General features: G+C 41.3%; 3 protein-coding genes across 4 annotated transcripts; all 3 read left to right on the top strand.

Moving 5' to 3' along the window:
- Positions 1-8,598: 8,598 nt before the first annotated feature.
- Positions 8,599-10,322, top strand: pou3f3b (POU class 3 homeobox 3b; the record flags this gene model as incomplete). 2 transcript variants are annotated; one of them, XM_083908329.1, is made up of 2 exons in its annotated part: positions 8,599-9,834; positions 10,224-10,322. In XM_083908329.1, 2 exons carry the CDS (start codon positions 8,635-8,637, stop codon positions 10,320-10,322), a joined length of 1,299 nt encoding a protein of 432 aa, XP_083764455.1. The 2 variants fall into 2 exon arrangements, with proteins under 2 accessions (XP_083764455.1, XP_083764454.1); XM_083908328.1 differs by having other exon boundaries at positions 8,635-9,843.
- A 25,896-nt stretch (positions 10,323-36,218) lies between these two features.
- On the top strand, positions 36,219-46,909 carry mrps9 (mitochondrial ribosomal protein S9; the record flags this gene model as incomplete). The annotated part of the gene is made up of 11 exons (XM_083908609.1): positions 36,219-36,317; positions 36,635-36,817; positions 40,135-40,197; positions 40,757-40,787; positions 40,883-40,962; positions 42,956-43,041; positions 43,125-43,200; positions 43,288-43,456; positions 44,743-44,851; positions 45,558-45,727; positions 46,658-46,909. 11 exons carry the CDS (start codon positions 36,219-36,221, stop codon positions 46,747-46,749), a joined length of 1,158 nt encoding a protein of 385 aa, XP_083764735.1. The 3' UTR covers positions 46,750-46,909.
- Positions 46,910-47,923: 1,014 nt separating this feature from the next.
- LOC310943183 (SLAIN motif-containing protein 1-like) lies at positions 47,924-63,355 on the top strand (the record flags this gene model as incomplete). Its single annotated transcript, XM_083908709.1, is given in 11 exon segments — positions 47,924-48,369; positions 50,716-50,876; positions 54,840-55,001; positions 55,004-55,009; positions 55,144-55,260; positions 56,869-57,021; positions 58,720-59,169; positions 59,301-59,312; positions 60,662-60,811; positions 61,968-62,280; positions 63,280-63,355. Coding segments are annotated over 11 exon segments (2,046 nt in total).
- Positions 63,356-72,089: the final 8,734 nt, after the last annotated feature.

Below are 72,089 nucleotides of genomic sequence, written 5' to 3'. Positions count from 1 at the left end.
CGTCTCTGACCGCGCAGGCCGACGTCGCCCTGAAGCTCAAACATGTGTCAACAAACTGTAATGTAAAAACCCTCTGTGTGTGTGTCTGTGTGTGTGTGTGTGCACAATAGTTCTCTCCACAACAAGGCCATCATTTATCCCCTGATTGGGACCGAGGCAGCAGCAGCAGCAGCAGCAGCAGCAGCAGCAGCAGCAGCAGCAGCAGCAGCAGCAGCAGCAGTGTTGGGTTAGCTACAGTGCGGTCGCCCATAAAGACGACGTTTCCTCCCCGTTCCCCTCATGAATATCAAAGACGGAGGCATGAGGCCAAATTACAGCCCTATTATTTTATTTGCATTACCTGTAATAGGCAGCGTATTTGGTGGCGCTTGTATTTATTACCTTATCAGCGAGGCCCCGGCTCGGCTGTAAACACGTGCTGATTCATTGGCCACAAACTCTGGAGTGTGATAATTGCTAAGCAAACGGTGGGAAAACGACGATGTGTTTTTGGTCGTTTTTTTTCCACGACTTTGCGGTTCTTCTTTTTTGGCGACGGATTGACCGGACTGAGGCGCGGAGGAGTGTCGGAGAGGTCGATGCATCCATCACAGATATCTCAGAAGGCTACTGACTCATATCCACACATGCAGGGAATCAAGAGAACGGCTGTTATTTGTACAGCTTTATATCCCGAGTCACTCCTGCGTCTGCTTCCGTCCAATTATGTTGTTTGTCTTCTCAAAGGCTTCAATACCTCGAGCTTTGCAGAACCAAACCACCCCCACCCTTTTACTCTTCTGCTCACAAACTTAGACTGAACTCGATCCATTAAGTTGGTAAAAAGAAGCTTTAGAGAGGGGTTACTGTGGGTGCGCCCGTTCCTCTGTTATCCAATTTTACTGGGATTTGGAGTGATTTGCGCCTGCTCCCCCCCCCCCCCCTCCAGGGAAATAAATACTTTGATTAATGTAATCCTGGGCAGGGAGGTGCCACACAATCTCCCCCCCCCCCCCCCCACCCCCCGATCCTCAGGGAACGCCACTGTTTAACAAACAAAAACAAAATACAAGCAGGGACCGTGGAAGCACGCACGCCTGTTGAAGACGACGTCTGGATTCGAGTTTATTATTTATTCACGGCGCCGATTAATGACAACACTATCGTTCTTCATTAGCGTGTTTCCATTTGCATATGTACAATAATAGTAATAATAATAATAATAATAATAATGTTTGTTTTGATGCTGCCGGAGGTGAAGGTGAGAAGACTTGTGTCCATGCTGACGTCTGTGAGGCGGAGGAGGGTGGGAGTGGGGGGTAAAACAGACACTCACCTACCCCCACACACACACACACACACAGATGCACTCATGCATCTTTCCTCTGCGTCACTCTCCCCCCCCCCCCCCCCCCATGACTCAGAGCTGCACTTCATCCTGTCTTTGCCAAACTGTACCCCATCACTCAGTGTGTGTGTGTGCGTGTGTGTCTCTAACTTTCACGAATGATTTAATCTGTTGCTCGTTTTCTGTCTATTTGTGTCTAATTTTTTTTTGTGATTTTTCTAGAAATAAAATACATTTTGGAGGAATTTAAATAAACTGATGCCAAAAACACACACATGGAGAAAATGACACATGTAAAATGTTCAGATCCACAACAGGAATCTCTTTTTTTCTCCTTATTTTCACATATATGTGTTTATTTTATTGCTTTTTTTTTTTTTTACTAAATGTCACAAAGTCAGTAGAGCATAATAAGGGTTTCATTTAAGGAAAAAAACATATGACTCCTCTGCTGCCCTTTAACCTCACCTGTGTGTGTTCCTGTGTCGCTGTTTTAGGCCAAATGATGATCACGTCTCCATTGATTCCTGATACCAAATCGATAGTTTGGACACTGTTGATCCATGGCTCATGTGATCACACTTAAACATGTCATGTTCTTTACCTGCACGTGAGCCCATTTACAAGCTGCACGCGCAGAAGAAGGTGTGTGTAACACTTTATTGGACCCCCTTTTTTTATTATTACTACTATTAATAGAATATTAATAAAGTGCTTGTGTCTCGAATGAATGGGTTAAGGGGGGGGAGAAAAAGGCGCGCGCGTCTGAAATTGAAAGCAGCTTTAATGCTTACACTGATATTCAGTGTAGCCCATTTAATTAACGCTCGTCGCTACATTATCGTTTAAGTGCTGCGAGTTTGGACTCGGCTCTAAATCAACGTCGTCCCTGACGTGAGACACGCACTCAACGTATGTCGTTGCGGATTAGTGACTGGACCGCGCGAGGCGAGGCAAATAAATTACGCAGCAAAGGCACCGAAAGGCAACTTTAAGTGCGGTTATAATTAAAACAGGCAGCAATTGGCTCCGTTTAATCTGAATATCGGGTTTACAGTGTTACCTTCTGAGGGAGGGAGGGAGGTTATAAATCTGCACGTCAGGTGTCACTGTTTATGGCGGAGTAGAATCAGAGTGATGAGACTGTGAGGATGTTTTATGGCGAAGCAGAGAATAGATTAATGTTGTGGCCAATTTGGTTTCGCTCCATATTGGTTAAATCACTCTCTATATATATTTTAAGTGTATTCTATGTTTAATTATATCTACATTCTCTCTTTTCTTTTTTTAAATATGCAGAAAATGACCATTGCTTTATCACCCCCAGACTATTTTTTATTTTACATGCAAATCTGGTCAAGAGTGCGCAATCTGGACACGCATGTGGCACACATGGACTGCGCGCCTGTGTGTTTGTCGCTTGTGGTCCTGCAACCTTGATAAATTAGACAATCTGCTCCTGGAAGATTGAATAAATAAATAAATAAATAAATAGATAAATGTCCTCCTGCTACAAAATAACCGTCGTTGTTCCACGGTGACAGAATTAGCGCGTAACGCACGTGCACTGCTGCTGCTGCTAATGGTAGTAGTGGTGATGATGATGATGATGATGATGAAGAACAGTGCAACCACCATAAACGGTCAAGCATGCGGAGACATCGCAGTGCAGCGCACTGATTCCCCGGGTGTGATTCATGACTCCACTCCTGCCCTCATTTGCTAATAATTCTCGCAGTCATATGTTCCCACAAAGACCTGCTGCTCACACACTTATGGCTTATAGGCTCCTGCAGATGGCCGCTGCATGCGCGCCTGTCTCATCACTGTAGCTGTAGCTGCTGCTGTTGTTATTGATAATCTGCTGCTGTCACCTGATCAATACGCACAGGTCGTTGTTTTTGACAATGATGGATAGAAATAATAACGAGGGTTTGGATTCAGTTTGTCATCAAATCCTTTTAAAATAATAATAATAAAAATGTGGATCATTAAATGAATTTGTGCCTCTGGGATTGAGGGATGAGCCAGAATATAATCTGATCCCAGGCCTACATTGTGTGTCTGCAGCTCTGTTCCTCCTCTGAAGGCCTCGGCGTTCTGTCCTCATTCAGTCATTTTCCTGCCTCGAACCCCGGTGATATCTTAATCACCAATCCTGCCATCAGTGTCATCCGTGTGCGTTTAAACCAGGGCAGCGAACGCACCACGAGAATAGAACAGAAAACATAAAAATGTTTAATAAAAAAAATAAAAGAAATAAAGAGAAAACTGCACTGGAGCCAACTTGAATCACTGCAACAGGTCCAGTTATTGAATGAGTGCAATAAAACCCAACAAAAAACATCTTTAAAATGTGACGTAATTCCACTTATTTTGGGACTTTGTGATTTGCAGCACGTGCAGCGCGTGTGAGTGCGACACCTGGCGGCAGCAGCTATGATCTCTGTTTCGTGTCAAAAAGTGACGGACACCGGGTCACATCCCAGAGCTGCTGGGGAAACTCTAACCTGTGCGTAAAATAACCTGTGCGTAAAGTAGCGCGTAAAACCGTTTTTTACGCACAGACACTGATTAGTGTTCTTTGAAAACATCGCGATAACTTTGAGGGGGAAAAAAAAACAACACTAAGATTTATGTCGAGACTCTGGAGTCTCACTTTTATCACGACTAAAAATGTCCAAATAAGGCGAACAAACATGAAGTAACCGCGTTACAGTAACGCGTTACCGCTGCTGCTGCTGCTGCTCTGGCCCGGGACACCGAGGCTTCTTTTCATCTCGACTCCAGTGCACAAACATACAGCTTAATGCGACCAGTGTTCCCCCCTTTTATTGGGCTCACCATGGCGACCAAGTGCCGGGCTAAGAAATGCACTGGTCATCAATGAAGGGGAGAGGAGTTAACCCGTGAGAAAAAGCGGAGAGAGAGAGGGGGACAAAAAAAATAACCCACGAGAGCGACTTTTTCCCCCCTCAAACTCGGGTTAATGTATGATAGATCCACGCTGTCACGGAACACTGGAATGACACGGTTTTTTTTTGTTGTTTTAGTCCTAATTGCATGTCATTTTTTTTTTAAAGAAAGTCGTTGTTTTGTTTTTGTTGTTTCTTTTCTCCTCCTCCTCCTCCTACACTCTCTCCTCCTTCAGTCGCTCCTTGGATCAGCTCCAGAGAGATAAAATAAAGACAAAATGCTCAGCACTCGTTAAAATCCAGGCTGTGGATGAGTGGATGAGTGCAGATTAGGACGGAGCTGCTGCTGCTGCTGCTGCTGCTGCTGCTGCTGCTGCTGCTGCTGCTGCTGCTGCTGCTGCTGCTGCTGCTGCTGCACATAAACTTTAAACAAACTTTACAGCGGCAGCGAGATCGATTTATATGAAATGATTTCATATTGCTCTTGCCTACGCGATCCCTCTGGAGGATTCAACCTAAGGGTCTCTCTCCCTCTCTCTCTTCTTTCTCTTCCTCTCACACCCCCTCCCTTCACCTCTCCCTCTCTCTCTCTCTCTCTCGCTGCTTAAAATGTGATTGATTGCACTTTTCTCCGGTGGACATTCACTACAAAACAGCGCAGCTTATCCATCTGCCAGCTATTTATTTAAAAAAAAAGAAAAAAAAAAAAAAGAAGAGGGACAGGGCAAAAGCAAACAGCGGCGCGCGTATTGATTTTTACGCATTCGGTTGAAAAAAAGGAAAGAGAAAAAAAAGGGGCTTCTTTTAATCCGTTTTTAAGGCTCAGCGCGTAACGAGAGAGAAGGAGAATCCAGAAATATCACGTAAAAGCGAGCGAGGAATCGTGGTGTGACAGTGGAGAAATGCGCGAGGAGGCGATAAACGGTGAACAACCCCCCCCCACACACACACACACACACACACACACACACACACCACCCACCACCAGCACCAGCACCACCAGCCCCACCCGTGCGTAAAAGGAAAAAAAAAAAAAAAAAAAAAAGATGCCACAAAATCCGTTAGAAAAGATTGTTGACTTACCTCGTGTCCAAAAAAAAAAACCAGAGGTGGAAATGTCTCCAACATTGTGCGCGTGCAGCCCGTGAACGGTTATCTCCGTCTCGCGCGTCTCCGTGCGCCCTAAGATTTTCTTTCCTCTGCCTCAACTGAGCAGGAGCTCTGCTCGGCTCCCGCTATTATTTTCACTAAAATATATGAAAATTTATGCAAATGAAAATCAGCACTAACTGTTCGTCTCTTGTTATACTTGGGGATGATTTTTTTTTCCCTCTCCCCCTTTCTCTTTTTTTCCCCTTTCTGCATATAAAATAAATGAACTCCCCCAGCAGGGAAGTTGGGGACCTTTTCTTTTCTTTTTTTTAAATATATAATAAGCAAATAAATAATAAACACATCATATATCAGAGAGGGCTGCTTTTTTTTTTTTTTTTTTATCCTCGCTCTGTGGTTTCTGGAGCTTTTCTGTAAGTTTATCTTGATTTAATTCCCCTTTTTACTTGTATATATTTATATTTTGTTATTATTACTGCACATGTCATGGAGCACGTTCACCCCTCGCTGTCACGGCCGCCTGAGACGCTCCCTCTCTGAGCGCGAGCAGTAATTTAGACAGAAATCCTCACTGTATATTAATGAATGCAGGGGCGGTGGAGGGGGGGTGAGGGGGTATGGCTCTGGCCCCCATGGCTCTGCTGCCTTTTCAATGTAAACAAATCCACGAGGCTCCCTTTGGTTTTGAGCTGAGTCCAAATAAAAATCTACTGGGACACGCAGAGAGAGAGGAAGAGCTGGCATCCTGTGCACAAACCCCCCCCCCCAACCACTCATATTTGCCCTTAAATCCCCTCTCGCAAGTACGCGCGTGTTTGTCAGCTGATCTCTGACCTGTCAGGAAGTCACCTTCCACACACACACACGCACACACACACACACACACAGACTCAGTGACAGTGAGGGTTTACTGTATATATGTGGCACTTGTTGTGGCACCTATGGGTGAGTCCAAACGCGCAGGGGTCCCACGCACCAACAAAGGCCCCATTCATTCATTCATTCATCCATCTCAGGGGTCATGTGGTCATCTTGTATCTGTGGACGCTTGTAGATGTTTTCCAGCGTCGCCACCCTGCACGCACGCGCACGCACGCGCACGCACGCACACACACATCCCCTAAGGACTGCTCAATTTGCCCTTGTTTTGGTTGCCACTTACTTTCTCTTTCACTTACACTGCTCCACTGAGTTTGCGTGTGTGTGCGCGTGCGTGTTTTACGCATGGAAGCGTCTCCGCAACCTTTGCGCGTTAACTCCTGAGGAGCCATGGCCTCCTCCATCTACACACACACATACTATTTGAGTGTAATGACAGCGAACATCAGCATGTAAATATGCCAGGTTATACTGTAGCCACTGGCTAAATGACATATATAATCCCTATAGGCAGACACACGAGTCAAGGACATACATTCAAATGTAACACACACACAACACACAATCACAATAATTCCACTAAATGAGGACGAATACACTGTGTTTTAGTGAAGAAAGATGATTTCAAGGTGATTAATGGACCAAAATGGTAAAATGACTGCTATTTAAGAGCTCATTCACACAGGGTTTTTTTTTTTTTTTTGGGATAAACTGTGCTTTTTCCTCGTGTTAATGGACTTAAATTTGCAAGGGAAATTGAGTAAATTGCACTTTTGCATAAAGAGTCATAATTCACTATTGATATAAAGACAGAGGCGCTGACAGAGGTCAGGTTTGTTCTCTGGCGTCTAATGTTTTTATTAGAACGTGTGGCTGAGTGTGCGTCAAACACAAGCATATGTGGATATAAAAGGATGGATGAAATACATCAAATACATGAAATACACACTGAGCCCAAACCTTAATGCATCTAAGATGTTTTTTTACTGTGTTCCTAATCATCATAAACTGTATTTTGGACCATTTTATTCACCTTTTTTTTTTATTACAAAATCGGCCTTTATAGGGAATCACACATCTGATGCTTTATTACAACAATAAGGTCAAACTCATCATCCTCACCGATACACGTGTTGTGATGCGTGTGCAGATCTGGAGAGAAAAAAACAGAAAAGAAACACATTTTAAACCGGATTTCTCCATATTTATGATGAGGATTTGTCTTAAAAGTCATTCTGTGCGTAAAAGCCTTGACTTTTACGCACAGAATAAAACGTCTTTCGTGTCAACTTTAGCTTGAACTCGTACCTCAGCTCTGTTTACTACCGACCAAGTTGTCTCCCCCCCCTCCCCCCTCCCCCCTCCCACCCCGGTTTTGTTTGGACTGCAATTAAAAATCAGCCAATCGGAACAGCCGGAAGGAGGGCTCGTGCGCCCGGAGCAAGGCTGTGCTCGAGCTGCCAATCACACCCCGGGTAACCAATCAACGGGGACGCACGGGGTAAACATCCGCGCGTCGTGGAGAAGGAGGGTGGGTGGATAGTGGAGAGGGGGGGGGGGGTGAGGGAGCGAGGGGGCGGGACTACAGTGCTCGTCAGCGCGAGAGAGAGAGAGAGAGGTGTGGAGAGAGAGAACAAGCGAATGAGAGGAGAGGCTCGCGAGCAGCGCCGCGCACCGTCTCTGCTGGACTGTACTTGAACGGGAGTTTGCGGTTTGGCAGGTTTATACACATCAAAACAGAACAAAGAGAGAGGCTCCACACTGCTATAAAAGAAGAGAGAGAAAAGAATAAAGCGACGGAGACTGAATTACAAAAGAGCTGAGGACACTCCGCTAATGATTTTCACATCCAGAGGGGACATAAACCGGGACTTTGTGCATTGTGGACAATTTGCGAGGCTTATTTTTCTTTTTCTTTTTTCCTTGGGGTTATGTTTTGTGTGTTTTTTCCTGCGACCTCCGAAAGTTTTGTTTGGGACAACTCTTCTTCTTCCGTTTGGTCTTTTTTTTTTTTTTTTTTTTTTTCCCAAAATGTATATTTGAATTTTAATTCCCTCGCAGTGTGAAACTTTCCAAAGGGACTGCACATGGTTTCAAAGGGCTTTTGAAAATCCTGGATATTTTTTTTTCCACCTCCATGCAGAAGTGTTTGAACTAGAATGTTGTAAATACACAGGATTTTATTCACTTTTTCTGTCGTCGCTGCTGAAGCTGTGTTTTTTTTTTCTCTCCTGGCGTCTCTTTTTTTTTACGCACGTCGATGCGTTTTTTTACCCCCCAAAAAACTACCCTTACTTTTAAAGTTTGAATAATTCATGAGATACAATTTGCCCGCTCGTAAGAAGTGACTGTAGACAGGGAGGGGGGTTATCCACAAACATATTCATAAGGGTTGACGGAATGGCCACCGCGGCTTCCAATCCCTATCTGCCCAGCAATAGCATCTTATCATCCGGCTCCATCGTGCACTCTGACTCGGGAGGTGGCGGCATGCAGCCGGGGAGCGCTGCGGTTACCGCGGGGTCTGGGGGCTACAGAGGAGACCCCTCGGTCAAGATGGTGCAGAGTGACTTTATGCAAGGCGCGATGGCAGCGAGCAACGGCGGACACATGCTGAGCCATGCCCACCAGTGGGTGACATCGCTGCCTCACGCCGCCGCGGCGGCAGCAGCGGCCGCGGTCGCTGCAGCCGAAGCCGCGTCCCCGTGGTCGTCGAGTCCCGTGGGTATGACGGGCAGCCCGCAGCAGCAGGACGTGAAAAACTCCGCCAGGGACGACCTGCACACGGGCACCGCGCTGCACCACAGGCCGCCGCACTTAGCTCCCCACCAGACTCACGCCGGCGCTTGGGGGAGCACGACTGCGGCGCACATCAACTCCATATCCGGGGGCCAGCAGCAGCAGCAGTCGCTCCTCTACTCCCAGCCGGGAGGCTTCACTGTGAACGGGATGCTGAGTCCCGGCAGCCAGAGCCTGGTGCACCCGGGCTTGGTGCGGGGGGACACCCCGGACCTGGACCACGGCAGCCACCACCACCACCATCACCACCAGCATCCGCACCACCAGCACCACGGCGTCAACAGCCACGACCAGCACTCGGACGACGACACGCCGACCTCGGACGACCTGGAGCAGTTCGCCAAGCAGTTCAAGCAGCGGCGGATCAAGCTGGGCTTTACGCAGGCGGACGTGGGCTTGGCGTTGGGCACGCTCTACGGGAACGTTTTCTCACAGACGACCATCTGCAGGTTCGAGGCTCTGCAGCTCAGCTTCAAGAACATGTGCAAGCTCAAGCCTTTGTTGAACAAGTGGCTGGAGGAGGCCGACTCGTCCACGGGCAGCCCCACCAGCATCGACAAGATCGCGGCGCAGGGCAGGAAGCGAAAGAAGCGCACGTCCATCGAAGTGAGCGTCAAGGGGGCTTTGGAGAGCCACTTCCTCAAATGCCCCAAACCCTCGGCGCAGGAGATCACCTCACTGGCGGACAACTTGCAGCTGGAGAAAGAGGTGGTTAGAGTGTGGTTTTGCAATAGGAGACAGAAGGAGAAGCGGATGACGCCCCCAGGAGTGGCACAGACGCCGGAGGATGTGTACTCTCAGGTCGGCAATGTGAGTGCAGAAACACCGCCTCCGTCCATGGACTGCAAACGAATGTTCAGTGAAACATAGAACAGAGTATTTTATATCATATTAAAACTGATTTTAAGAAAAGAAAAGAAAAACACACAGACTATCAGCCCCCTCACCCTCTCACCCCCTCACCCCCCAGCCCAGGATAGACACATTTTTTTGATACTGTGATTGTGAGGGAATATGAAAAAAACAATAATGTGTTATTTATTTATCACCAGAAAGAAAAAAACAGCAAAAAACCTTTTTTCTTCTTCATATCAGAAAAAAAACCGTTGACCTTATTTTTTTTTTTTTTTTGTCCAGGCCCTGAAAAAAATGTCTTAACCTAAAAGGTTCCTTCTGCTTTTTTCTTTCAGGGGCATTTTTTAGTAGATTACTTAAAAGATGCAAGTGAGGCGAGCGACCAGAGGGTGACAACCACAAGTTCATTCCACCAGGTAATTTTGGCGCATTAAAAACACACCGAGAGGAAACCAAGTGTTGTTCTTTTTTTATTATTATTATTATTATTATCATCACTATTATTATTATTATTATTATTTCCTTTACCCCCCCCCCCCCTCCTGCTACCCCCCCTTGCAAAAATACCCCCCCACCCCACAACCATAACCCTGTGTTTGATTGAAGAAACAAAGGAGCAGGCATTTTGGATGTTTAGAAATGGGACTGAACCCTGCTCCTCCTCCTCCTCCTCCTCCTCCTCTTCCTCTCCATGCTCGACAATAACAGAGAGGAAAAACTGCAACAAAATGAAGAAGAGTCCACGAAGCTTCCACGATTTTTTTTTATTTTTTGGTGGATTGTTTCATTTACAAATGGAGGATTAGGGATTTTTTTTTTTTTTTTTTTTAAAAACACGAAAGACCAGGACCAGGACCAGGACTGTCCACACCTGATCTCAAAGATCACCCCTGTTTGTTTTTTTTAAATTATAATAATTATAATTATAATTATTATTATTATTATTTAAAGGACTTTGACACCGTGAGTGGATTTCTCTCTCTCTCTCTCCATTTCCCCCCTCTCTCTATCTCTGCTTTTTTCCACAAATAGAGAATAAGACATTTGAAAAAGACTTTTGAGCTGCACTTATTTAAGAAAAAAGAAAAAGCGGGAGAATTGTTTTTTTTTTGTTGCCAAGTGTGACTGAGAGTGGGTGCTGTGTGGATTATATTAATGCTGCCCTTTGTAAGCAGTGTTCTTTGGTAGGTTTTAATAAACAACAACAACAAGAAGAAAAAACTCTGTAAATCCGGCAATATAGATTTTACACACTCAGATCAGATGTGAGTGATTTACTTTATATTTTTCATCACAATGACTTGTTTTAATTTATTTTCCCCCCCAGGAACTTTGTTATGTAAGATGTTTTTTTTTTCCTCCCCCTACACACACACACACACACACACATTTCTTGTTTTTATTATTTTCTTTTCTTATATATATATATTTCGTTGTTGCCCTTATTTGTTTAGTTTTTTTTTTGTATTATTATTATTATTATTATTATTATTATAATTCTCATTTTCTTAAAGGAGCACAAATCACCCTGAGCTGACATTGACCGTTGTTCTTAGGTAATAATAAGGGTATATTTTGATGTGATCATTTGATTGTAATTTAATTTTCAGTAGTGGTTCCGTGCGAGCTGATTGAGACACAATAAATTTGTTAGAATGAAATACAGTCATGTTGTGTTTTGACGTTGGTATTTCTTTGTTATTGTTATTATTATTATTATTATTATTGTTATTTTATTTGTGTGTGCAGCAGCAGCAGCAGCAAAAACACTGGACATATAATCCAGCCTTCAAAGTAAAATAACACCTGTAATTTAATGTCGGATTACAAATATAAAAACATTAGTTTTTTGTGTGTTTTAAGAGCGAAACCAACGTTTATTACCATAATGCTATAACTGTGTGTGTGTGTGTGTATTAGCATCTAAACAGCAGCAGCAGCGCGCGCGCGCGCGGCTCGTTTGGTTTGTTTACGTGTGTGTGTGTGTGTGTGTGTGTGTGTGTGTGTGTGTGTGTGTGTGTGTGTGTGTGTGTGTGTGTGTGTGTGTGTGTGTGTGTGCGTGTGTGCGTGTGCGCAGGCCTTGGAGCCCACGAGCTCAGGCTGCAGCGTGTACAACACACACTCTGTCACACACACACACACACACACACACACACTGAATTCCATTTTGTGACTGTGTGTGCACGCGGGATTAAAAAGTTTCTCAGAGGAAGAAAAAAAAAATATATATATATAATTTTTTTTTCTCTTTTGTGGAACATTCACTGCGTCACAAACACGTATTTTGTCAAATCACAAATTTAATCTGATTTATTCCCAATAATCTGTTGAGAGTTTAATTGCGAGATTATCGCGTCACGAATGCAGAGCAAACAAAAATGACACTGTTGTGTTTACATCTCGTATGATGTTTACACGCACGCGCAGGCTCCATTTACAGGTGTGGGAGTCATGTGTCATATATGTTGTTTTAGTGGTTTTACACACACACACACACACACACACACACACACACACACACACACACACACACACACACACACACACACACACACACACACGAGGATGAAGCGACTACAGTATCGCGCATGTTTACAGACTGATACATTCGAGTAGATACATTTTAAATGTGACTATATGTTGTTGTTTTTCGTCTCCATGGTTACAAGAGAAAACAATGTGTTTCTAACTTTTAATCTTATTTTTTTTATTATATTTATTATTCTCTCTCTCTTTATTCTCGACTTGTCTTCGTGCCTCGCGCCCATTCAGCAAAACTCACAAAACGTGTCCCTCGCGCTGCAGGATTTTTGAATTTCGCGGATGATTTCCCTGACTAGTTGCCTAGCAACTGAATTCAACGACACGGGAGGAAAGAAGTATAGGCGTCATTTTTCTTTGTCTCCATTAGTTAAAAAAAAAAAAAAAAAAAAAGTGGCTGTGTGTGTGTGTGTGTGTGGACACCCATCTATACACACACACACACACACACATGCAACTTCACATTTCATTTCTATAATTCACTTATTTCTTTGTTTATTTACAAATGCAAATAGATGGGGAAAAAAATAGTACGTCCAACATTTTTATGATTTTATTTATTTATTTGAAATTCTGAGCGATTATTTCCCTAAATTATGCACAAACAGAGTCGCGAATACGAACCAAATGTGTCCAAAAATGTTGCTGATATTTTTGTTTTAATGTTGTTATTGTTGCTCATGCAAATAGGGTCACGTGACGCTCGCGACACCTCAGCCTATAGACGCTGCTGCTGCTGCTGCTGCTGTCTTGAGTCTTTATTGACAAAAGTAGAACGTATAACGTGCGCGTGCGTCATTTCCAGCACGAGCACGTCATGAAACATACAAATCTTCCTCCTCCTCCTCCTCCTCCTCCTTCACTCTGAGCTCAGCGACACAAAAAGAGTTTCAAATCTCATAATGGGGTTTGATCCGCTTATTCTGCGACAGCTTTGGCTTTTTTTTCATGGCTCCTCGAGACCGTGTTGGCAGCAGCGTGCGCGTGCGTGCGTACGTGCACGTGTGTGTGCGTGCGTGTGTGTGTGTTATTAATTGAAAACACCACTGGCCTAACGCAGACTAACAAAGTGGTCGCTGCTCGTTGTTCACACACATGTGGCCTTTTTTTTTTTTTAAACAACAACAACAACACGAGTGTATGTCACACAGCTGCAGGTGCGCGTGAGAGAGTGAGTGAGTGAGTGTGCGCGTGAGAGGCAAACTTTTAACGCGTGTTGACTGAGTTTAATGATCCCTGATGACTCATAATAATAATAATAATAATAATAATAATAATAGATTTAAAGAGCATTTCTCACTGTTTCATTCACACACGAAGTAAAAACAGAGTCACTTTAAGGTTGTTTTATGGCGTTTTTGTGTGCGTGTGTGTGCGTGTGTTCACTCCACGATAGAAAGCTACTGCTGATATTTCTGGTATTTAAAAGTATATAAACACATGTGTTTTTAGGTCATTAAAAACGCATATTTACTGCTGTAATTTACATATTAACCACATCATTATTATTATAATAATAACTATTATTATTATTATTATGGAGCTTGAGTTGAGATACTGGGACAGTAAAACAAAGGTTGGCGATAATAGAAAATATTATTATTATTATTATTATAATAATACAGGGTTTACACGTTTCTTTTCTGACAGCAGAAGAAGAAGAAGAAGAAGAAGAAGAAGAATGAGGATGACGATGGTTTATATATAAATACATGACGTGACTCTCGGGGTTTCCTCTAAATTGCGAAGGTCATGGTTTTGTGAGCTACAAGGCAGGTAGTGGAGGAGCTGAATGAAGTATATATATATATATATATACAGCGTGTACAGTGGTAGAATGTGCTCAGCTCATTTCAAAAGCGCACAAAAACCTGCTGTCATGTTTTGCTTTTCTTTCTTTCTTTTTTAAAAAAATAATCCACATCTTCTCTCCAAATGTGGACTGAAATTGCCTTTTTTTATATATAAAATAAAATAAAATGACAAAACTACAACATCCGCTGTGCTGTTGACGTTATTTTTCAATTCAAATGCACAGTCCGTCACTGTGAATTTCAAAATAAAGGTGAAAGTGAAACATTGTGTCGTATTGTGAAATAATTTACACACAATTTCTCATCGTGTTTGTAGTTGACAATATAATATAATGACAATATATATTTTTCTATAATATACACAACGATTATTTCATTATGATTTACAGTAGAAAGTTAATATATATATATATATTTATATATATATATATATATATATAAATATACACATTTCCTTTATTTATTATTATTGATTATATTTTCCTAGTCAATCTTATATTTTTCTTCTATGAGTCAGGGTTAAGAAAAATCATTATTTCAGTTTTGTTTTTTTTGTTTTTTTTTATTGCCAAAAATTATAAATAACAATAATAAAGGATTTGACACACACACACACACACACACACACACGATAAATAAACGAGTCCGTTTTATCTTAGTTTTGTACAAGTTGTCTTTAGTTCTTGTCTCAGTTTTTATACTTTTATACCCTTACTTTTAAGGTCACACACGTCCCCACACACACACACACACACACACACACACACACACACTTCCTTCCTTCCAGTAACAAACATTTAAAACCCGGGAAATTCCTCCAGTTTCATCAAATCCAAAAGATTTAAATAATTCATTAATCATTTTTATTTCATTCAAACACAAACTGTATAACCCACTGTATTTAAATAAGGCCTCTCTCTCTCTCTCTCTCTCTCTCTCTCTCTCTCTCTCTCTCTCTCTCTCTCTCTCTCTCTCTCTCTCTCTCTCTCTCTCTCTCTCTCTCTCTCTCTCTCTCTCTCTCTCTCTCTCTCTCTCTCTCTCTCTCTCTCTCTCTCTCTCCTTTATGATGACTTTCACAGGCGTGAGCGTCTCCTCTGCAGCTTCCCTGGCCTTACAGCGCCACCCAGTGGCTGCTTCAGCTGCCTCCACAGTGTGTGACATCACAGACACAAAGCCTTCACTATAATAAGGTAATAAATAAGGTAAGAAATGTATGAGAGTTCTGTATTTGATCCAAAGCTGAAACGGTAAACTGTAAAACCTGTGTTTAATTATACAAAAATTGAACACAGACGACAGCGAAGTGCATTATACTTTATTGTAAACTCTTATTTTTGATCATTGGTTTAAAACAACTCTTTAATAATCATTTTCCAGCTTCTTTAATGTGAGTATTTTCTGCTTTCTTTGCTCCAAATAACAAAGAAATCAAGTCGTCGATTCTCCGGGAAAATAGTTGCATCATTTGTAAATAAAACTGATTTAACTGCAGCAACAACATACAAACAAAAACGAGGCAAAAATCCTTGACATTTTATTTTGTGAAAATCAGCTCATATTTGTTTTTTTACAGGTTTATTATAGGATATGACATATTCTCTCTTATGTATTTTTCTGTTATATAAGAAAGAAAAAGGTTCTCTTAAAAAAAAACATTGGGGGTAAAAAATAAAAAATAAGTAACTTTTATAAATGATCTAAATAATTATTTCACGAATAACAAATAACAATATAGTGACGTAATAAAGTAACAAGGGAACGCGTTCTGGGCAGAGTCAGAATAAATAATAATCATTTAAAAGAATTAAAAAATAATAGGAATTATTATACAACAGCAAAAGAACTCACACGTTTCACACGGTCGTGTTTTCAGGGTCAAATTTGTGTCACTGATCCCCTGCTTTGTGGGTTACCACGGTTACCACGGCAACCAGGAAGCTAGTTCTTCACATTATTCTACTGTTGTTCATTTGCAAGACGTGATTAGAGGCAGAGTGTGTGTGTGTGTGTGTGTGTGTGTGTGTGTGTGTGACGTGCACACGGAAGAGAAATGATACCATTTAGTGCACGGGTGTCAAACCTAAGGCCCCGCGGGCCAGAACCGGCCCACGAGAGGGTCCACTCCGGCCCCCAGGATGAATTTGTTAACATTTATATGATTTACAAAAACGACTATATTTGTCACTTCCAGGTGACTTGATGTGTTTTTTTGGTTTTTTTTTTGTGTGCTGGGCGCGTTGACAATGCGTTTCCATGACGATTGACGCGCGCGAAGTCGCGTTTACGTGACTCCCCGATTGTTTAAAACGAGTCTCTAAAGTAACGCTAAACTTTAAAAACAGAGGCGCACGTACGCAGCGCACAGGTACGCTAACGTTATTTGTAGCGCTGCTCTTTTCTTTGTTTAATAAACAGACTCCGCTCCAGTTCCACTGTAGGCTGCGCTAACCGGCGCTAAAAGGAGCTAATGCAGCTAACGGAGCTAACTGGTAAACGGTGCCTGGACAACGTAAACATGACGTCACGCGCTTTCTTCTTTTTCCAGTTGGTCGTCATGGAAACGCGTCATGCATTAACAGGGTCTCTGCAGGTTTCAACAAGTCAAATTTAAGACTTTTTAAGACTTTTTTTTTAAGACCATAATGAATACAATTCAAGACCCATTTCACATCCATAATGGCGCGCGCAGCACTAGTGTGCTAGTGGTGCTCGATAAATTGTCACCGGGCAGCACAGGTGGCCTACTTTGGTTCCGCGTTGCAGTTATCGCTGTTATCGCGTCCTCAAAAATCGAAACATTTAAAAGCGAGACTGAAGGTTGGAACGTTAGTTTATTTTTAAGACCTTTCAAAATTGTATTTAAGACTTTTTAAGACCCCGCGGACACCCTGATTAAAGTGTTAGCGCAGTTCTTTCACGTTAATAAGATCCTTCATTAAATGTAATATGTAATATGGCTTTTCTTTAAAGGCGCCATATGTAAGAATGTGGCCAAAAACGGTTACTACATTCAAATTCAAAACACCGAGGTCTTTCGTAGGTTTCGTTTTCTGACGTAACTGGCAACCCGTGGTTGCTCGGCAGCTGACATTGCAGTTCTACAGTTTAGCGTTAAGTAATATAAGCGTTAATATAATGTCATTTAAGCATTAATATAATAACGCTTTATAATTTACTGGGTAATTACCCAGTATTTTGGCCATTGTTCTTACCTTCTAATTACAGGTTAATACCAAGTAACACATTTCTGTTACCATGTATTTACTGGGTAAATAGCTAGTAATTGGGGGCTGTAGCTACCTGCTTATTACCGGCTTATAACACAATAATACACTAAAATTCACCATATAGAAACCAGGTAAATACCCAGTATTTTTGTTTACACTTATTGGTCTGTATCCAGTAATGTCCAATAAACATTTAAAAAGCTTAGTAGCTCCTGGATTAAAACTATCAACTGTAATTCATTGCGGGGCCGCCAGAAATGTTTCTGCGGGCCGCCATTGGCCCCCGGGCAGCACTTTGAGAACCAATGCTTTAGATTTATTGCATAATGCACCTTTAAATGTAAAAACTAAGGCTTATATTTTTACGTGTCCTGTATGTGGCCGCTGAACTAAAAAGAACTTGACGCTCCAGATTTAGTGCAGTAGAACCTTAAACCTTAAGCATAAAGGTTGGAAAGGCATCAAAAAGAACACGTTCCGCGTCGATCAACTTGCGGTTCTGTAACTCGAACTCAACAATGTGTTTCACTTTAAAGACGTCTCAACAATCAAAAGCGTCTTTTCAGCGGTAACTTTCCCCGTCGAGGAGAGAAGAAAAACGCGTATTAAAAGGAAACGTTATCCGCACAGGGAGTCGATCGGGGGCCTTTAGCGGCACGAGAGGCGTTCGTACGTAAAGTTGTCTTTGAACGCGTCGCCCGCCGACGCTAAGTGCGGCCTGTGATGTGAAAACTTCTCGGGGTTCCCGGCTCGTGGCTCCCTCTGCGCCCTGGGAAATTGAACCCAGCTCCACCTCGAGTCTCGCAGCCGGAGCCTCGTGTCAAAAAGCTGGTCAGCATTTCAAAGGACTCCTCTAAACCTGTGCTGGGTTTTTTTGTTTTTTTTTACGCGGAGAGACTGACGCCCACGTTTCCGCCAACGATCGCTGTTTGCGCTGGCTCCGAGAACGCTTCAGAACGGATTCAGACGCCGCCAAGTAATGACTTACTAACCTCGAAAAGTAGAAGGAGAAGACGAGAGTCGACGAAGACAGAGCCAGGACTTTATAAGCAAGAGAAAAGTGAGGGATTCTGAGGCAGATGTTCAGGTAGAGGGACTTTTTCTGGAGTCACTGTCCTTCAAAATGTTCATTACATTCAGTCAAATACGTTCCCTCATTGAGATCTTCCTGCTTTTAACCCAAAGAGCTACATATGGACACCTGAAACATACGTTAGCATGAAATCTGAGGCATCACTGGAGGTCTGGAGATGTTATACCTGGAGAATACGGCTCGGTCTTCTCCTGCATCTACACTCTTAGAAATAAGGGTTCTTCTACAAGGGCTTAGGCTCTACCCGAAGAAAGGGTTTTTCAAGGGTTCTTGGTAACACTGATGGTTCCAGTAAGAACCATTTTGATCCAGAGAACACTTTAAAATCCCTTTCCTGAATCAAGGGTTCAGGAAACAGCTTGTCCAGGAGAAACGGCTTGTCCAGGAGAAATGGTTCTTCTGGACAAGCCGAAGAACCTTATATGGTTCTACTTAGCACTTTTATTTCTAAGAGTGTACAGAGATATCTCAAAAACTTACAATAGAAAGTTGGTGAAACATGTAAATCATGGTGGAAAACACTGTTCCTGAAGGTTCTAAAAGTGTGAAATCACTCAAATCTGAATCTCTGTTGTCCTTTTAGAGACAGTTCCTTCCTCTATAGAGGATGTTGAAAACACACATGTGAGTATATGAAAATGCAGTATTCAGTATTTTAACCCAAAGAACTACATATGGACACCTGAAACTATGTTAACATGAAATTTGAGCCATCACTGGAGACCTGGAGATGTTATACCTGAAGTATACGGTCATACGGCTCAGTCTTCTCCTGCATCTACACTCTTAGAAATACGGGTTCCAAAAGGGTTCTTCTACAAGGGCTGAGGTTCTACCTGGAACCATTTGCTTCTGAAAAATCCTTTCCCGAAGAAAGGTTTTTTTTTTCAAGGGTTCTTGGTAACACTATTGGTTCCAGTAAGAACCATTTTGATCCAGAGAACCCTTTAAAACCCCTTTCCTGAATAAAGGGTTTTAAAAGGGTTCTTGGTGGAACCCTCCAAAAGGGTTCCAGGTGTAACCTTTATAAAAAGGTTCTACTTGGAGCCAAAAAGGGTTCTTCTATGAGGACAAGCCAAAGAACCTTTTATGGTTCTACTTAGCACTTTTATTTCTAAGAGTGTACAGAGATATAACGATACAAATTTGGTGAAACATGTAACTCATGGAGGACCAGGATTGGGAAACACTGTTCCAGAAGGTTCTAAAAGTGTGAAATCACTCAAATCTGAATCTCTGTTGTCCTTTTTGGGGCATTTCATTCCTCTATAGAGGATGTTGAAAACCCATATGTGAGTATATGAATATGCAGTATTCAGTATTTTAACCCAAAGAACTATATAAGGACACACGAAACTATGTTAGCATGAAATTTGAGCCATCACTGGAGACCTGGAGATGTTATACCTGAAGTATACGGTCATACGGCTCGGTCTTCTCCTGCATCGACAGAGATATCTCAAAAACGAACGATAGAAAGTTGGTGACACATGTAAATCATGGAGGAACGGGATTGGGAAACACTGTTCTAGAAGGTTCTAAGATAACGTTCCTTGTGGTTTTTCCTTTATATTCTTGTACGTAAACACTCTTAGAAATAAAAGTGCTAAATTGAACCATATCAGGTTCTTCGGCTTGTCCTCACAGCAGAAACCTTTTAGGTTCCACCTACCGCCGCCTACCAATCATTGCAGTCGGTAGAGCCTCAGCTGCCGAGCAACCGCGGGTTGCCAGTTACGTCAGAAAAACGAAACCTTAAAGACGTCGGTATTTTGAATTTGAGTGTAGTAACCGTTTTTGGCCACATTCTTACATATGGCACCTTTAAAGGTGAACATCACTCAGATCTGAATCTCTGTTGTCCTTTTTGATGCAGTTCCTTCCTCTGTAGAGGATGCTGAGAACTCATATGTGAGTATGAATATGCACCGGTGTGTGTGTGTCTAAGTGTGTGTGTGTGTGTGTGTGTGTGTGTGTGTGCGCGCGTGTACCCTGTCCTGTCCAAATGGAGAGTCCCAGGCGGACGTCGGATCTTCACAGCAGACAGATCGATGGCCGCGGACAGAGACAAGGGGTCGGACCGGTCCTCTGGGGGTCTGTCGGTGACATCTCTCGCCGCAGCTCGCTCGCTCGCTGACCGGGGGGTGGGGGGGGGGGGCGGGGTTGGGGGGGCCCGCCTGCTCGGGGTCAGCGACATCCCAGAAGGCCGTTCTCTCTCTGGCAGCAGTTACCAAGGTGACAGCATGTCAACGCAGCCCCCACAGGAGGGAGGAGGGAGCACGGAGCCCCGATGCATCACCGACTCTGATGGGTTTGTCAATACTGCTTACATCCAGAGAGAGCCGGCCCTGCCATGACACACACACACACACACTGGGCCCCCTCCTTCAGAGAGCACACACACACACACACACACACACACACACACACACACACACTTTCACCTGCAAAAACACATACTATATGCACACACACGTGCTTACAATATGTGCAACACATGCATTTTGTGGACACGCGAGGCCGAGACAGAGTCAGACTCTTTCAGCATTTGCTTACAATTATAAAAAGAAAACACACACAGAACACAAACTTGTTTTTGTCATTTAGGACGACAACGACTTGGCTTTTTATTCGCTTTCCTGGAAACGTTTCCTCAACTCCGTCTACATGTTAACCCCACGAAAACCATGCAGTGGAACACGGAGAGGGTCGTGTTTACGCAACACTACAGAAACACTGCAGACGCTCAGAGAACTCAAAAAACCAGACGATATGAGTCTGTATTTGTCCCTTTCTGTGATTATGCTCTTACAGCAAAACATTTAAAAACAATTAAAATGGGGGAGAAAAACGCAACAAGACACAAAAACAATAAAAGAAGAGAACAAAGATGTGTTTTTTTTTTACCACACTGAAGGGAAAAAACTTTAAAAACTCTGCCCTCAACCTAACTTAAACCAAAACAACCACACACGCATCCATCTTGTACTCTTACAGTACATATAATACTCGGCGTGTACTTGTACTGCTGACGTGTTCTCGTGCGTGAATTTGTACTTCTATGAATATTTAGGCAAAGTGAGTCATGGTTTTATTATTATTATTATTATTATTACGCCGCGGTCCAAATCTGTTGATTTACTCTACACTCGTACAGCACACGGTGCGTCATGTATTTGTTTCCCCCCGTCACGCAAACATTGACGCAGCATAAATGTGCATTTTGGCTCGGAAACACACACGTGGAACAACAAACATCGACACACACACACACACACACACACACAAATGAGTTTGAGTCGCTGATACGTTGAAATGAAAATACACAAATATTTTCTCACTGCACACACACACACACACACACACACACAGAGACACGGAACCTGTGAGTGTGTGTGTGTGTGTGTGTGATCTTGTCTTTCTATGCTTGTATGGACCACCCCCTGGTAAAACACCTTTTTGTGGGGACATTTTTCCTTGTGAGGACATCCCGAACGTGGTCCCCACTAAAGACGTGTGTGTGTGTATGTGTGCATGTTCTTGTCTTTCTATGCTTGTGTGGACCACCCCCTGGCAAAACACCTTTGCTGCGGGGACATTTTTCTTTGATGGGACGTTATGCCCGGTCCCGAACGTGGTCCCCACAATGTTGTACAGTCTGACGTGTGTGTGTGTGTGTGTGTGTGTGCACTTACTTGTCTTTCTATGCTTGTATGGACCACCCCCTGGCAAAACACCTTTTTGTGGGGACATTTTTTCCTTGTGGGGACATCCCGAACGTGGTCCCCACTAAAGACGTGTGTGTGTGTGTGTGTGTGTGCATGTTCTTGTCTTTCTATGCTTGTGTGGACCACCCCCTGGCAAAACACCTTTGCTGCGGGGACATTTTTCTTTGATGGGACGTTATGCCCGGTCCCGAACGTGGTCCCCACAATGTTGTACAGTCTGACGTGTGTGTGTGTGTGTGTGCACTTACTTGTCTTTCTATGCTTGTATGGACCACCCCCTGGCAAAACACCTTTTTGTGGGGACATTTTTTCCTTGTGGGGACATCCCGAACGTGGTCCCCACTAAAGACGTGTGTGTGTGTGTGTGTGTGTGTGTGTGTGTGTGTGTGTGTGTGTGTGTGTGTGTGCATGTGTGTGCATGTGTGTGTGTGCATGTTCTTGTCTTTCTATGCTTGTGTGGACCATCCCCTGGCAAAACACCTTTTTGTGGGGACATTATGCACGGTCCATAACGTGGTCCCCACTAAAGACGTGTGTGTGTGTGTGTGTGTGTGTGTGTGTGTGTGTGCGTGTGTGTGTGCATGTGTGTGTGTGCATGTTCTTGTCTTTCTATGCTTGTGTGGACCATCCCCTGGCAAAACACCTTTTTGTGGGGACATTTTTTCCTTGTGGGGACATCCTGAACGTGGTCCCCACTAAAGACGTGTGTGTGTGTGTGTGTGTGTGTGTGTTCTTGTCGTTCTATACTTGTATGGACCACCCCCTGGCAAAACACCTTTGCTGCGGGGACATTTTTCTTTGTGGGGACATTATGCCCGGTCCCGAACGTGATCCCCACAATGTGATACAGTCGGACGTGTGTGTGTGTGTGTGCGTGTGCGTGTGCGTGTGCGTGTGCGTGTGTGTGTGCGTGTGTGTGTGTGCGCACCTACTTGTCTTTCTATGCTTGTATGGACCACCCCCTGGCAAAACACCTTTTTGTGGGGACATTATGCACGGTCCATAACGTGGTCCCCACTAAAGACACGTGTGTGTGTGTGTGTTTGCAGGAGCGGAAAAGAGACAGAGAGTGTGTGTGAGGTGAGGGAAGAGGAAGCACGCTCAGGCTGCATGACTCTGTATCTTATTAACCAAGAGTGAGAGCAGGCATTGGAAGAGCATCAGCAGCAGCAGCAGCAGCAGCAGCAGCAGCAGCAGCAACATCAGCAGCAGCAGCAGCAGCAGCAGTGTGAGCTATGTTTGGCTCACACTGCTGCCGGCTGGCGGTGTAACCATTTTCTAGGCCACGGACTTAATAGATGACTAATGAGCGTCCACAGGTATTTCCAAGTTATACATTAGACGCAGGAGCCTGAAATGAGATCATTTGCTAGTCCGCACATTTGAAAAAAAAAAAAAGAAAAAAGAAAAAGTGAATGCGAGCGTGTTGTGGTTGAGGAGGAGGAGGAAGAGGTTGAAGAGGTCACAGCTGAGCTGCTGCTGCTACCCTTTGTGTGCTGAGGTGTTATAAGTTCCAGACGAGGAAGGTGTGAGGATATAAATTTAGATTCCTCACTACTGACCAATCCTCTTAGCATGAGAGACAGAGTTGAGCTCTGGCCTCGCTGGGGAAAAAAAAAAAATCCTCTTTTCCATTAAACCTTTAATGTCAATGTTTAATGTCTGCAGAAGGAGAGGGAGGAATATTATGTGAAGCTTTAAGAGAGTGTGATCTCGACTAATATCTGTCTGGTGGTCGTTTTGTGAAGCTGCAACCACTTCCTCATCCACCACAGTTTCCCCCTGTGTTTACAGTTTATTCAACTTTAACGTGTTTTTATTGCAGCGGCTCATCAGCAAAAAAAAAAGTATCTCGGAATGACTTGTAATTTACCATCATAATAGTCGGCATCGCCCTGAACAAGAATCCGTTGAAAATATTTGCAAACCTCTTAAGGAATATTTTTAATGAATTTTTGAATTTCAGGAAATGATCCATTTGCTTTGATGCCCTTTGACAGTGAGCTGACTTTTTTTCTCAAAAACAAAAAGTATCTCTGAATGACTTGAAATTTACCATCATAATAGTCAGCATCACCCTGAACAAGGATCTGTCGAAAATATTTGTAAACCTCTTAAGGAATAATTTTCATGAATTTTTGAAATTCAGGAAATGATCCATTTGCCCTGATGCACTTTGACAGTGAGCTGATTTTCTTCACAAAAACAAAAAGTATCTCAGAATGACTTGAAATTTACCATCATAATAGTCGGCATCGCCCTGAACAAGGATATTTTGAAAATATTTGTAAACCTCTTAAGGAATAATTTTCATGATTTTTTGAAAATCAGGAAATTATCCATTTGCCCTGATGCACTTTGACAGTGAGCTGACTTTCTTCTCGAAAACAAAAAGTATCTCGGAATTACTTGAAATTTACCATCATAATAGTCGGCATCGCCCTGAACAAGAATCCGTTGAAAATATTTGCAAACCTCTTAAGGAATATTTTTAATGAATTTTTGAAATTCAGGAAATGATCCATTTGCCCTGATGCACTTTGACAGTGAGCTGACTTTCTTCTCAAAAACAAAAAGTATCTCAGAATGACTTGAAATTTACCATCATAATAGTCGGCATCGCCCTGAACAAGGATCTGTTGAAAATATTTGAAAACCTCTTAAGGAATAATTTTAATGAATTTTTGAAAATCAGGAAATGATCCCTTTGCCCTGATGCACTTTGACAGTGAGCTGACTTTTTTCTCAAAAACAAAAAGTATCTCAGAATGACTTGAAATTTACCATCATAATATTCGACATCGCCCTGAACAAGGATATTTTGAAAATATTTGCAAACCGCTTAAGAAATATTTTTAATGAATTTTTGAATTTCAGGAAATGATCCAAAAAGCTTCATGTGTGAACTCTACTGAATTCTACTGCTCAAAAAAAAACCCAGATAAAGGGTCTTTGCCCTGGAAAATCAGCAGAAGTTACACACTGCAGCTTTAAAGCACAGTTTACACACACACATGCAGTCGCTTCCCTCTGCACCGCGATGGCTTCTGCTGCTGCTGCCGTTTTTTTTTTGCGAGCCTTTTTTGCTCGCTGAAATAAAAGTAATTAATTGGCGTTATACACCGAGGACATAATTATCTTTTCCAGTAACTGGCACATATTTAATTACCAGTAATTGTTCCCCGAGCCTTGTTCAAAAGTGTTGTGCGCCAGACACTTTCTGATATGTTCTACACTAATCCTGCTCTTGATACTCAGTCAATTAGGAAAAATGTGTGTCAAAGAGCGAGCGTGTAAACAGCACTGTGGAACACACACACACACACACACACACAACAGTATAGCGATGTCCTCAGTCCACTCTGTCCTCCGTTTTCCCCTCTCCCGGGTTATCCATCCCAGTCCTTTCCCGAGGTGTTAACGCCTGCCAGATTGGCGGAGAGTAATTTGAGATCATTTCGCAAAAACAAAAGGGCTGCAGATACTGATTAACGCGACGCTTAACTTTCTTTCTCGCCAAGTGGCAAGGTCCCATTTAAAAAGCATCAGGAGCTAAATTTACTCCCCCCCCCCCCCCCCCCGCGCCTCAGGGTGTGTGTGTGTGTGTGTGTGTGTTTGGTTAGAGGCTGCGATGAGGCCCTTGAACATGAGAACAGAGTTTAATAAGTAAACAGGCAAAGGCATAGCGAGGCACTGCTTCTTGTGATCAGAGCTTATTTGCCCCGTCCCGAGCCCCTGCTACGCGCCGCTAGCTGATTAGCCCCGCCGATTGTACCTTGTAATTGCAGTGGCTTGACCCCCTCCAGGCAAATATTAGATTTTAGTGGTTTAACCTTTCTCGGGCTAAATTGCCCGACCAGATGTCAAGGAGCTCGGCGGTAGTCGCAGCACCGCCTGATCAGCAGGGAAGAGAAAGAAGAAAAAAAAGCACAGATTGAACCTTTTCTTTCTAATATTGTCTCAATTTCCTGTGAAGCTGATTTCCTTCCCCCGAGAAATTGTCATACTTTATGATCCTTATCCTCCTCCTCCTCCTCCTCATCGTCTGCAGGGCCAGACGTATTACTTCAAATCAGCCCGGTCGCGCTCATTAGCGAGGGACAAAATGATCAATGTCGAGAGATCAATGGCGGATTATTAACCCGGCAATCAGTCGTTCACTTCAATCACGGGCCGTGGTTTGTCAGCCGCTGAGGTCGCAGCAGTGAAGCTGCTTAAAGGTAACATTAAGGAGGGTTTTTCTTTGACAGAAATGGAATATACCGTCCATAATAAGTACGTTTGTGTAATCGCTTTAACATCATCGAGCGTTAACGTAATTACGCGACAGTGACAGCTGAGAAGTCGCGGCAAATCGGCAAATCTTTGTCGCCCGAGAGGAAAGAGTTGGAAAAACGCCTGTACAACTGCGCAAAAATTGTATTTTAAATATGTTTTGTACTGTTCAAATGTCAAATTTAACACGCACAATCTGGTCATGTGTGAACCTGCAGTGGTTTTCTTTGAGTTTTTCTTCATTTTAAGTTGTTAATAGACTATTTTGACATGCAGTAAAAATTGTAAACGCCAGATATTGAACGTTAAAGGCGCCATATGTAAGAATGTGGCCAAAAACGGTTACTACATTCAAATTCAAAATGCCGAGGTCTTTTAGGTTTCGTTTTCTGACCTAACTGGCAACCCGTGGGTTGCTCGGCAGCTGAGACTCTACTGACTGCAATGATTGGTAGACGGCGGTAGGTGGCGCCACATGCCAAATTGGATGGATTTGCAGTCTGGAAAATATTTGTTTTAATGCAAATATTTTGTCTGTACTGTTGTTGTTGGTGAGTTCAGTTTGTTATATGAACATTATTCCTGAGTCTCTGTGACATATTAGGAGGATTTTATGGCCAGTTGCTTTAGATTTATTACATAATGCACCTTTAATCTGGAAAAATGGGCAAAAGCACAGATATTGCTGGGTTTTCGTAGCCTTTTTATATAAATACAGCTAGCGGAAGTTTACGAAAACCAAAAAGATCAGATTAAACATCCTTTCTGGCGCTTAAAGGCCACCGTAGTTCCTTGACGAGCGTGAGATCGGGAGAGCGTGAGCAGAGGAGTCACCCTAAATCCCTAAATCGGATTTTTAAGCGTATCCAGATCTGATTTTCCCAAAGTGGATTCAAACCACATACGGAGCTGGTTTGGAATGCTTGGATTTTTATTTTACAGATCCGTTTCAATCCGAACGTCTCGGTAGGGATTTCAAAAGCGTCCTCAGGGACAGATTTCTGTCGTTCCATTTTGTTTTACTTTGTTGGGATCTGATCACTTCCAGTATCTAATGCGAAACAGTTGATCAGGAAGATCAGAAAATAGAAAATGACAACTCATATCTATTTCAATTAGAAAAAAACTGCACTCAAACTGTGAATGTAGCCTCGCTGCACGAGAGCCAAGAGGATCCATTGTTCCGTGAAGTCATCTGACTTCAATTCACCCGTCTGTGTGTTTGACTGCAGTGCAGAAAGACAGAGAGAGGAAACATCAAAAATCGCAGACAAAGCAACAGGTCGTCAACCGTCTCGACACGAAGCTGAGCACAAGGTAAACGCAGCAATTATACCAAACCATCCCTCAGATATATAAATATATATAAAAAGATGTGTATTTTTCCACCAAATCCCTCTGTAATGAGGCGGAGATGGATGTCACTGCACGCCAGAGAGAGAGAGAGAGAGAGACACACACAGAGAGAGAGTTTGCTGGAAGCATCCATCCAGATGAAATGAAAACAATATGAAAACAGCCTCTGAAGAATGGAATTTCCCTTCCTGACTTTTCAGATCGCGGCCGGCATTTAAAAAATTCGCCCCCGATACGTAAATCTCCCCTCGGCCGCAAAACCAAACAGCTGTGGCTGGTTTTGATCATTTTTTTTTTCTTTAAAAAAGAAACATGAAGGTGATTTTTGAATCACATTTATGGTATAAATGTGTCCATACAGGGGATGGTTTCTGCGCTTTAATGTGCTCTCACATATGCTTGTTTGAGGTCCTTCAGGGAACCAGCGCTCATTCTCACAGGCCATTATAGAAGAGGGGGGGTGGGGGGGGGGGTGGACACTTTTGAGCCGGACGATCTGCGGATGGCAGAGGGGCCACGGAAGTTTTTCTTGGGTCATTCCCAGCAGTTTCCAGAGATCTCAGGTGTCTCATCGTCCCGGTCTCACTTTCAGCTACACCTCCCCCACAACAAGCATCTCCAGGCCCCAGTTCACCCAACGCTTAATGGCTTCCTTCCTCCCCGAGCCTCTAACCTGGGAAAAAAAAAAAAAAAAAAAAAAGAGTTGGATAAGAAGAAACGAGAAGGAAAATAATCATCTTTTCATCCCGGCGATGGACTGAAGTAACCCTTCAGCTGCAGAGGAAACCCAATACTGCCTCCAGCTCACTGTCTGAGACAGAGAGGAGAGAGGGAGGAAGAGGAGGAGGAGGAGGAGGAGGAGGAGGAGGAGGAGGGGGTGAAGCAAAGTGGTTCCATGTGAGAGATGGAAGTAAAGTCTGGGAAAGACATGGATCGACACCCTGAACCAAACCACCTTACACAAGTCACTTAATGATTTTTAAACCTATCATATGAGGCTCCTTCAGGATCGTCGTCCAAGTTCTCTGTCTTTCAGGACATCAATCCGATCCAACTTTATTTATAAAGCAGCATTTATAAACAGCAGCAGCTGAAACAAAGTGCTGTGCATCAGAGATAAATAAATGAAACCTAAGAACAAACAATGAAGCAATAAAATACTGTAGAAAATATAAAAACAACAAACATGTACGGGTCGTACAATAAAACTATTTTTAAACAAGATAAAAATCAAAGTCTCATACTGGGTCCAAAGCCAAAGAGTTAAAAATGGGTTCTAAGATGCGTTTTAGAGACTCGGAGGACATCACAAGACATCAGAGGACATGACAAGACCAGAGGACATCAGAGGACATCACAAGACATCAGAGGACTTCATGACATCACATGAAATCACAGGACATCACATGAACATTAGAGGACATCAGAGGACATCACATGACATCGGAGGACATCATGACATCAGAGGACATCATCACAGGACATCACCTGACATCAGAGGACATCATGACAGGACATCACATGACATCAGAGGACATCATGACAGGACATCACATGACATCAGAGGACATCATGACATCACAGGACATCACATGAACATTGGAGGACATCACATGACATCATAGGACATCACATGACATCGGAGGACATCATGACATCAGAGGACATCACATGACATCATGACATCAAAGGACATCATCACAGGACATCACATGACATCAGAGGACATCATGACATCAGAGGACATCATCACAGGACATCACATGACATCAGAGGACATCGGAGGACATCACATGACATTGGAGGACATCACATGACATCGGAGGACATCATGACATCAGAGGACATCATCACAGGACATCACATGACATCACAGGACATCAGACATCCTGTAAGTTAAAAATCTTCAGAAGTAGACAAATAATCCAAAGGCCCATTGCAACCACTAAACCATTATTTAGTCATTTTAAAAGACTTGTGTGTAACATTTAGGACGGTTTATTGGCAGAAACTGAATATAAGTATGTAGACAAACTTTATTTTTTTAAATAATTGATTAATTTAATTATTAATATTATATTCTGTCTTCATTATAACATGATATGAAGTGGTGGGCCACACACATGGTCGTTACGTCTCACTCTGTGATCAGTGTCAGTTTTATTTGCATTTATCTGTTTGTATCTGTTTATCTTCTTGTCGTCCTGCTCTTCTATTTCATTCTAATCCTTTTTTATTCTACTCAGCCGTGTGCCGTTGTGTTAGCTTCAGTCACGGTCATTTCTGTTCACGCTCGCCTCCTGAAGCTCAGGTACACTCGCTCCCCTGTGGAGCCACTCTGAGGAGGAGGCCCTAATATCTGCAGACATCTATGGCCACCGCCCAATCTGCTGCACGCTCCGTTCATTTCACGCACTGCCAGAAGTGCTTTGTAATTATCCTGATATTGATGAAGGCTGATTCCAGCAGGTAATCGCTGGCAGTTCGGCTGTTTTCCAACATCTCAGCAAAAACGTCTCTATCCATTACCGCTGGCAAATTAATTTCCACTCAATGACCGCGCACTTGTTGATAATCCACGGACGGACGCGTACTCGTGTGTGTGTGTGTGTGTTTGGAGGAGGAGGCAGATCATTGACTGAGCTCCAGGACGCAAGCGTTTAGCCTGCTTTAGCGCACGCAAAGATCACCGTGGGTGTGAGTTTATATGACGGCGCTTAATTGCAGTAACTGCGATAGTCAACGCAGGGGTCGTCATTACGGAACAGTCGGGGTGATATTTTTCACACAAATACTAGAATATAATACGGCGTGTTTCCATCGCCATCGCCTCAGCGCGGCACGGTTAAGTTGCGTTTCCACGAGACCTCCAAATCGGGCCGAACAAAGCCGAGGTGTAGCTCAGTTAAAGGTGAAGTAAGTAGTTTATAGTGCCATCTAGAGGAGAGGCTGACATTTACAACAAAGAACTGCTCCTCTGCTCACCCCCTCCCTTCACTGAGCGCTACGGTGTCCTCAGCCGGTCAAATGTCGTCCTCGTCGTCTTTCTCCGTGTCAGCAGATGAGGTTCGTGAGGCGAGGGAGAGGGCGGAGCTACCGCGGCCGTAGCAGATGAAGCGGAGAGAGAGGAGGCGGGACTTCTGCTACGAGTAAAGCGACGCTTGATTTGTTCTCTCGCGTTTGTCCTTACAGGCTCCCGTAGAAACATGGCGTCGTGGCAATGCAACAGCGGCCCGCGACCATGTTATTTTACATGACTTTTTGAAACACTACGAAAATGAAACAAAAACTATCATAAAAAAGTGGATTTTGGGTCATAAAAACCCATAAATACTACGTAGTGTCCCTTTAAAAACGTGGGTTAATCTCCAAAAATGACCAGGGAAATGTCTAAAATCTCAATATTAGCGACAGGTACTCCGGGTCATGGAGGAAGTACTGAACCAATAGTTTTAATTAAACCGATTCTAATGACTAGTGCTGCGTTCCAGAGCCCATCCAAACCAGTTGGACTTGGGACTTATCCTACCTCCAACTAGAAAAAGTGCACTGGAATAACTGTCGAAGTGGGGCCTCCTACTGGGTTGATCGACCTACCCCGACTTCACCAAAATGACGTCGGAGAATAATGGTGGCTCCCATGGAGTCACACGAATAGGCTATAAACTTTACTTTTCTGCGTGTAGAGTTGTTTTAGACACATCGATTTTATCACAACTTGTTTTGCATGTTACGGCGTGAAATTATGTCGTTGTTGTTATCCGTCAGCGTGACGATATGTAGGGCTACGGTAAAAGTATACTCATGACGTTATACGTATGGCTTTTACATATATATACGGCTCGCTTGTTTATGTAAGTAGACTGAATTGCTGACAGTCAAAATGCCTCTTCAAACATAAATCTAAAGCGCCGCCGTCGTCCATGTTTTCTAACATTCGACTTCAATTGCTGGAACGCAACGAAGTAGGAGCTAGTACAATTCAGGTAGGATAAGTCCCACATCCCATTTGTTTGGACGGGCTCTGGAACGCAGCATAACTACTGCTTTAGAAGTCACTATAGTCACTTGTTTGTGTGTTTGTGTAGCGGCACTTTCATGCAGCCGCGCCGCGATGACTCCGCCCACATTGACTCGGCACCGTTTTGTAGTGGAGAACAAAACTGTGCCGTGCCGAGGCAAGCTGGGACCATAGGTGGAAAAGGGGCTAAATGAGGGTAAGCATTGTAGGAATGGGAGGTTGAATATTAGCATTTTATTTCATACGGACTGGGAAAACATGAAGGAAAAAGGGGATCAAAGATGGAAAAAAAGTGTTTTAATTTGAACTGCAATGTTGATCGAATACAAATTAATTGGTGCAATTGGAGAATATGAAAAAAAAGGTTGCAATACACCAACCGTGTGGCCCATGAACCACCAACAACTAAGTACATTAAAGAAACATGGTGTAAATGACCACTTATACTTGAACGTACCATTTTTCCCCGCCCTGTTTTTGATGTATGGTGGCGGCGGCGGCGCAACCAGATCTCCCTTCCACCGCTGCATTAAATGTGCTTTAAAGGAGCAAATGAGCTTGTGGCAAAGTGGCCCTTTGAGTCTCCGTGTGTTTGTAAAAGCGACCATAATGGATTCTTTAGAGTCGCGGAAAAATATAGGCATGACAGCCGCGCGTTTCAGCACGACGGGCTTATCCCTCCACGCGCGGCGCTAAGGATATTAAGGAATCAGCGTAAAGCGGCGTGGAAATGATGACTGGAGCAAAGCCTCGGCTCACTGGCGTTATAAGCCCTCAATTCTCCGGCGCGCGCCATCCTTGGGAAGAAAAAAAAATAAAAAAAGAGAGAGAGAGAGTGAAGGAGCAGCAGACTTGGCACGGCTCCACACTGCGATACCCTCCATTATTTCATTCCTCCGCTGCTACAATTAGAAGGATGTTGCTCAATTTTGGGGAACGGGGGGGGGGGGGGGGGGCGAATTGAGAGGAGGTTGATGTCACCTATTGTGGCGTTTCCCTTCTTTAAAAGAAGGCGCCGGAATCCCTGCTGTGTGCACGGGTACGGCGTTGAAAGGCTTTGACTGTGAGCCAAACTCGCTCGCTCTTCTCGCTTTGGCACAGAGCTGCAGAAGCATTTGAAGCACTGATGGCACACGCCACGCAGAGGCGCAGTTTGTGAACCAGGCAAGGACAGGCAACTGCTTGGGGCCCCGGGGCGGATAGGGGGCCCCCCCCCGACACTCGGAGCCTGAGGGCTGTTTTTACTGAAATGTGCAGTGACCAGCCGCCGCCTCCCCGCCCCCCTTAAAGCGGACCTAGACCGGAAGTTCCAATTAACGCTGTGTTTTTTTTAGTGTGCATCTGCGTCATTACCTTGTTTATGAAGCCCTGAAGGTTCTAAACAAACAGAACGCTGTGTTTTATTGTAATCTCGGGCTCGAGATCTCTGAAAAAAACCTGGTCCGGTTACGTAAACACCGGTTCTCCGGAATAGCAGATCCTCCTGCTCCGAGCACTAGTCCGGGCACATCCGGTTGCGTACATTGAACCGCAGAAGAAGAAGAACGTCCGTTGTGGAGGTGTTTCGCGAGCGACAGTGTCTTCTGACTCTGGGTCAAAGGTCATCAAAGGGACTGCGGCGGTAAGTCGTGAAGAAGCTATTTTTAAACACTGTTAAAACAATGTTTTGATAATGAGTAGCAGTGCATCCACCGTTCCAGAGGGGGGAGCTGTGCTTCTGAGAGCTGGTGTGCTGAATATGTCACTTCCGGGTACTGGCCAATCACAACACACGCTGTCTTCTGGGTGTGAGAGTTGAGTCTCAAATCTCGCAGCTGGGAAACAGCGTCAGAAAAGAGGATTTCTATCGGCTCGTTTACAGCAACTAGGAGGTTTTTGAGCATAAAAACAAGTTAATGTATGTAAGTAGACCTCCATAACTCACATATATGTGCAACAGGACCACTCTAGTCCGGTCTAGGTCCGCTTTAAAGCGGACTCCAAAAAATGAGTAAATTACAGTTTATTTGTTGCAGGGTCTGAGCTCACCAAACGCCAAATGTCTCCACCCACGTTGCCTCGCCTGTCAGGGAAGGACCAAGGCGCAAGGATGATTAATGTCCCACCTCTCACCCCCCACCGCGAATTAGAGACCGTGGGTCGAACCTATTTTTCTCGGTGAGCAGGAGCACGCTTGTGGCTAAAAAAAACGGGGCAAACACTGTTCATCATCGGCCCGTCGACAGCCGTCCTCGGGGCAAATTAACCAACGCGGCCCGCATCGACTGGCACGTGCCGGGAGTCAGTGCCCCTTCACTTTGATTAATCTGCCCCGCGTTCCTGTTCCAACTCTATCAAAGTAATCTAAGTGAAGACACGCGGCATTGATCTGTAAACACAGGCCATTACTGTATACAAAACACACACACTGAGGAAAATAAGGGAGCCACAATTACTGCAGGTTCTTTTTTAACGATGGAAAATACTGCGTGTGCCGTTATTCTCAAGTGTGATTCATAAGCTATTGAGCTCGCTAATAAGATACGACATAAAGCTTTTAATACTTAGCATCCATTGTGCTCAATACTGAGTCACTGTCTGCAAAATATGAGCTGCTGAGTCATGTTCTCTGCAAAAAAAAATACAACAACCCGTACCGTGCTGTAAGTGAGGCTCGTGCGACAGCTTAGCTTCTCTGCGATGACTCTTAACGTCATCTCGCACAAACTCACTCGTGTTTACGTCGTTTTCTGTCAATGATATGTTTGTGAAAGCAGAGTTTTTGTTTTTGACATTGTTAGATTTAGTTATATCGACACACACACACACGAGAACACACTAAACGGACAACATTGGTACAGAAAATAACAACGCAAATAGATTTATTTAAACTGAACCTTTGGTCTAAACCAGCGGTTCTCAAAGTTTTGATACCTGAGGGCGAATTTAGGAACCCAACATTGGACTGAGGGCCGCCAAAGGAAAAAAACAAAACGTAATAACTATGTTGTCCAAAATTTGACAATTAAAAAAAAAAAAATGATTTGGTCCAAAATTTGCCAAAAACGTCATACTATACTATGTCGTCCCTAATTTGAAAATTTTGGGGGAAAAATTTTTTTGGTCCCAAATTTGACAAATTTTTCAAAAAAAAGCTTGGTCCAAAATTTGACAAAAATGACATACTATACTATGTCGTCCAAAATGTGACAATTTCTGGTTAAAAATTTCAACACCAAAATTGGACAAAAACGTCATACTATACTGTGTCACTATGTCATCCAAAATACAGTTGTACAGTTTACACTTATTGGTCTGTATCCAGTAATGTCCAATAAACATTTAACAAGCTTAGTAGCTCCTGGATTAAAACTATCAACTATAATTCATTGCGGGGCCACCAGAAATGTTTCTGCGGGCCACCATTGGGCCCCGGGCCGCACTTTGAGAACCAATGGTCTAAACTTTAGACCAAAAAGATTGTTATTTTGGTTTACACCATTACTTTAGAAATAAAAACCTCCAGCGAAGCTCCAGCCTTTTGCCGCCGTCTGGAATATTTCACAATATTTCACGTGTGCACATATTGCTCTTATAGCTGCGCCATGTGGCCGCCATGTTTTGAATTTCACACTGAACAACAACACGATGCACGACCAGTTTCCAAAGGAGCTGTGCAGACGGCGTCTGTGATGTGATGTCAAAAAAAAGATGAAGAAAGGGAAAAGAAAAAAAAAAGGCCGTGTAATTGCTCACTATTGTCATGTGATTCTATTGTGTTAAATGTGTGTTCTTTATTATGATATACTTTTTACAGTTGGCACTTGAGGCAGATTGTGAGTCTTTGTGGCCCGGGTTGTCATGTGGCTTGGATTACTGTGTGAATTCTCTTGCTTTAATCGAATCAATTTAATTTGTATAGGCTTTTTTGGTGGGCTTGAAAAATCTGTTCGTGATTTGACATCCTCTGTCAACAGAGCCTCTGATCAGGTCAACAAAAACTCTCCTGCAGGAAGAAAACATAAATGCCACGTTTTAATGTGTCGCTGTCTCGTTTCCCTTGCATACATTTGCACCTTTTCTTTCAATTTCTGGCAATTTTTGTCTTTTAATCAAATGTTTTAATCATTAACAATAGTCAAATGTCACTATATGAACAACAGCATACATTGTACATAAATAAAAAGAAAAAAAAACAGCAGCTTGAATCAAGCAATTCAAAGACACAATCATGTCACGTGTCTCTGACGTCACGCAACTTCCGCCGCTGCTGACGTCTCTCCGCTGTTAGCCAAGATGGCGGCGTCCAGTGTGCGAACCGTGGGTGCGCTTCTATGGAAATGTAGGATTAACGGCTCCGCTTTAAAAATAGTTACGTCGCAGCTCAGCCGAAAGGTAACCCGCCATGTTAACACAACACACCGTGAACCTAAATGTGACGCGAGAGGTTATAAACCGGACACCGGGGGCTAAAACACTCGCGTCCTTGAGTTAGCATCCTCCGCATTTTAGCCGAAACCTGCTTGCTAGATATGTGAATTTAGCTTCTGTCAACGTCGCATTTAGTGTTTTCGTGGTGCTATGGACGCAGTATTACCTTAGTATAATAGATTTAACCACCAACAACCATTCGGCTGTATATTTGCTCTCGTATCGCTTAGCACATTCATTCGCAACATGTCACAACAGAGGCGCATGTCCTTTTTCTCCAGGTCCCGATCAGGCAGCTATGTGTGAGCTCTGCCCTCCACAGAAAGAACCTGGCGGCCGCAGGACCAGAGAAGTTCACGGCGGAGTTTATCGAGAAGCAGGTGGAGGAATTCAACATCGGGAAACGGCACCTGGCCAACATGATGGGAGAAGACCCGGAGAACTTCACCCAGGAGGATGTAGACGTAAGAATCTGAGTTCACTGCACACCTGCATGAGGTTTTCTCGAAAACATGACAGTAAAAATGTCTGATTACCAGTTTGGTAGTAGTCATAGACTATTCTGATAATCGATGAATCGGTTTGAAGGCTTTTTATCATGATTAAAACAAGATTTCTGATTGTTTTGGCTTCTTAAATGTGAGTATTTTCTGCTTTCTTTGCTCCATATTACAAAGAAATCATTAAAACTGAATCATTTTGGTTTGTGGACAAAACAAGTCTTATACAGATTGTGGAAAATTTATTTTTTACATCTCAAATTTGATTATTTCTATTAAAATATGCGAATATGGGACTTTTAATTTGAAATGTCTCAAAAACGGCCATAGATGCAATCATTTTGATTGGTTGTTTCCCAAACCTCGACATGATAATGTCTTTAAATGTTTTGTTTTGTTGTTTTAATGGGTTCTTTGTTATATGGAGCAGAAAAAACCCCAGAAAATATTCACATGTATTAAGCTGGAAAACACTCAAACCTAGTAATAGACTATCAAAATGTTGATGATTGGGGAAAGTCTTACCATTACTGTGAAATCTTGTCTTTAAAAGTCTATTTAGTCTTTTCAAACCTGCATTTCCACTTCTTTCACGCTGATAAAAAGGGTCACAAACACTTTTTACACCAAGTGTCCAAATGCATTTCACTTCACGAGACAAAGACTGAACTCCACAAGCGTTTAAGCATTTTTTAAAATATTGATTAGCTTCCATTTCTCTGGTGGGGGAAAAATGTGTTTCACTGTCCTCAAATTATCATTATCATCATCATTAGCACCAGCGGCAAGGAGGTGGGAGCTCCTCTGACTAATCCACTGAGTCAGGGACATTAGCAACGGCCTCAAACACACACACACACACATGCTAGTCTTAGGTTTTGGCAACAAATGAGTCCTCAGCGCTCCAATCACTTAGCTTGATTTCTCTCGCCTGTCCCCCGGTGTCCCTCGTGCGTAATGAAGAGAGTCGTCACGGCGCCGTGCTGTGAAAGCAAAAGCGACGGCCAACAGCACAAGCTCGAAAAACGGTGCGCAGGGAAAGATGAAGTTGTGGCACCGACGCGGAGTCGTCAGATAAACCCCCTCCACCTGGAGACCGTTCAGGTGTGAAAGACAAATCAGTGGGATGTTTTCACTTTTCAGACACTGGAACACTGGGCGTTTGCCACCAAAGACGCACAAATAGCTTTTGTGATTTGTATGAATTGAAAACAAACAAAGTATGTTTTAAAATACTGTTTGTTTTTGGAATAAATCAACAGTAGATTTGTTAATTACAAACATATTTAAAGGGACACTGTGTAGTATTTATGGGTTTATATAACCCAAAATCCACTTTTTTATACATATTATGTGCTCCTGCATTGTCTAGTCGCTGTATAATATTTTTTGTTTCATTTTCGTAGTGTTTCAAAAAGTCATTTAAAATAACATGGTCGCGGGCCGCTACTGCATTGCCACTGTTGGCAGCGAGACGCCATGTTTCTACGGGAGCCTGTCAGGACAAATGCGAGAGAACAAATCAAGCGTCTCTTTACTTGTAGCGGAAGTCCCGCCTCCTCTCTCTCCGCTTCGTCAGCTACGGCCGCGGTAGCTCGCCCTTTCCCTCACCTCACGAACCTCATCTGCTGACACGGAGAAAGACGACGAGGACGACATTTGACCGGCTGAGGATACCGTAGCGCTCAGGGAAGGGAGGGGGTGAGCAGAGGAGCGGTTCTTTGTTGTAAATTTCAGCCTCTCCTCTAGATGGCACTATAAACTACTTACTTCACCTTTAAGTGCGCTGTGCTTCCAATTTCTCAAATGAGATGATCCTGCTTCTTCTTTTTGAATATTCTTCTCACAATACATTTTTTAAAGCATTTGCTTTGTTTATTTCTTTTTCTTCATGTAAATTAAATGATGACAAATGACAAGTACGGTTGCCGTTGCACCAAAAAAGACCCGGTTTGATACGACAACATACAACATGCTGCTCCCGGCTATTGCTCTACACGTGCGTCTGTTTTGGCCCTGCGTTTTTACCCACAATGCCTTGCTTTGTAGTCCACTTCCTGCATTTGATTCACTTGTACCAGAGTTCAGTTCAGTGCATTTCACACTTCCACAAATGAACTCGGGTTGGATTAAGAAGGAGCCGGTGTGAACGATGAAATCAAAGATAGTAAACATTTTCTAAAATAGGTTATTTTTCATTCATTTCATCAATAAATGAAGCAGAAAGCACCTGATAAAAGCCAGAACAATAATAATAATAATAGTGTATATTAAATGTCGTCCTCGAGATTTGTTTGCCTTCATCTGAGCCTCGAGACGTAACCGTCTCTCATTCATGTCTAATATTTAACTGTGAAGGAAAGGAGTTTTCAAAGGAGACTCTGCAGCAGCTCTCTCTGGATGCTGTGCTGACGATGACTCCCTCTTTCTTCCTGCATGTACTTGGCCCGAGGCTCCGTCTTTGGCCCTCGGGGGGATTCCTGCCATATTGTGCCGACGCTCACGGGACACACAGATGTGTCTTCATCTGTTCCCCGCTTCCTTTTTTTTTTCTTTCTTTCTTTTCACCCTTTAACTTCTACCTCGACTGTCCTCCTCTCGCACTTTAGACGCACACACACCGAACACACACACACGTTTGTCGTCGTGGCTTTTTCTTGCTGCTTTCCATCGTTTTTGACAACCTTAAGGCAGCAACCTGTTCGCTCGGTGCAGCACCTGCTGCCTCGCTAATTGAACCGACAGAGGAGGAGGAAATGAAAGAAGTAGAGGAGGGAGGAGCAGGAGGAAGGAGAAGGATGAACAGACTGTCTTGATGAGTGTGGCAGGATCAACACACTTCCTGTCTCCCTCTCTTCACACACACACACACACACACACACATTTGCAGCGCCATCTGTAGCCCATGCTAATAACACACACACACACACGCAGAGGGAGCAGAGGATGAACTCGCTGTGAACTCTGCGATGGCCACACAGTGTCCTCTGCTCACTGTCAACAAGGCCAAACACTTGTGCCTTTCCCTGCTTGTTTTCTCCTCTAACTCCTCAACAGTCACACACACACACACACACACCCCCACACACACACTCGCCTTTGGTTGAACCCACCAGCAGCTTGTTGCCTCGTCGTCTTCTGTCACTTTCACGCTCGTCCATCAGCGCGACCTCTGTTGCGTTGACCTCTGTGTCTGCGTTGTCATCAGCACTTTTTGCCAACTCTTCTTCTTCTTCTTCTTCTCTTGTTTATTATTAATTTATCTCCTCTCCTGCCAACAGAGATGCATCACCTACCTGTTCCCGTCCAGCCTGTTTCAAAAGAAAGCACATCCCATCATGAAGGTACGTCTGTGTAACGTTACATCATCTGTAAAAAAAAAAAAGTAAATAAATGTCTAAATAAAATTTAATCTGCTGTGAGATGTTTGCATTATTATCTTCTTAATCTTATATAGTTGTTTATATTCTTCTTCTTATGAACTTTCTCACCGGTTTCCCATGCTACATCACGTGACACACACACACCCTTTCAAAATAATCTTCCGGGTAAACAGGAAGTGATAAACACTGGCATCAAAATACACTAGAACATTAACGGGCTGATGGTTATATGTGGATTTGTTTAATATGATATAATCTTATTATAAATATATATATGTATATGTATGTGTGTGTGTGTGTATATATATTAAAAAGCACTAAAAACACTGATTGCATAATATAAAAACAGAAATGACATCTTGAGGCTGTGTTTGGGAATTATTAGTTGATTGTAATATTAGTGCCACATTTTATTAGAGACACATAAATACATGTATTTATCCACAGTGAATAGATCTTTAAGAGGTATATGCTGTCATCATGGAATGATCTGACTTTTGTGTCCTGTTTTCACTTCCAGCACCCAGATGAAATATTTCCAAAGCAGAGAGGTACAGGACGACAGAGCCTTTGCACCTGAGTACTACAGATAAAGTCGGGCGTAAGCCGCTTCTCCAGCTCATCGTATTATGTCCTGTATCTGCAGGTGTCCAGTGGGGAGCGGACGGGCGACCTTTCCATTTCCTCTTTTACACTGGGAAACAGTCGTACTACACGCTGATGCACGTGAGTACGACCGACGACGCTTCTCCCCGCACTCTCGCGTCGCTTCCTGTTCAGAGGGAGAAAGTTGAGTTGCAGATGGGATTGGAACCAGGTTAAGAGGAGGATGCACTTAGGTGGCAGCGAAGGAAGGGGTGCAGACGCTAAAGGAAATGAGTTCAGTGAGGTGGAGCAGAAGCTAATAATAGACGTACAGTGAGACTTTTATTCTTCGCTGTGGATTTGTTGTGGGTGAAATCGAGTGAAAGATGGCATCATTTTAAAAGTCATTTTCAAGGAGACAATTTGTATTTTAAGTCAAGACGTTCGCGTGATTTCAGTTGTTCATTGTCTGACTTTGTAAAGCCAGACAATGTGGTGGAATTAAAGTAGTTAGTGAGACGGTAAACAAATGTCACGAAGCCGCTGTTTTCAAATGTGATGAACACGGGGAAAGCGAGGGGCGGGTGTCGCACAGAACCCCCTCCCTCGTCTGAGCAGACGACCTCGTCTTCTTTGTGTCTGCGGGTTTCTGAAAATTAGTCTGCGCTTACACACACGCACACACACTCACACTCGTACACAATACACTGAAAACCCCCCTGCTGTGGCTTTAAATGCCTATGTCAGACATGTTACCCCCTCTTTCTTTGCTCTCGTTTCCACCTCTGCCTCCTCCTTTCCGTCTTGTGCAGATATCGTTTTTGTAAGTGTCTTATACACACACACACACACACACACACACACACACACACACACACACACACACACACACACCCCTCAGGAGTGTTGCCAGGAGAGGGCAGTGGTGTGTAAAGCTGCCTCTCTGCTCAGCCACTGTAGCACATTAACCCCGCTCACTGCTCCACTGAGCCCTTTATGGCCCCTGCAGCTGCAGGGAGAACCTGAAAACACCTCCATGACACACACACACACACACACACACACACACACACACACTTTAACCATTTAATCCTGCATATCCTCTGCAAACAAAAGGAGTGAAGCTCTGTAACAGATACTGAACGTCTCCTTTAATCACGGAATCCATGCAAATTTGTGTATGTGTAATATAAGCCCTTTTATCCAAGGCCTGGTCGGTTTCCTTCTACTCCTCTCCTCTTTTATGCCCCTGATTTTCTATTATGTTATATATATATATTTTTTGTAAAGAAAATTGGTTTTTGCTTCATGTTTGCCGCCCCCCCTCCTCCTCCTCATCCTCCTCCTCCTCCTCTACCTCTCGTCGCTGGTCGTGGAGTGGCAGCGGATTAGGCACACTCTATCGAGAAGGAATTAAACAAACATCTGGTGAATAATTGACGGGGGAAATGAGTTCTCACCCAGGCGCAGGACAGCTGAGGTGGTGGGGGGGTGGGGGGTTGGGGGAGGGGGGACGCGACCGGCGTTGTAGCACGGCCTCGGAGAAAGATTATGTCTTCAAAATGTAGGGAAAAGAAATGAAAAAGAGTCTAAAGTGACAAAATATTTGGTGTTTTTGTTTGGTGCAATATTGGCAAATTAATTAACTTATTTTAAATTTATTCAGCTGTTGGTTGGCCAGCAGCAGCAGCAGCAGCAGCAGCAGCAGCAGCACAGTCACAGTAAAAAAAAACCCACATAAATTAACAACTTGCTTGCACACACAGAGAACCTGGAACGCCACAAATCCTGGACGCCAAACGTGGTAAAACATCAACAACCAAACAACGTCTCGTAGCAAAAGCATGGATATTAATTTGCAGCTGTAACACCTTCCTCTCTTTTAGTTTCCCGTTTTCTGCCACAAAGCAGTCGCTCCATTCTTCGTCTTTACTCGATCTTGAGCTATGGTCTGCACTTCCTCCTCTGGTGTTACTCGGTGGTGTAAAAAAGTTTAAGAAACGCAGCTCTAGGTCATTTTTCAGATCATTATTATTATTGTCCCAGAACGTTTGACCGAACACAAAAAGCCTCACGCGAGTTCATCAGACGACCAATATATTTCATAGTTTGTGTTTGTTTTCTTTCTTTGCAGGAAACTTATGCCAAAATCCTCAATTTAGAGAAACGCCAAGACCGCCTGAGAGCCAAAGGTCTCCTCACCCAGGAGGTCAAGCCCATGTAAGTAGAGAATGATGATGATGATGATGTTGTGAAAAGCTCTTCTTTGAGCGTAGAATTTTAACAGACCGTGTCATCTTCAGCTCTCTCGGTGCGAGCCGGTGGCTCACGAAGGAGGAGTTGGAGACGCTGCTGGTGGAAACCATGACGGCTCACAACGTAAGCGCTCGACTTTCTTCGTCCCGTTCTTCCTTTAACCTTCACTGACCCCGCCCCCCCCCCACCAATGTCGTCCTCCCTCTTCAGTACAACCGCTTCATCCAGCTGATGGAGCGGCTGCTGTCCGTGCCCAACTGCTCCAAGGAGCAGGAGTTCGTGTCGCGTTACCGCCGCCAAGTGGAGGCTCAGTCCAGAAAGCAAATGGTGCCCCAGCTGGAGCGGGACGACCGAGGCGTGGCCTTCAGCGCGGCAGAGGGTAGGTGAACGCCGTGGACCGCCGCGTGTGTGACATTCAGTAGGGTTTAATGGCAGACATGTCATATTTTACCCATAAGTGATATATTTGTATCAGTGATTTTAAATAAAAAATTCCTTGTGAGGAGGCCAGAGCGTGTGGTTTAAAAGTGATATTCAGGAAAAAGACGCATGTGACGTCATGTTTATGTGGTGTGACGCATCCAGGCACCGTTTACCAGTTAGCTCTGTTAGCTGCATTAGCTCCTTTAGCGTCATTGGCGCACCTCCAGTCGAACTGCAGCAATCTGTTTATTAAAGGAAAAGAGCAGCACTACAAATAATGTTAGCGTACCTGTGTACTGCGTATGTGTGCCTCTGTTTTTAAAGTTTAGCGTTACTTTAAAGACTCATTTTAACAAATCGTGAGTCATGTAAACGTGGAAACGCGTCATTCCTTAACGCTGACGCTGTTAACCGCCACTATCGCGATAACGCGCCCAGCACTAGTTTAAAACTAAACATCTAGAAAGGAAAATGAAGGCAGGCGTGTCTCTAATAATCTGATGACATAATCTACAGCACATAATCCACATTTATTTACTTTATTCTGTCAAAGAGCAGATTTAATGCAAGACATTTAACCCTCAGATGCTTAATTTACCATCCTCTCAAGTCATTAAGGACAAAAATGTCCACTTTTAAAACACTGCTATAAAAACATTACAGTTTCTGCATACTTATCTTAAACAACATTAAATCATTTTGAGGATGGTAACCCTTTAAATGCAATTTTTTTTGTGTGTGTAGCATCAGATTTAAATTTTACTACACTCTTAGGTCATTAAGGACAAAAATGTCCACTTACAAAAACTGCTTTAAAAACAGTGCAGATACACATTTCTTTTCTGGGGTAAATCATATTTCAGTCCTGATCAAAACGATCAAATATTGAATCATTATCAGGATTGTAACCTTCGAAATGCCGTTTGATTACATGATGCTAATATTTTTAATGAAAAAACCCTCAAAAATGCCATTTATTTATTTTTTTAAATCAGTTTTGAATATGTAAAGGATTAGCCAAAAATATTAACTGTGATGCATTATCAGTTTTTGCGTCGCATCAGATTTAAAATTTACTCCCCTCTCCAGTCATTTGAGGACAAAAATGTCAAATATTATACTCAAATACACTCAATAAATACTCAAATATTTCCACAAATTACTGAGCGGACATTGTGGATTGTAGAATATGATGAGAAAAAAAGAATTAAAGTGTGTGTGTGTGTGTGTGTTTGTTATCAGGTCGTAGGAAGACGTCCGTCGCCTCTGTGATTCTGCGCGACTGCGGCGCCGGACGCGTCACCGTCAACGGCGGCAACTACATGCAGCACTTCTCTGTGCTGCAGGACAGGTACGAGAGCAATGCCACTGTTTTAATAAACCTTCTCTATGTCCCAGCCTCCTCATCCTCCTCCTCTTCCTCCGCTGCCTCATTTCCCTTTTAAATGCATCATACGATGTGTTTCTGTGGCTGGGAAAAAAAAAATTAAAAAAGCCGCGTTTTTCACTCTCCACAGCATCGCCTTCTTATTTTTTATTTTTTTTTATCTCCTTGTAGTAAGTTAATTACACAGTTGAGTGATTGTGTATGTGTGTGTGTGTGTGTGTGAGAGAATGTCCGGAGCTGGTGTTGTCGCGCAGTGTGAGGACGGCCTGTAATTGGAGCGGAGAGGTGACAATTGACTCTGTCAGCAGCCGTAGGCCATTCAGCCTGAGATGCCATCCAGAACACACACACACACACACACTTCTCACACAACCTTATCCCATTCCTGCTGAGTCAGAACTTCTTCTGTAATAATGTGGGGCTGAGATTGTCGGAGGAAAAGCTTTCCACTGTGCCAGGATCCTCTCTGCTCGTCTGAAAAAGTCACCCAACCAGACATTAAATTAGCTAAGCCTCTGCCGTAGTGATACCACTATCTGCTAAATAGCACGTCCTCCTGCTCTCGCCTATTCAACCACATTTTTCATTCTTTCAGCTCCTTCTCCTTCTTCTCCTTTCCTTTATCTCATTGTCATTTTCCCGTCCTCTTCTTCTTCTTCTCCTTCTTCAGAGAGCAGCTGATGTTCCCGCTGCAGTTCGTGGGCCTGTTGGGACGCTTCGACCTGGAGTGCACCGTGAGCGGCGGCGGCAGGTCCAGCCAGGCGGGGGCGCTGCGGCTCGCCATCTCCCGCGCGCTGCTCGGCTTCCTGCCCGAGGGAGACATGGAGACCCTGAGACAAGGTGAAAGACGCTTTTTCTTTTATCCCCGTAAAAAAAGCCAGCGGTGAACAATCGGTGACTCGGCAACATCGGTATCTGGGGCTTTTATTCTGAAAAAATATGAACCGAGACGGCCAGGTTTGGGGAGTAAATGTCCGTAAAGTAACTACTTGCATGTGTGAGGCTCATACGTTGGCCAATCCTAGGGATTTTTTGTTTAAATGAGTATTGGCTATATCAAAGATTAGCCAAATATTGACTTTAATACATTATTTAGTTCACTTTATTTCACTACACTCTCAGGTCATTAAGGACAAAAAATGTCCCATTAAATCCAATTTTTCTTTACTCTCATAGCTAATAAATCTCAGTATGATGAGGAAAAAGGAAATACGTGACAGAAATAGCCGACACCACTATACTTCCTCCTTATTTTTATTTTTATCTCTACGTTATTCTACTTTATACATTACAGATATGTCCATATAGCGTATGTGGTGTGGTTTTTACTATCATGAATCTACTGTATTTCAGCCATTTGTATGGAAATGTACAATATGAGCATATAAAAGTACCATTTAGCACGGTCGCTAAATATGCTAATGATAAAAAAGAAATTGTTAAACCTGGTTTCCACACTACTACATTACTCTACATTAGAGTGTAATTTAATTAAAAAAAAATTCGTTTTAGTTCTTTTTCCTTATACTTAGAGTGTAATTTTTACCATATTGTATTTTTTTCTAGTCTTACTTATATTGTGTGAGTGTGATTTTTTTTTTACCATATTTTATTTTGTCCTATTTTTACTCTTATCTTTACGTTTTATTTCTTTTTACTTATTATGCCCTTGCACATTTCTGCACCTTACTGAGCTGTTGTGAATGTGTGTTTCCCACCCGGCGGAGGAATAAAGTTATTCAATTCAAAATTCATTTATCTCCACCCTAGCTGGCCTGTTGACCCCTGACCCCAGACTGACGGAGAGGCAGAAGCCAGGACAGGAGGGAGCGAGAAGGAAATTCACCTGGAAGAAGCGCTGAGCAAAAAACCCAACAAAAAGACAATTAACGCTCTCACTGACTCTGCTCTGATATTATCTGAGGCTGCAGTGTGCTTCTTCATCCAGCAGATGGCAGCATATGTCAAGAAGTAGTAAATGAGGAGTATTAAGTGTTAAATACAATTTTCATTTTGTAATGTTTTGGGCTCAAAAGGAAACCTTTTGACATGTTTGTGCATATTTTCTGATATTTAATTAAACTTTTTTTTTTTATTCATCAAGTGTCTGACTTTAACGTTTTTGAAACCTCCAAAATAAATGCATCAGAACCACAACTATTATCTTAATTTAACGGCGTCTTATTTAGTCCATAATACACGTGTGACCAGATTAAAAGTTTTCATGTTTCTTTTTCTATGTGGTTCAGTTTTTTTGTTGCTTTGTTGTATAATTTAGACATTTTTACACTTGAGTAATGATATAAAATTATAAAAGATGAGTTTTTCTCCCGTGTTAATGTTGTCGTTATTTTCCAGTGCAACAACAAACCGACTCCTGCTCTTAATGAGGAGATCATTGACAGGTAAAATGCTAATACTATTTATTATTTGTTTATTGTATTTTTATTTCAAGCAAAAATGTGTGATTATATGCTTCTTTTGTGGATTTTCTCCTTTCTGTAAAAAAATACAGGTCTCAATTTGGTGCAATAACCAAGCGTGGCCACGAGATGGCGGCAGATAAACGTAGACCAGGTGTGTCTGGAAACTCTTTTCTGCTTGAGGTCATTAAAAAATTAATTATCATTAATGTACAGTTTATTCTGCGGTGTAAATGCGTAAAAAATATCGCGATATTTTTTGTTTGTGCGTATGTGTGTGTGTGTGTGTGTGTTTATGTAAAGTGAGGCAGGTGTAGTGATTACCTGTAATCAGTGCAGTGTGTGTAAGAGTGTGAAAAAGGGGAGGAGTCACACGCTGTCACCACAGTGAGTGACGGTGCAGACAGTCGTAGTAGACCCACTTCTTGTCTGTTGTTCCCCACACACGCACAGAGAGACCGGGGGGTGAACCGTGAACCGTGCACCGTGCACCGTGCACCGCCGCAGCGTCTTTGCCGCACCTGTTCATCTTTTCTGCACCAGACCTGGAGGCGAGGAGGAGGCGGCTTCTGCTGCTGCTGCTGCTCACGCTCACCACGCGTCACATTCTTCCATGGACGCACTGGTGCTGAGCCCCGCGATCATGACCGAGGTGGTGCAGGTGTTGGACTGCAACAGCAACAGCGTCAACGCGGAGCTCGAGGTGAAGAAGCTGCAGGAGCTCGTGCGCAAACTGGAGCGGCAGAACGAGCAGCTGCGGAACCGCGCGAACGGCACCGGCACCGGCACCGGCTCCGAGCCGCATGCGCCCGGCTCCTTCAGGCTGCCCGGCCCGCTGCCCACCCTGCAGTGCCAGGCGTCTCTGAGGGCATTGTCGCCTCCGGAGGAACCCTTCGACTATTTCCACCCGCACACAGCCGGGGATGGAGCCGCCGCCGCCGCTGCGGGGGAGGAGAAGGCGGCGGCGGCGAAGGACGCAGCCGGGCCGTCGGTTCTGGATGAGCTGGAGCTTCTGGACCTGGATTCTCTGTGCTGCTCGGACGAGTCTGATGAAACCTGGTAAATAACACGTCATTTATTTTGTTTTTGTTGTTGTTGCAACATATGTTAATTAGAGTCATGGCAGTTACATGTATGTGTGTGTGTGTGTGTGCACACCTGTCCTGCACAAAGACACAAAGACACACACACACACACACACACTGGAGGTTACTTCTCAGACACTTGTCTGCACCAGACTCCTCCTGTCTGTGACTGGAATTATTATGGTCTGTTTCCTTGTTAGAGAGCCTGCAGGAAAAACAAACCCAAATCCAGGAGGTGCAGAAATCTGGCACATGTTTATTTATTCTGGGATGTTAATATTATTATTATTATTCAAGTCCAATAATGTGGACATGATGCCCGGCTAGAGCTCAAGGCTTTTTTTTTTTGTGTCTGTTGTGTCTGAGCGGAACAAATAAACACAATAGTATTAGCATATTAGCTGTAAAATTCACATTTTGTTCTCGTGTTGTGCAATCAAACATAAATACAGAATACAGACGACTAATGTGACAGAAAGAAGAACTAAATGAATAAGAAAGACTAGACGAGTGTATTCTCTGTCTGCAAATCTCTTGTTTTGAGATTTTCATAATCCAGCTAATCCCGTGGAATACTGTGGACAGAGCAGGTTTCCGTGTCCAGGGATTTAAACGAAGGCCAAATTAAACCAAAAATATACATACCTACGCAAGTTATGCTTTTGTTTTGTTTTTATGTTAGACCTTTGAAAATAGCGAGACGCAGCACTTTAAAAGGTGCCCTTTTTCATTTTTTCTTCCCCGGCCCCTCGAAATATCCGCGCACGCCACCGTGCAGCTGTGAAAATCTGCAAAATGAGGTTATAAGAATAATAATGCACTTTGTTTGTACAGCACCAGCTCACAATGTAAAGGAAAATAAACATTTAAACAGTAAAGAGATGCAAATACAACAATAAAACACAACACGGGGTGGAATGAAATGGGAAAAAGGCAAAAGTCAAGAGGTTAAAACCCTGTTTTAACTTTAAAATAAACTAAAAAGTTGTTATTTTCCTTTCTATTATGAAATACCTGCTGAGGTTTATTCAGGACATGCTTGAGCAGTGACTGTGTTTATGTGTCAGGTCAGACTTTCACCTGCTGCCTGTGTGTGCAGATTATAATCTATAATTCAGCTGCCTCCATGTTGCCTGCGGAGTAAACTGAAATGTGGAGGAGGTTCTGTCAGAATATTGAAGCTCGCTGCGGCTCCTCTTCCTCACATCTGCGAGACTCAACATCTCAGCTCCAGCCACAGATTTATGTGAGTCAGCAGAAGGATGAGGAGGAGGATGAGGAGGAGGATGAGGAGGAGGAGGAGGAGGAGGATGAGGCCCAAAAGAAAAAAAATGGCGTAAAAATAGTGAGGAGGTGTTCAGAGATACGACGTTCCCCCCCGAGAGGAAACATCATATACTGGGACTGAAACGACACGATTGTGTGTTTTCAGTGAAGAAAACCAAAGTTTTTTCCAAAATGACCGACTTCTGGGTGGGCGGAGCTAATGGGAGTACATTAGGAATTTGTTTGGAATCACGAGAGCAACAACTGTTCCAAGTTTGGTCCAAACTTGGACACGAAAGAAGAAAACTAAAAAAATAGCATTAGCATTTATGCTAATTTGATCACTTTATCTCACGCCAAAAATCCCTCAAGAAAATTTGGACTAAGCCTAACACACTCACCAAATTTAGTCCCGATCAGACAACTTTTGTGTGATCCTAACCCGACTTCTGGGGGCGCTATAAAGCCCTGGGGCTAGGCACGAGTTAGAGTTTTTTATGCCTGTTAGCCCCTCAAAAATGAGCGCAACATCGGAGAAACATCATATACTGGGGCTGAAACGACACGATTGTGCGTTTTCAGTGAAGAAAACTTTTCCAAAATGGCCGACTTCTGGGTGGGCGGAGCTAATGGAAGTACATTAGAAATTTGTTTGGAATCACGAGAGCAACAACTGTACCAAGTTTGGGCCGAATTGGAACAACTATGTGCGACTTGGACACGAACGAAAAAAGGAAAAAAAAAAACTCTGCATTTTATGCAAATTTGACCACTTTATCTCACAACAACTTTTGTGTGATCCTAACCTGACTTCTGGGGGCGCTATAGAGCCCTGGGGCTAGGCACGAGTTAGAGTTTTTATGCATGTTAGCCCCCTCAAAAATGAGCCCAACGTTGGAGTAAAAAATAATAATAATGTGAACAGGAACAAATTCCTTTTCCACCTTTTTCGTCACTGACCAGTCTAGAAGTTCATTTGCCCCTTTAGTCATTTGAATATAAGACGCCTGATTTAAACCATGATTTGATGTCGCTAATGTCTCTAAACTTTCAGGTTGTACACGTCATCCAAGACTAAAGCGATCACGGACGACGACGACAAAGACGACGACAATGACGACGTCACCCCTCGGCAGTGGTGCCGTCAGGTTCTGGACCGTCCCAAGTCAGAGGTGGAGGTGGCGCGACGCTCGCTCTCCCTGCGACTGGAACAAGGTACGAGTTTTATTGTTTTTAATATATATATATATATATATATATATATATATATATATATATATATATATTTTTATTGTTTTTATTTTGTCTCCTATGTTTTATGCGCCATGTTTTATTTATTGTATTGTTAAGCACTTTGTACCAGCTATAGCTGCCTAAAGCGCTCTATAAATTAAAGTTCTGGGATTAAACTGAGAGTCGGAGTTTCTAAAAATCTGGTGAGAATTGACCAATTCATCTAAATTTCAATAAAATCGAAGTGGAATATTTATTCTTTCTGCCAAAATGTGTTCATCTAAATACCATGATTTAGATGAAATATTGTCCTGACCTACATATCAGTTGTTTATTTTTAAAATGAGAACCATTATGTAAAAAAAATTAGCCTCCAATATCATCGCAAATCGTACCGTAATCGCAATTTAACTAAAAACAAAAAGGTTTTTTGGCCGCAACGCTCACACATTTTCATCTTAATCAAATAATTTATGTTTTTTTTTTATGGATTTTTGGAAAAATTAAATTTTGGAAATTTAACTTAATTTCGCCCCAGATTATATGACACTTATCATGTATTTCTTGCTTTATGTTGTACATTATCTGAGCAGAATTGTCAACTCCTGACTGTCGGGAAGCTCTGAGGAAGAACCAGAACACGCTAAAGCGCAACCTTAAAAACCTTGGATTAAACCCAATATTTATGTCCTAGAGTTTGTGATTTGTCGACTGGATCCTTTGGACGATCTAGTCTGCTGATTAGAACAAAGAGTGAAGTTTCATCAGGTCTGAGCCGAAACACCTTCATCACAACACTGTGCCTTAATGAGGACGAGCAGGACGGTAGACTCTCAGATTATAATCTGTCCACCGTCTCACAGCTTTAAGCAGATCAGGCTCAGGTCAGCTGACCTGCTGCACTGTGCACGGCTGCCATGAGGAGACAGATTTGATGAAGTGAAGCAGGAAAAGTGTCTACGTCTCCATAAACTGATGAGAGGGAACTGGTAAACTGGTGTCTCTTGGCTTGTAATCCAGCGTTGCCATGGTTACTTGACAGTACACCAAGAAAAGAGCAGATCCAGGGTTTTTAAGCGAGGCTCTTTGTTAATGTGTGTGTGCGACGGCTCCCACGGTTCTTTATCAGAGTGGGAAGCTTTAACACCCAGGAATAATCAGAGGAGCTGGTGTCAGACTCTGTCTTCCCACACTTTGAGACTCACTCATCAAATACGTCCTTGTGCTTTTTCCCCCGTGAGCTTTGTTGAGTAACTTAAACGATGCTCGTTAATGTGTTTCCGATCATAGAAAACCTCCATGATCACACATCCGAGTCCCTTCTGTTGTGAATTTAACATAATATTCATGTCGCAGCAGATGTGGATATAAAATATCTTTATTGTGCAACTTCAGTGAGAGTCGTATCAGACGCTCTTGGTGTGTTAAAGACGATATTTAGCCCATAATTTTGTGCATCCATTGGCACAATAAAGCTTTTGACATTTCAAATGCATCTAATTACTAGCTGCTATTGCTGGTACCTCCTGTGTTTGGTGGAACATGTTTGCTGTATTCACTTGCTCGTACATACGTATGTTTGCTTGTATCGGTTTGATGGTACATGTTTCATGGTACATGTTTGCTGGTCTCGTGTCCGCTGGTATCTATTTGCTAGTTTCTTGTTTGCAGGTATCTGCTTACTAGTTCCTTGTTTACTGGTATCTATTTGCTGGTTTCTTGTATATGCTTCCTAGTTTCTTGTTTACTGTATCTGCTTGCTAGTTTCTTGTTTGCTGGTATCTGCTTCCTAGTTTCTTGTTTACTGGTATCTGCTTTCTAGTTTCTTGTTTGCTGGTATCGGGTTTACTGGTATCTGCTTGCTAGTTTCTTGTTTACTGGTATATGCTTCCAAGTTTCTTGTTTACTGGTATCTGCTTTCTAGTTTCTTGTTTACTGGTATCTGCTTGGTAGTTTCTTGTTTGGTATCTGCTTTCTAGTTTCTTGTTTGCTGGTATCGGGTTTACTGGTATCTGCTTGCTAGTTTCTTGTTTACTGGTATCTGCTTCCCAGTTTCTTGTTTGCTGGTATCTGTTTACTGGTATCTGCTTACTATTTTCTTGTTTGCTGGCATCTGTTTACTGGTATCTGTTTGCTAGTTTCTTGTTTGCTGACATGTACTGGTATCTGCTTGCTAGTTTCTTGTTTACTGGTATCTGCTTGCTAGTTTCTTGTTTACTGGTATCTGCTTCCTAGTTTCTTGTTTGCTGGTATCTGCTTCCTAGTTTTTCGTTTGCTGGTATCTGCTTGCTAGTTTCTTGTTTACTGGTATCTGCTTGCTAGTTCATTGTTTGCTGTTATCTGTTTGCTGGTATCTGCTTCCTAGTTTCTTGTTTGCTGGTATCTGCTTCCTAGTTTCTCGTTTGCTGGTATCTGCTTACTAGTTTCTTGTTTACTGGTATATGCTTCCTAGTTTATTGTTTGCTGGTACATGGTTGCTGGTTTCTTGTTTACTGGTTTCTGTTTTGGTGGCATCTGTTTTGCTGGTACCGGCTTTGCTGGTTTCTTCTTTGCTGGTATGTTTGCTGGTTTCTTGTTTGCTGGTATCTGCTTTCTTGTTTGCTGGTGTCTGTTTTGCCGTCTTTCTGCCTCTGTGCTCTGAAGTTGGTCGGCGGTTGCCAGAGCCTGTGCAACAGTTAAGGCTGCAGAGGAATCCTCCCACCTGCTCTCCGCCTGCTGTCTCCTGCCTTGAGGTTGAGTACAGTGGAAGTGGAAGAGAGAGCGAGCGGTTGCCTTGGAAACAGTTTACATGAAAGGGTTGCACCCGCTGCTTCTTAGCTAAGTGGCTTGTATTCATATGAGCTGTGTCTCCGTTCAAGGGCCTTCAGATGGTGCATTTGAAGGCTGGTGGTGTGTCCTGTGTGTGTTTGGGTTGTTTAGAAACACACACATACACATTTTTACTCGTGTTTGTAGCCGAGGTATCACCTGTATGTTCCTCTGTGAATAGAAAGTGTGTGTGTGTGGTTCTGAATGTGGCTTTGTGTTTGGTGCTGAGCACATGTGGAGCCGACAAATGGAGCAGTCAGTGACAGACACTGATGATGAGGTAATTGTCCTTTGTTCAGGACACTGTGTGTGTGTGTGTGTGTGGCTTTTGTCTTTTGTCTGTAGCTCAGTGGTAAAGGGAGTTGTCTTTTTTTAAAGGTGCCATATGTAAGAATGTGGCCAAAAACAGTTACTACATTCAAATTCAAAACACCGAGGTCTTTTAGGTTACGTTTTCTGACGTAACTGGCAACCCGTGGTTGCTCGGCAGCTGAGACTCTACTGACTGCAATGATTGGTAGATGGCGGTAGGTGGCGCCACATGACGCCAAAACATGATTTCAAAACATAAACATGATTTGCAGTCTGCAAAATATTTTTTTTAATGCAAATATTTTGCCTGTACTGTTGTTGTTGGTGAGTTCAGTTTGTTATATGAACATTATTCCTGAGTCTCTGTGACATATTAGGAGGATTTTATGGCCAGTTGCTTTTGATTTTTTGCACCTTTAACTGGAAGGTTGTGGGTAAGATTCCGGTACTCCACTAGTCTCCATGCTCATGGGTGAAATTGTCTGAAATTGATTGATATTCAGATGTTACGGCTTCTTAAAACGTGAATATTTACTGGTTTCTTTGCTCCACAATAACAAAGAAATCATTACAACGGAATCATTTCGGTGTGTGGACAAAATGAGACGTTTGAGAACATTTGGTTGAGATAATTGTCGGTTTCAGCCCTTTTATAATCAATCAATGCTGCTCATTTAATGCAGAATAAGTGAATATTTGTCTTATTGTAAACTAAATGACGATTGTGTTATTCAGACTCTTGTAAATAGTTTTTCTGGTCTACTTTTAACAAACGATGTCAACTCTTGTTGTTAATCTCTGCTCCCTCTCGCTCTCCATCCTCAGTCTCCAGGTGGCGTAGCTCCCTGACAAGCCCCTCCCCCACCTCCTCCTCCTGCTCCTCCTCCTCCTCCCCCGGTCCCAGCCGTCGAGTCGCAGGAGTGTCTCCCATCAGCGCCCCCTACTGTTCCACTCCGCAGCCGTCGGAGAGACGCGTTAACCAGACGACGGCGCGCGTGTCTCCGGCGTCGCACTCGGGTCTTTCTGCTCTCACTGGTATAAAACGTTAAATAATACTTAATATTTGTCGTGTTTCATTGTCGGTAGTTGTGCTTCAAACCCTCCTCTTGAACTTCCCTCCCTTCCTCAGCTCCGTCCTTCTCCTCCCCGCTCCACGTCCTCCATCGGACGCTGAGTCCCGTGGGTAAGGACTTGTCCTCTGTAGGCGACAGGACTCCCACCTTCGTCCCTCATCCACTCCGCAGAAGTAAGAGTCACCGCTGCTTTCTGCGCCTGCTTCTCCATGTTAAAAACTTCTGAATTCCAGGTTTTCCAGGTCTCTCAGGTCTCCGTAATGCACTCAGACAACATATGCATGAACACACTTGAAATGGTACACATCCCAAAAAGAGGCTTCCAGGCCTTGAGCGGCGATCATGTGACACATCGACTTGAATTATTAGCGATGGAAAAATGACTGTTGTGTTCCAGAAGCAGCGCAGGGCAAAGCTGCAGGGGAACATAATGAGGACATGTGTCTTTTTTTGCTTAAAGCAGCAGAAAGTTTGTTGTTCTTCAGATTGTAACCCACATATGAGGAAATGCATAATCCATCCTTTAGTGGATTAAAGAAACAGCATGACAAATAAAATCTTAACCCTTTAACACTGAGTGCATCGCAAACATTTGCACACTCTGCGTTACCGTAATTACACGGCGGTTTGTGCTATTGAAAAAATTAGAGTGGTTTCTGAAAGCTGAGAAGTTGTACGTCAAAGTAAACGTGTGGTTATTACGGTAATTCTCGAAAGATTACGACTTTATTCTCGAAGGATTACGACTTTATTCTCATAATGTTACAACTTTATTCTAGAAAAGATTACGACTTTATTCTCATAATCTTACAACTTTATTCTACAAAAGTTTAGGACTTTATTCTCATAATATTACAACTTTATTCTAGAAAAGATTACGACTTTATTCTCTGAAGAGTACGAGATTATTCTCATAATATTACAACTTTATTCTAGAAAAGATTCCGACTTTATTCTCATATTTCAACAACTTTGTTCTCGAAAGATTACGACTTTATTCTCATATTACAGATTTTTTCTCATATTACGACTTTATTCTCGAAAGATTACGACTTTTTTCTCATAATATTGCAGCTTTATTCTAGAAAAGATTATGACTTTATTCTCGAAAGATTACGACTTTATTCTCATATTTCAACAACTTTGTTCTCGAAAGATTACGACTTTATTTTAATAATATTACAACCTTATTCTAGAAAGGATTACGACTTTTTTTCTCATATTACAGATTTTTTCTCATATTACGACTTTATTCTCGAAGGATTACGACTTTTTTTCTCATAATATTGCAGCTTTATTCTAGAAAAGATTACGACTTTATTCTCTGAAGAGTACGAGATTATTCTCATAATATTACAACTTTATTCTCGAAAGATTACGACTTTTTCCTCATAATATTACAACTTTATTCTAGAAAAGATTACGACTTTATTCTCATATCTCGCCATTTCAACATGCAGTAAACTGTCAATCACTGCCAGATATTGAAAGCTATTCTGGAAAAATGGGCAAAAGCACTAATTACAGGACGTTTTCCGTCCCTTTTTATGGTTTAAAAACAGTCTAGATTGACAAGTGGTTTAAGGATGATTTCTAACATTTAAATTAAACCCAGAGACAGAATAAACTGGTGTAATGTTCTCTCATCATCCTCATCATCTGAGGACACTTACGCTCAGCAGCAGCATCACTGTGAGACGGTGAAACGAGATCAAGGAGCAGTCGTCGTGGTCGATGAAGGATAAACTGACGTTAATCTCGTTTTTATTTTCCTGATGAAGGCCGAAGCCTGAGGCTCTCGGCCCTCAGCCCTCAGTCGTCCATGGACAGCGACCTCGGTGCGTCAGACGTGCAGGACGACGACTCCATCGCTCTGGGATACAAACTGCACGACCTCACCGACGTCCAGGTCATGGCGCGGCTGCAGGAGGAGAGTGAGTTATTATTATTATTATTTATAGGCAGGAGAAGCTCTTCAGGTCGACACTCCGCTCGTTTAATGACGGTGTTTTTGCCTTCAGAGCTGCTTTTACTCAGAGAGTTGGTGTATAATTAAAACTGCACATTGTGGTGTTGTTTATTTTAGGCCTGTGGTTACAGAGCGACAGGAGCATGTGGTGAAAGTAGGGTACTGCATCACACTACGTGACGTAGTAGTGACTTCTTTTACTTTATTTGATCAGGTTTTTCTTCACAGATAAATGTAGATCTGGTAATAGATGATGTTACGACTTTATCCTCATATTACGACTTTATTCTCGAAAGATTACGACTTTATCCTCATATTACGACTTTATTCTCGAAAGATTACGACTTTATGCTCATATTACGACTTTATCCTCATATTACGACTTTATTCTCGAAAGATTACGACTTTATGCTCATATTACGACTTTATTCTAGAAAGATTACGACTTTATTCTCGAAAGATTATGACTTTATACTTGAAATATTATGACTTTATTCTCAATGTTACGACTTAATTTTCATAATGTTACGACTTAATTCTCGAAAGATTACGACTTTATACTCAAAATATTACGACTTTATTCTCGAAAGATTACGAATTTAGTCTCGAAAGATTACGACTTTATACTTGAAATATTATGACTTTATTCTCAATGTTACGACTTAATTTTCATAATGTTACGACTTAATTCTGGAAAGATTACGACTTTATACTCAAAATATTACGACTTTATTCTCGAAAGATTACAAATTTATTCTCGAAAGATTACGACTTTATTCTCAAAATGTTACGACTTTATTCTCGAAAGATTACGACTTTATTCTCAAAATGTTCCGACTTTATTCTCGAAATGTTAGGACTTTATTCTCGAAAGATTACGACTTTATACTTGAAATATTATGACTTTATTCTCAATGTTACGACTTAATTTTCATAATGTTACGATTTAATTCTGGAAAGATTACGACTTTATACTCAAAATATTACGACTTTATTCTCGAAAGATTACGACTTTATACTCAAAATATTACAAATTTATTCTCGAAAGATTACGACTTTATTCTCAAAATGTTCCCGACTTTATTCTCGAAAGATTACGACTTTATTCTGGAAATATTATGAATATTCTCATAATATTGCGACTTTATTTTCAAAATATTGCGACTATTCTAAAAATATTACGACTTATGTTATGACTTAATTCTCAAAAGATGACAACTTTATTCTCATATTACAACTTTAAGAGTGAAATAGGAGCAGTTTTTAGCGGTTTTCTTCCCATTTAAAATCTGTTTGAGGAATGAAAGTGTATTTTTGAGCAGAAAAATAACCACAAAAATCACAGACACATTTTTCACCAACTATAAATAAGGATTAAAGTTCAGTGAGCAGCTTTCAAACATGATTTAATCTGCAAATCTGGCTGAAATGAAGAAACTGATTTGACATTATTCTGTATTTTCTGCCTCTTCGCTTCCTCTGACTTTGTCCGTTTTATCCTCCTCCTCTAATATTTTAACACGTGACCCCAGATCTCAGAGCTCATCGCTACTTCAGCTTCATTAACCCGAGGAGGTGACGATTGTGTGTCTGTGTGTGTCTGTGTGTGTGTCTGCGTTGTGTGCGTTTTGCCCGCTCGCCCTCACATCTCCCCCGACCGCAGGTCTAAGGCAGGACTACGCCAGCACGACGTCGTCGGCGTCGCTGCTCGCCAACCGCCGCAGCCAGAGCTTCAGCTTCCAGCTCAGCCAGCTCAGCGCCGGCCCCGACCTGGAGGAGGAAGACGAGGAGGAGGAGGAGGAGGAGGAGGAGGAGGAGGAGGAGGAGGACGACGACGAAGACTACGGCCTCCTGCCGCCGCCGCAGCCGCGCCTCACCCGCCTGCCGCACTCGCACACCTTCTCCAGCGTCAGAGACTGGCGAAGAAGCACAAGCTCCCTGTGCACGCCTCCTTCCACTCCCTCCACCCCCCCACACCCTTCTGTTGGCTTCGCCTTTCAACCTCTGTCCCAAACCCAGCCTCTGGGTCTGGGTCTGGGTCTAGGACTGGGTCTGGGTCTGGGTCTGGGCAGCCTCTGCGCATCCGAGCCACAGGGCTTCAGACCAGGATCAGGTAAATCTCTTCTATCCCCCATGAAGACGACTGAAGTAAACCTTTTACTCTGACCAGAACTAATGAGATTATCTTGTTTTTCTATGTTGTGTATGTGTCATTTTTTTTCTGTGTGTCTGCGTCCTGTTTAGCCGAATTTGAGAGTAAGTTGACGTTATTTTCTGCTACTATTTAACTCCTCAAACGCCATAATACTTAATATTTAGTGCACACTTTACCTATTTCGTTGCCACAAATTAGTATTTCGCGGCCACATATTAGTATTTCATGCACATTTCACTTATTTCGTGGCCACATATTAGTATTTCATGCACGTTTCACTTATTTTGTAGCCACAATTAGTATTTTGTGGCCAGATATTAGTATTTTGTGCACATTTTACTTATTTTTTGGCCACAATTAGTATTTTGTGCACATTTCACTTTTTTCGTGGCTACATATTAGTTTTTCATGCACATTTTACTTATTTTGTGGCCACAATTAGTATTTCGCGGCCACATATTAGTATTTCGTGCACATTTTACTTATTTCGTGGCCACAATTAGTATTTCGCAGCCACATATTAGTATTTCATGCACATTTCACTTTATTTCGTGGCCACAATTAGTATTTCGCGGCCACATATTAGTATTTCGTGCACATTTTACTTATTTTGTGGCCACAATTAGTATTTCGCGGCCACATATTAGTATTTCGTGCACATTTTACTTATTTCGTGGCCACAATTAGTATTTCGCAGCCACATATTAGTATTTCATGCACATTTCACTTTATTTCGTGGCCACAATTAGTATTTCGCGGCCACATATTAGTATTTTGTGCACATTTCACTTATTTCGTGGCCGCATTTAGTATTTCGTGCACATTTTACTTATTTCGTGGCTACAATTAGTATTTTGCAGCCACATATTAGTATTTCGTGCACATTTTACTTATTTCGTGGCCACAATTAGTATTTCGCGGCCACATATTAGTATTTTGTGCACATTTTACTTATTTCACGGCCACAATTAATATTTCACGGCCACATATTAGTATTTTGTGCACATTTCACTTATTTCGTGGCCACATTTAGTATTTTGTGCATATTTTACTTATTTCGTGGCCACATATTAGTATTCCGTGCACGTTTTACTCATTGCATAGCAACTTTTGTAACAAATTAGTAATCTCCTCCACATTTTACATATTTCATGACCACAAATTAATATTAGGGTTCACATTTTACGTATTTCGTGTCCACAAACGAGTATTTTGTGTCCGCAGATTAACTCCATCTTGACTGAGCAGTACGTCGACGCCACACACTGACCACACACTTAATAATAACTCTGTCTAAACCTCTTGTACGACTGAGCTTAAAGCTCTCAGGCTGGAGGCGACGGCGAGAGTTTGATGGGATTAGCGTTAAGAGTGCAGAGCTTTGTGTGTCTCCTCTTCTTCTTCTTCTTCTTCTTTAATTAAGTTGTGTTGTTGTGTCTGTCTGTGTTAGATAAGCTGAGGAGGAGCATGCCTAACCTGGTCCGAACTCCCAGCATGCCCAGTGTGCCCAGTCCAACCCTCTCCAGTGCTTCGCCTTGTTTGCTTCGCAGCAGCCTGAGTTTTGACTCGTCCAGCGGCCTCGCTCGACTGCAGTCCTCCAGTAAGCCACGACGCTTCTTTCTCCTTTGTGTGACTCAAATTCAAACTTTTCTGAAATTAAATCGGACACATTATTCAGTTTTAATCGCAGTGGACAATTCGCCCAGTCCGAATAAACATGCGGAGGATGTACAATTGATTTATTAGCCGCGTACGTCTGACTCCGCATCTGTAGATGGCGCTGTATCTTTCGTGCAAATCTGTTTAACCGAATATTTGGTCCAAACTGAAGAGGAAAAAACGATGTATTCTCTTGAGAATAAAGTCGTAATCTTTAAGATTACGACTATATTCTGGAAAGATTACGACTTTGTTCTCGAAATATCATTGAAAGATTACGACTATTCTCGAAAGATTACGACTTTATTCTCGGAAGATTGCGACTTTATTCTCAAAATATTACGACTTTATTCTCGGAAGATTACGATTTTATTCTAGAAGGATTACGACTTTATTCACGAAAGATTACGACTTTATTCTCATAATATTAAGACTATTCTCGTAAGATTACGATTTTATTCTCGGAAGATTACAACGTTATTCTCATACTATTACAACTATTCTCAGAAGATTACGATTTTATTCTGGGAAAATTACGACATTGTTCTCATAATTTTGCAACTTTATTCGCGAAAGATTACGACTTATTTTCAAAATATTACGACTTTATTCTCGGAAGATTACGACTTTATTCTAGAAGGATTACGACTTTATTCACGAAAGATTACGACTTTATTCTCATAATATTAAGACTATTCTCGTAAGATTACGATTTTATTCTCGGAAGATTACAACGTTATTCTCGTACTATTACAACTATTCTCGGAAGATTACGATTTTATTCTGGGAAAATTACGACATTGTTCTCATAATTTAGCAACTTTATTCGCGAAAGATTACGACTTATTCTCAAAATATTATTACTTTATCCTCAAAAGATTACGACTTTATTCTAGAAGATTACGACTTTATTCTTGAAAGATAAGGACTTTATTCTCAAAAGATTACGACTTTATTTAGTCGGACTAGTGTGTCTACGTGATATTAGGAAAAATCAAATTGCTGTCTTATTCTGACTAAAGACTAATAAAGACTTATAAGTGTTAAAAGAACAGTTCTCTAACTCTAGCTGTTTCTTCATACCTCCCCCCCCACAGTTCCCTCCCCAGGTCAGCTTCAAAACAGGGTCCAGAGTGTCGGGAATTTCTCCTCCTTGTCACGACAGCCGCTGAAGGCCACGGCCTACGTCAGTCCCACCATCAAGGGCTGCACCTCCACCAGCCTCCAGTCCCTGAACAGCAGCAGTGGGACAAACAGTGGGATCCCTCACCTCAGCAAACCTGCCGGCGGAGGCGGGACATTCACTTCCACGCCCAACACTCCCCGCAGGTGCAGCCTTCCTCGGCCCGCCTCCTTTGTGGGCATCGCAAGCTCCAGCCCTCGCAGCAAAGTTGCCCAACCAGCACGAAGGTAAACTGTATTTGTCTTTTTTGGGCACCTATTTCATGGCCACAAAGTAATGTTTTGTGCATGTGTTACCAATATCATGGCCGTAAATTAGTATTTTGGGCCACATTTTACTTATTTTGGGCCCACAAATTGGTATTTTGTGGTCACAAATTATAATTTTGTGCACATGACCTATTTTTTGGTCGCAAATGAGTAATTTCATGCACATTTATGTATTTCGCGGCCACAGATTAATATTTAGTGCACACTTTACCTATTTTGTGGCCACATATTAGTATTTCGTGCACATATTACTTATTTAGTGGCCACAATTAGTATTTTGTGCCCACAAATTAGAATTCTATGGTCACAAATTAAATGTGCACAATTGACCTATTTTTTGGCCACAAATTAATATTTCCTGCACATTTGACTTATTTCATAGCCACCAATTAGTAATTTCATGCACATTTTACGTATTTTGTGGCCACAAATTTATATTGGTGTACATTCTACCTATTTTTTGTCCACAATTAATATTTTTTGCCCACAAATTAGTATTTCATGGTCACAAATGCAAAAGTAGTGCACATTTGACCTATTTTTTGGCCTCAAATTAGTGCTTTTCGTGCACATTTGACTTATTTCATGGCCTCAAATTAGTAATTTCATGCACATTCTACAAATGTTGTGGCCACAAATTAATATTTAGTTCGCATTTTACGTATTTCGTGTCCACATATTAGTATTTCGTGCACATTCCACCTAGTTTGTGGCCACAAATTAGTATTTTGTGTCTGCAGATCAGTGTTTTTTTTCCCCATGTCATGTTTTGAGCTCCATAAATATTCACTATGAAATAGATTAAAAAAGTGATTTCACTTATGTGTATTTTCCCACATTGCATAGAACACAGAACAAATATAAAACATGTCAATGTAATAGAAATAGATTATTTTGAATATGTGTTTTAATATACGTTTTAATCCTGATCCATGTTGCTGTTTGTTTCTTCCTCAGTTTACTGACGCCTCCAAAGACCTTGTCCACCCTCAGTGCCCTTCGTGACACCACCTGGAAAGACGGCTGCTACTGACGAGAGGACGAACAGGAAGTGGGAGGTGCGGTGTCTCCCCGCTGGCTGGGGTAAACCTGCCACACCTCCGATACCGAGTTTTCCATTTTTTTACACTCAATGGGTTTGACCAAAAAGTAAAAAAAAAAGAAAAAACTGTTCTAAGATGACCTTAGATCAGAGATCCTGCATAGACGAGTTTGCTGTCGCCACACGAACACATCCTTTGATTCTATGCAGAGTTTTTCTGGAGCTGTTGACGGAGTTTGTTCTGTGCCAAGTGGGAGACGTTTCCTGTTGCTCTTGTGCAATAAAACACTGGCCGTAGGTTCCCAGTATTTACTGAAGAGGGCTGCCAATTTGTATTTATTTATTTATTTATTTATTTATATATCAGGTGTTTTCCCTGTGGCGACGAGAGCCAACGATGCTGCTAAAATGTTTTCAGTCCCTTTTACTTTGGGCACACTTGGTGTAATTTCTTTCTTTCTTTTTTAAAAATCGAAATATTAAAGTATGTATTCGTGTACAAAGTTACATATTAAGTGTGCACAGATATAATAATCTATATTGATGAGAAAAAGTGCATTTTTTTGAATGTGTCTGAATGTGTTTACACGATTGTCTCACACTTTAAAAGCGGTTGTTGTTATTGTTGCACTTAACAAATTCACTGATGTTTTTCTTGTCACCACTAATGTTTGCACTAATGTTTTACATTTCACACAGTTGACCTTTTGTTTCCAATATTTGACCTATATTTCTAAATGACATTTCAAACACCCTTCTGTAACTGTGTTGGACTGAGTGAGTGAAAGATTTTAATAAATGAAATGACAAAATACTTTCCCTCTTTCTCTACATTTTGTGGGATTAAAAACAAAACAGATCTAATCAATGATCACTTTGTTATTAGCAGTCATGTGGAGGAGGTGAATTTTGATTGATCTAATGACGCCATCTAGTGGTAAAATTAGCTTGTCTTACAGGGGAAAGAAATCACAAAAGAGAGAACTCATAAAATTTAATGAGTGAACCTAATGATTTGCAAAGTCAACATTTTGAAACCCACAGGATGAATTCATCACAACTGAGGCGATTTCCAATCAAAACACAGAGTTTACAGAGAGGAAGAGTGGAATAAGCACCATCACTGAATGGGTATGTGCAGGTGAAAATATCTCCCACTTCCTGTTTGCCAGTCGGACCTTCTAACATGGAGACAACAGGACACGAGAAGCAACAGGAAGTTCAGGAAGTACTATACTATGTCGTCCAAAGTCTGACCATTTTTTTGAAAAACGTTTTTTTGGTCCAAAACTGGACAAAAACGTCAAACTATACTATGTAGTACGTCCTACTATACTATGTCGTCCATAATGTGACCATTTTTTGAAAAAAGAAATTGGTCCAAAATTTGACAAAAACGACATACTATACTATGTCGTCCAAAGTCTGACCATTTTTTTGAAAAACGTTTTTTTGGTCCAAAACTGGACAAAAACGTCATACTAAACTATGCAGTACGTTATACTATACTATGTCTGCAAAATGTGACCATTTTTGGAGAAAATTTTTTTGTCCAAAATTGGACAAAAACGACATACTATACTATGTCGTCCAAAGTCTGACCATTTTTTTGAAAAACTTTTTTTTGGTCCAAAACTGGACAAAAACGTCATACTATACTATGCAGTACGTTATACTATACTATGTCTGCAAAATGTGACCATTTTTGGAGAAATTTTTTTTTTCCAAACTTTAACAAAAACGACATACTATACTATGTCGTCCAAAGTCTGACCATTTTTTTGAAAAACGTTTTTTTGGTCCAAAACTGGACAAAGACGTCATACTATACTATGCAGTACGTTATACTATACTATGTCTGCAAAATGTGACCATTTTTGGAGAAAAATGTTTTGTCCAAAATTTGACAAAAACGACATACTATACTATGTCGTCCAAATTCTGACCATTTTTTTGAAAAACGTTTTTTTGGTCCAAAACTGGACAAAAACGTCATACTATACTATGCAGTACGTTATACTATACTATGTCTGCAAAATGTGACCATTTTTGGAGAAATTTTTTTTTTCCAAACTTTAACAAAAACGACATACTATACTATGTCGTCCAAAGTCTGACCATTTTTTTGAAAAACGTTTTTTTGATCCAAAACTGGACAAAAACGTCATACTATACTATGTAGTACGTCATACTATACTATGTCTGCAAAATGTGACCATTTTTGAGAGAAAAATTTTGTCCAAAATTTGACAAAAAAGACATACTATACTATGTCGTCCAAAGTCTGACCATTTTTTTGAAAAACGTTTTTTTGTTCCAAAACTGGACAAAAAACGTCATACTATACTATGCAGTACGTTATACTATACTATGTCTGCAAAATGTGACCATTTTTGGAGAAAATTTTTTTTTCCAAAATTTGACAAAAACGACATACTATACTATGTCGTCCAAAGTCTGACCATTTTTTTGAAAAACGTTTTTTTGGTCCAAAACTGGACAAAAACGTCATACTATACTATGCAGTACGTTATACTATACTATGTCTGCAAAATGTGACCATTTTTGGAGAAATTTTTTTTTTCCAAAATTTGACAAAAACGACATACTATACTATGTCGTCCAAAGTCTGACCATTTCTTTGAAAAACGTTTTTTTGGTCCAAAACTGGACAAAAACGTCATACCATACTATGCAGTACGTTATACTATACTATGTCTGCAAAATGTGACCATTTTTGGAGAAAAAAATTTTGTCCAAAATTTGACAAAAACGACATACTATACTATGTCGTCCAAAGTCTGACCACTTTTTTGAAAAACGTTTTTTTGGTCCAAAACTGGACAAAAACGTCATACTATACTATGCAGTACGTTATACTATACTATGTCTGCAAAATGTGACCATTTTTGGAGAAAATTTTTTTTTCCAAAATTTGACAAAAACGACATACTATACTATGTCGTCCAAAGTCTGACCATTTTTTTGAAAAACGTTTTTTTGGTCCAAAACTGGACAAAAACGTCATACTATACTATGCAGTACGTTATACTATACTATGTCTGCAAAATGTGACCATTTTTGGAGAAAAAAATTTTGTCCAAAATTTGACAAAAACGACATACTATACTATGTCGTCCAAAGTCTGACCATTTTTTTGAAAAACGTTTTTTTGGTCCAAAACTGGACAAAAACGTCATACTATACTATGCAGTACGTTATACTATACTATGTCTGCAAAATGTGACCATTTTTGGAGAAAAAAATTTTGTCCAAAATTTGACAAAAACGACATACTATACTATGTCGTCCAAAGTCTGACCATTTTTTTGAAAAACCTTTTTTTGGTCCAAAACTGGACAAAAACGTCATACTATACTATGCAGTACGTTATACTATACTATGTCTGCAAAATGTGACCATTTTTGGAGAAATTTTTTTTTTCCAAAATTTGACAAAAACGACATACTATACTATGTCGTCCAAAGTCTGACCATTTTTTTGAAAAACGTTTTTTTGGTCCAAAACTGGACAAAAACGTCATACTATACTATGCAGTACGTTATACTATACTATGTCTGCAAAATGTGACCATTTTTGGAGAAATTTTTTTTTTCCAAACTTTGACAAAAACGACATACTATACTATGTCGTCCAAAGTCTGACCATTTTTTTGAAAAACGTTTTTTTGATCCAAAACTGGACAAAAACGTCATACTATACTATGTAGTACGTTATACTATACTATGTCTGCAAAATGTGACCATTTTTGGAGAAAAAAATTTTGTCCAAAATTTGACAAAAACGACATACTATACTGTCGTCCAAAGTCTGACCATTTTTTTGAAAAACGTTTTTTTGGTCCAAAACTGGACAAAAACGTCATACTATACTATGCAGTACGTTATACTATACTATGTCTGCAAAATGTGACCATTTTTGGAGAAAAAAATTTTGTCCAAAATTTGACAAAAACGACATACTATACTATGTCGTCCAAAGTCTGACCATTTTTTTGAAAAACGTTTTTTTGATCCAAAACTGGACAAAAACGTCATACTATACTATGTAGTACGTTATACTATACGATGTCTGCAAAATGTGACCATTTTTGGAGAAAAAAATTTTGTCCAAAATTTGACAAAAACGACATACTATACTATGTCGTCCAAAGTCTGACCATTTTTTTGAAAAACTTTTTTTTGGTCCAAAACTGGACAAAAACGTCATACTAAACTATGCAGTACGTTATACTATACTATGTCTGCAAAATGTGACCATTTTTGGAGAAAAATTTTTTGTCCAAAATTTGACAAAAACGACATACTATACTATGTCGTCCAAAGTCTGACCATTTTTTTGAAAAACGTTTTTTTGGTCCAAAACTGGACAAAAACGTCATACTAAACTATGCAGTACGTTATACTATACTATGTCTGCAAAATGTGACCATTTTTGGAGAAAAATTTTTTGTCCAAAATTGGACAAAAACGACATACTATACTATGTCGTCCAAAGTCTGACCATTTTTTTGAAAAACTTTTTTTTGGTCCAAAACTGGACAAAAACGTCATACTATACTATGCAGTACGTTATACTATACTATGTCTGCAAAATGTGACCATTTTTGGAGAAATTTTTTTTTTCCAAACTTTAACAAAAACGACATACTATACTATGTCGTCCAAAGTCTGACCATTTTTTTGAAAAACGTTTTTTTGGTCCAAAACTGGACAAAGACGTCATACTATACTATGCAGTACGTTATACTATACTATGTCTGCAAAATGTGACCATTTTTGGAGAAAAATGTTTTGTCCAAAATTTGACAAAAACGACATACTATACTATGTCGTCCAAATTCTGACCATTTTTTTGAAAAACGTTTTTTTGGTCCAAAACTGGACAAAAACGTCATACTATACTATGCAGTACGTTATACTATACTATGTCTGCAAAATGTGACCATTTTTGGAGAAAAAAATTTGGTCCAAAATTTGACAAAAACGACATACTATACTATGTCGTCCAAAGTCTGACCATTTTTTTGAAAAACGTTTTTTTGGTCCAAAACTGGACAAAAACGTCATACTATACTATGTAGTACGTTATACTATACTATGTCTGCAAAATGTGACCATTTTTGGAGAAAAAAATTTGTCCAAAATTTGACAAAAACGACATACTATACTATGTCGTCCAAAGTCTGACCATTTTTTTGAAAAACGTTTTTTTGGTCCAAAACTGGACAAAAACGTCATACTATACTATGCAGTACGTTATACTATACTATGTCTGCAAAATGTGACCATTTTTGGAGAAAAAAATTTTGTCCAAAATTTGACAAAAACGACATACTATACTATGTCGTCCAAAGTCTGACCATTTTTTTGAAAAACGTTTTTTTGGTCCAAAACTGGACAAAAACGTCATACTATACTATGCAGTACGTTATACTATACTATGTCTGCAAAATGTGACCATTTTTGGAGAAAAAAATTTTGTCCAAAATTTGACAAAAACAACATACTATATACTATGTTGTCCAAAGTCTGACCATTTTTTTGAAAAACGTTTTTTTGGTCCAAAACTGGACAAAAACGTCATACTATACTATGCAGTACGTTATACTATACTATGTCTGCAAAATGTGACCATTTTTGGAGAAACAAATTTTGTCCAAAATTTGACAAAAACGACATACTATACTATGTCGTCCAAAGTCTGACCATTTTTTTGAAAAACGTTTTTTTGGTCCAAAACTGGACAAAAACGTCATACTATACTATGCAGTACGTTATACTATACTATGTCTGCAAAATGTGACCATTTTTGGAGAATTTTTTTTTTCCAAAATTTGACAAAAACGACATACTATACTATGTCGTCCAAAGTCTGACCATTTTTTTGAAAAACGTTTTTTTGGTCCAAAACTGGACAAAAACGTCATACTATACTATGTAGTACGTTATACTATACTATGTCTGCAAAATGTGACCATTTTTGGAGAAAAAATTTTTGTCCAAAATTTGACAAAAACGACATACTATACTATGTCGTCCAAAGTCTGACCATTTTTTTGAAAAACGTTTTTTTGGTCCAAAACTGGACAAAAACGTCATACTATACTATGCAGTACGTTATACTATACTATGTCTGCAAAATGTGACCATTTTTGGAGTCAAAAATTTTGTCCAAAATTTGACAAAAACGACATACTATACTATGTCGTCCAAAGTCTGACCATTTTTTTGAAAAACGTTTTTTTGATCCAAAACTGGACAAAAACGTCATACTATACTATGCAGTACGTCATACTATACTATGTCGTCCAAAGTCTGACCATTTTTTTGAAAAACGTTTTTTTGTTCCAAAACTGGACAAAAACGTCATACTATACTATGCAGTACGTTATACTATACTATGTCTGCAAAATGTGACCATTTTTGGAGAATTTTTTTTTTCCAAAATTTGACAAAAACGACATACTATACTATGTCGTCCAAAGTCTGACCATTTTTTTGAAAAACATTTTTTTGGTCCAAAACTGGACAAAAACGTCATACTATACTATGTAGTACGTTATACTATACTATGTCTGCAAAATGTGACCATTTTTGGAGAAAAAAATTTGTCCAAAATTTGACAAAAACGACATACTATACTATGTCGTCCAAAGTCTGACCATTTTTTTGAAAAACGTTTTTTTGGTCCAAAACTGGACAAAAACGTCATACTATACTATGCAGTACGTTATACTATACTATGTCTGCAAAATGTGACCATTTTTGGAGAAAAAAATTTTGTCCAAAATTTGACAAAAACGACATACTATACTATGTCGTCCAAAGTCTGACCATTTTTTTGAAAAACGTTTTTTTGGTCCAAAACTGGACAAAAACGTCATACTATACTATGCAGTACGTTATACTATACTATGTCTGCAAAATGTGACCATTTTTGGAGAAAAAAATTTTGTCCAAAATTTGACAAAAACAACATACTATATACTATGTTGTCCAAAGTCTGACCATTTTTTTGAAAAACGTTTTTTTGGTCCAAAACTGGACAAAAACGTCATACTATACTATGCAGTACGTTATACTATACTATGTCTGCAAAATGTGACCATTTTTGGAGAAAAAAATTTTGTCCAAAATTTGACAAAAACAACATACTATATACTATGTTGTCCAAAGTCTGACCATTTTTTTGAAAAACGTTTTTTTGGTCCAAAACTGGACAAAAACGTCATACTATACTATGCAGTACGTTATACTATACTATGTCTGCAAAATGTGACCATTTTTGGAGAAAAAAATTTTGTCCAAAATTTGACAAAAACAACATACTATATACTATGTTGTCCAAAGTCTGACCATTTTTTTGAAAAACGTTTTTTTGGTCCAAAACTGGACAAAAACGTCATACTATACTATGCAGTACGTTATACTATACTATGTCTGCAAAATGTGACCATTTTTGGAGAAAAAAATTTTGTCCAAAATTTGACAAAAACGACATACTATACTATGTCGTCCAAAGTCTGACCATTTTTTTGAAAAACGTTTTTTTGGTCCAAAACTGGACAAAAACGTCATACTATACTATGCAGTACGTTATACTATACTATGTCTGCAAAATGTGACCATTTTTGGAGAATTTTTTTTTTCCAAAATTTGACAAAAACGACATACTATACTATGTCGTCCAAAGTCTGACCATTTTTTTGAAAAACGTTTTTTTGGTCCAAAACTGGACAAAAACGTCATACTATACTATGTAGTACGTTATACTATACTATGTCTGCAAAATGTGACCATTTTTGGAGAAAAAATTTTTGTCCAAAATTTGACAAAAACGACATACTATACTATGTCGTCCAAAGTCTGACCATTTTTTTGAAAAACGTTTTTTTGGTCCAAAACTGGACAAAAACGTCATACTATACTATGCAGTACGTTATACTATACTATGTCTGCAAAATGTGACCATTTTTGGAGTCAAAAATTTTGTCCAAAATTTGACAAAAACGACATACTATACTATGTCGTCCAAAGTCTGACCATTTTTTTGAAAAACGTTTTTTTGATCCAAAACTGGACAAAAACGTCATACTATACTATGCAGTACGTCATACTATACTATGTCGTCCAAAGTCTGACCATTTTTTTGAAAAACGTTTTTTTGTTCCAAAACTGGACAAAAACGTCATACTATACTATGCAGTACGTTATACTATACTATGTCTGCAAAATGTGACCATTTTTGGAGAATTTTTTTTTTCCAAAATTTGACAAAAACGACATACTATACTATGTCGTCCAAAGTCTGACCATTTTTTTGAAAAACGTTTTTTTGGTCCAAAACTGGACAAAAACGTCATACTATACTATGTAGTACGTTATACTATACTATGTCTGCAAAATGTGACCATTTTTGGAGAAAAAATTTTTTGTCCAAAATTTGACAAAAACGACATACTATACTATGTCGTCCAAAGTCTGACCATTTTTTTGAAAAACATTTTTTTGGTCCAAAACTGGACAAAAACGTCATACTATACTATGCAGTACGTTAAACTATACTATGTCTGCAAAATGTGACCATTTTTGGAGAAAAAAATGTTGTCCAAAATTTGACAAAAACGACATACTAGTCTATGTCGTCCAAAGTCTGACCATTTTTTTGAAAAACGTTTTTTTGGTCCAAAACTGGACAAAAA

Source organism: Microchirus variegatus, assembly GCF_963457635.1.
Source record: "Microchirus variegatus genome assembly, chromosome: 22".
Taxonomy (NCBI): domain Eukaryota; kingdom Metazoa; phylum Chordata; class Actinopteri; order Pleuronectiformes; family Soleidae; genus Microchirus; species Microchirus variegatus.
Note: the sequence above shows the minus strand (reverse complement) of the source record. Positions and strands in the feature narration are given on the sequence as shown.